The sequence below is a fragment of the Mus musculus genome, chromosome 7 (assembly GCF_000001635.26).
Source record: "Mus musculus strain C57BL/6J chromosome 7, GRCm38.p6 C57BL/6J".
Classification (NCBI taxonomy): Eukaryota; Metazoa; Chordata; class Mammalia; order Rodentia; family Muridae; genus Mus; species Mus musculus.
In genome coordinates, this window is record NC_000073.6 from 9392068 (window position 1) to 9464156 (window position 72089).

The following is a 72089-nucleotide window of genomic DNA, read 5'->3' on the forward strand; positions in this document are numbered from 1 at the left end:
TCTTCCTACGTCTTGAGCTTTCCATGGTCTGTAAGTTGTATCATGGGTATTTCAATATTTTTACCTTATATCCACTTATCAGTGAGTATATACCATGTGTGTTCTTTTGTAACTGTGTTACCTCATTCAGGATGACATTTTCTAGTCCCATACATTTGCCTGTAAATTTCATGAAGTCATTGTTTTTAGTAGCTCTGTAGTACTTCATTGTGTAAATGTACCACGTTTTCTGTATCTATCCCCCATTACGTATTTATTTCATTTACATTTCCAATGTTATCCCAAACAGCTCTTACACGCTCCCCCATCCACTCCCCCACCTGCCCACTCCCACTTCTTAGCCCTGGTGTTCCCCTGTACTGTGGCAGATAAAGTTTGAACGACCAATGGGCCTCTCTTTCCACTGATGGCCAACTAGTCCATCTTCTGATACATATGCAGCTAGAGACACGAGCTCTGTGGGGTACTGGGTAGTTCATATTGTTGTTCCACCTATAGGGTTGCAGATCCCTTTAGCTCCTTGGTTACTTTCTCTAGCTCCACCAGTGGCACTGTGATCTATCCAATAGCTGACTGTGAACATGAAGTGCCCCAGAATGCCAACTTTAACAACAAAAATAATAGGAAGCAACAATTATTTTTCCTTAATACCTCTTAATATCAATGGACTCAACTCCCCAATAAAATTTTTCTTCACAGCTAAGCTTAGGATAGCAGCATGTCCTGATGGCCGAGTTTTTAAAATTCATTGGAGATGTAAGACAGGTTGGCTCCAATTAGGGCACTTCCACCATGAACCAGTGTTCAGTTGGCAGCCCTTACCCAAAGGAGACCGTAACCCACAAGAAGGAAAATCTCTGTGAATTTGAGGCTATGGTGATGTAAACAGTGAGTTTGAGCCAAGATTAAAAATGAATAAATAAAGTAAAAATATAACAAAGGGTGTGTTTTCTTATGAATTGTGAGTTAGAGATAGAAGGATCTCTTTGAGTTTGAAGATAGTGTGGTACATAAAGAGACAAGACAGCCTTCCGGTCCAGTGCAGCACCAGGGTTCCTGGCCCGGGGAGTCTCTGGACACCCACAAGGACCCATACAGGATCCCCCACAGGATTCTAAGGCCTCTGGTGAGTGGAACACAGCGCCTGCTCCAATCCAATCCTGCGGGACCTGAGACTGCATTAATTGAGGAAGCAGATAACCAGGCCTGATCAGGGGCACAAGTCTCTTCTGGTCCACTGCAGCACCGGGGTTCCTTGTGCACTGAGTTACTGGACACACCCAAGGTCCTCACAGGACCCTCAGGGGATCTTAAGACCTTTGATGATTGGAACACAACTTCTGCCAGGAGGCAGGTTCGAACACCAGATATCTGGGCACCTTCCCTGCAAGAGGAGAGCTTGCCTGCAGAGTGTTCTGACCACTGAAACTAAGGATAAATCTAGTCTCCGAGGTCTGCTGATAGAGGCTAACATAATCACCTGAGGAACAAGCTCTATCCAGAGACAACTATAACAACTAGCTCCAGAGATTACCAGATGGCGAAAGGCAAACGTTAGAATCCTACTAACAGAAATCAAGACCACTCACCATCATCAGAACGCAGCACTCCCACCCACCTAGTCCTGGGTACCCCAACACAACCAAAAAGCTAGACCCAGATTTAAAAGCATATCTCATGATGATGGTAGAGGACATCAAAAAGGACTTTAATAAATAACTTAAAGAAATACAGGAGAACACTGCTAAAGAGTTACAAGTACTTAAAGAAAAACAGGAAAACACAACCAAACGGGTAGAAGTCCTTAAAGAAAAACAGGAAAACACATCCAAACAAGTGATGGAAATGAACAAAACCATACTAGACCTAAAAAGGGAATTAGACACAATAAAGAAAACCCAAAGTGAGGCAACGCTGGAGATAGAAACCCTAGGAAAGAGATCTGGAACCATAGATGCGAGCATCAGCAACAGAATACAAGAGATGGAAGAGAGAATCTCAGGTGCATAAGATTTCATAGAGAACATCGGCACCACAATAAAAGAAAATACAAAACGCAAAAAGATCCTAACTCAAAACATCCAGGAAATACAGGACACAATGAGAAGACCAAACCTACAGATAATAGGAGTTGATGAGAATGAAGATTTTCAAATTAAAGGGCCAGCAAATATCTTCAAAAAAATTTTAGAAGAAAACTTCCCAAACCTAAAGAAAGACATGCCCATGATAATACAAGAAGCATACAGAACTCCAAATAGACTGAAGCAGAAAAGAAATTCCTCCCGACACATTATAATCAGGACAATAAATGCACTAAATAAAGACAGAATATTAAAAGAAGTAAGGGAGAAAGGTCAAGTAACATATAAAGGCAGGCCTATCAGAATTACACCAAACTTTTCACCAGAGACTATGAAAGCCAGAAGATCCTGGACAGATGTTATACAGACACTAAGAGATGCCAGCCCAAGCTACTATACCCGGCCAAACTCTAAATTACCATAGATGGAGAAACCAAAGTATTCCAAGACAAAACCAAATTCACACACTATCTTTCCACGAATCCAGCCTTTCAAAGGATAATAACAGAAATAAACCAATACAAGGATAGAAATCATGCCCTAGAAAAAGCAAGAAAGTAATAACTCAACAAACCTAAAAGAAGACAGCCACAAGAACAGAATGCCAACTCTAACAACAAGAATAAAAGGAAGCAACAATTACCTTTCATTAATATCTCTTAATATCAATGGACTCAATTCCTCAAAAAAAAAGACATAGACTAACATACTGGCTACACAAACAGGACCCAACATTCTGCTGATTACAGGTAACCCATCTCAGGGAAAAAGACAGTCACTACCTCAGAGTGAAAGGCTGGAAAACAATTTTCCAAGCAAATGGTCTCAAGAAACAACCTGGAGTAGCCATTCTAATATCTAACAAAATCGACTTCCAACCCAAAGTTATCAAAAAAGACAAGGAGGACACTTCATACTCATCAAAGCTAAAATCCTCCAAGAGGAACTCTCAATCCTGAATATCTATGCTCCAAATGCAAGGGTAGCCACATTCATTAAAGACACTTTAATAAAACTCAAAGAACACATTGCACCTCACACAGTAATAGTGGGAGACTTAAACACACCACTTTCATCAATGGAGAGATCGTGGAAACAGAAACTAAAGAGGGACACAGTGAAACTAACAGAAGTTATGAAACAAATGGACTTAACATATATCTACAGAACATTTTATCCTAAAACAAAAGGATATACCTTCTTCTCAGCACCTCACGGGACCTACTCCAAAATTGACCATATAATTGGTCACAAACCAGGGCTCAACAGATACAAAAATATTGAAATTGTCCCATGCATCCTATCAGACCACCATGGACTAAGGCTGATCTTCAATAACAAAATAAAAAATGGAAAGCCAACATTCACATGGAAACTGAACAACACTCTTCTCAATCATACCTTGGTCAAGGAAGGAATAAAGAAATAAATTAAAGACTTTTTGGAGTTTAATGAAAATGAAGCCACAACGTACCCAAACCTATGGGACACAATGAAAGCATTTCTAAGAGGGAAACACATAGCTCTGAGTGCATCCAAAAAGAAACTGGAGAGAGCAAACACTAGCAGCTTGACAACACATCTAAAAGCTCTAGAAAAAAAGGAAGCAAATTCACCCAAGAGGAGTAAACTGCAGGAAATAATCAAACTCAGGAGTGAAATCAACCAAGTGGAAACAAGAAGAACTATTCAAAGAATTAACCAAACGAAAAGTTGGTTCTTTGAGAAAATCAACAAGGTAGATAAACCCTTAGCTAGAATCACTAGTTTGCACAGGGGCAACATCCTAATTAACAAAGTCAGAAATGAACAGGGAGACATAATAACAGATCCTGAAGAAATCCAAAACACCATCAGATCCTTCTACAAGAGGCTATACTCAACAAAACTGGAAAATCTGGACGAAATCTACAAATTTCTAGACAGATACCAGGTACCAAAGTTAAATCAGGATCAAGTTAATTATCTAAACAGTCCCATATCCCCTAAAGAAATAGAAGCAGTCATTAATAGTCTCCCAGCCCCCCCCCCCAAAAAAAAAAACAAAAACAAACCCAGGACCAGATGGGTTTAGTGCAGAGTTCTACCAGGCCTTGAAAAAAGATCTAATTCCAGTTCTGCACAAACTATTCCACAAAATAGAAGTAGAGGGAACTCTACCCTACTCATTCTATAAAGCCACAAATACTGTGATACCTAAACCACTGAAAGATCCAACAAAGATAGAGAACATCAGACCAATTTCCCTTATGAATATAGATGCAAAAATACTTAATAAAATTCTCGCTAACAGAATTTAAGAACACATTAAAGCAATCATCCATCCTGACCAAGTGGCTTTCATTCCAGGGATGCAGGGATGGTTTAATATACGGAAATCCATCATCGTAATTCATTATATACACAAACTCAAAGACAAAAACCACATGATCATCGCATTAGATGCGGGAAAAGCATTTGACCATATCCAACACCCATTCATGATAAAAGTCTTGGAAAGATCAGGAATTCAAGGCCCATAACTAAACATGATAAAAGCAATCTACAGCAAACCAGTAGCCAACATCACAGTAATTGTTGAGAAGCTTGAAGCAATCCCACTAAAATCAGGGACTACACAAGGCTGCCCACTTTCTGCCTACCTATTCAACATTGTACTTGAAGTCCTAGCCAGAGCAATTCCACAACAAAAGGAGATCGAGCAGATACAAATTGGAAAGGAAGAAGTCAAATTATCACTTTTTGCAGATGATATGATAATATATATAAGTGACACTAAAAATTCCACCAGAGAACTCCTAAACCTGATAAACAGCTTCGGTGAAGTAACTGGATATAAATTAACTCAAACAAGTCAATGGCCTTTCTCTACACAAATAATAAACAGGCTGAGAAAGAAATTAGGGAAACAACACCCTTCTCAATAGTCACAAATAATATAAAATATCTTGGTGTGATCCTAACTAAGGAAGTTAAAGATCTGTATGATCAAAACTTCAAGTCTCTGAAGAAATAAATTAAAGAAGATCTCAGAAAAAGGAAAGATCTCCCATGCTCATGGATGTGCAGGATCAACATTGTAAAAATGGCTCTCTTGCCAAAAGCAATCTACAGATTCAATGCAATCCCCATCAAAATTCCAACTCAATTCTTCAACGAATTAGAAAGAGCAATCTCCAAATTTATCTGGAGTAACAAAAAACCTAGGATAGCAAAAACTCTTCTCAAGGATAAAAGTACCTCTGGTAGAATCACCATGCCTGACCTAAAGCTTTACTACAGAGCAATTGTGATAAAGACTGCATGGTACTGGTGTATCGACAGACAAGTAGAACAATGGAATAGAATTGAAGACCCAGAAATGAACCCACACACCGATGATCACTTGATCTTCAACACGGGAGCTAAAAACATCCAGTGGAAGAAAGACAGCATTTTCAACAAATAGTGTAGGCACAACTGGTTGTTATCATGTAGAAGAATAAAAATTGTTCCATTCTTATATCCTTGTACTAAGGTCAAATCTAAGTGGATCAAGGAACTTCACATAAAACCAGAGACCCTGAAACTTATAATGGAGAAAGTGGGGAAAGGCCTCGAAGATATGGGCACAGGGGAAAAATTCCTGAATAGAACAGCAATGGCTTGTGCTGTAAGATGGAGATTGACCAATGTGACCTCATGAAACTTCAAAGCTTCTGCAAGGCAAAAGACACCGTCAATAAGATAAAAAGGCCACCAACAGATTGGGAAAGGATCTTTACCTATCCTAAATCAGATAGGGGACTAATATCCGATATATATATCAATAGAGTGGAGTCCAGAAAATCAAATAACCTCATTAAAAATGGGGCTCAGAGGTAAACAAAGAATTCTCACCTGAGGAATACCGAATGGCTGAGAAGCACCTGAAAAAATGTTGAGCATCCTTAATCATCAGAGAAATGCAAATCAAAATAACCCTGAGATTCCATCTCACACCAGTCAGAATGGCTACGATCAAAAATTCAGGTGACAGCATATGCTAGTGAGGATGTGGAGAAAGAGGAACACTCCTTCATTGTTGGTGGGATTGCAGGCTTGTACAACCACTCTGGAAATCAGTCTGGCGGTTCCTCAGAAAACTGGACATGGTACTACCAGAGGATCCTGCAATACCTCTCCTGAGCATATATCCAGAAGATGTCCCAACTGGTAAGTAGGACACATGCTCCACTATGTTCATAGCAGCGTTATTTATAATAGCCAGAAGCTGGAAAGAAACCAGATGCCCCTCAACAGAGGAATGGATACAGAAAATGTGGTACATTTACACAATGGAGTACTACTCAGCTATTAAAAAGAATGAATTTATGAAATTCCTAGCCAAATGGATGGACCTGGAGGGCATCATCCTGAGTGAGGTAACACATTCACAATGGAACTCACACAATATGTACTCACTGATAGGTGGATTTTAGCCCAGAAACTTAGTATAGCGAGATATAAGATACAATTTGCAAAACACATGAAACTGAAGAAGAACGAAGACCATAGTGTGGACAATTTGCCCCTTCTTAGAATTGGAAACAATCACCCATGGAAGGAGTTACAGAGACAAAGTTTGGTGCTGAGACAAAAAGATGGACCATCTAGAGACTGCCATATCCAGAGTTCCATCCCATAATTAGCCTCCAAACGATGATACCATTGCATATACTAGCAAGCAATTACTGAAAGGACCCAGATATAGCTGTTTCTTTTGAGACTATGCCGGGGCCTAGCAAACTCATAAATGGATGCTCACAGTCAGCTATTGGATGGATCACAGGGCCCCCATTGGAGGAGCTAGAGAAAGTACTCAAGGAGCTAAAGAGATCTGCAACACTGTAGGTGCAAAATTATGAACTAACCAGTACCCTGGAGCTCTTGACTCTAGCTGCATATGCATCAAAAGATGGCCTAGTCATCCATCACTGGAAAGAGAGGCCCATTGGACACGCAATCTTTATATGTCCCAGTACAGGGGAACGTCAGGGTCAAAAAAATGGGAATGGGTGGGTAGGAAAGTGGGGTGGGAAGGGTATGGGGGACTTTTGGGATAGCATTGGAAATGTAACTGAGGAAAATACGTAATAAAAAAAAAGAGAGACAAGACAGCCATGACTATATAGAGAGACACAGTCTGAGGTATAGGTCGGGGAGTGGGAGGGGATAGGGAGAGTGAGAGGGACAAAGGGAGAGGGGAGAGGAAAGGAGGGAGGCCATGAGCTCACAAGGCCCCCTGTGGTGAGGGCAGCAGAGCAGGAAAGGACAGAGGGTGTGGGAGAGGGGCATACTGAGAGAATAAAATAACTCTATCAAAGATCTGGACACCACCATCACCCATCCTACAACTCCCCCGTGCCTGCTGCAGCTTACATTCCAGCTTGAACATTAGTGCACAGGATTTACCCAAGGATTCACAGGTCTCTGCCTACACCCAAATCCCCCTCCCACCCTTGGAAAACTCACTACTAGATCGAATCTCTCACCTGTTCTAATCTTCTTGGCCACCAGATTCTCTGTATACAAAAGTCAGGTCCTTAGGTGCACTGAGCCCTTTCCCTCATCTAATGCCAGTAGAGGTCACCCCAGGACTCTGTCTCCAAGCACATGCCTGCCCACAAGTCTTGGGGGTACAGTCCACCAGACCCTGTGAGTTCGAGGGGATGGCTCTAGTGATTGAGCACACAGATATCAAAAAAATAATTTTTTTTCCACCTGTGTCCTACAGTCAGGGACATGGGAGTTTACCCCGTTGGCTCCTGACCCAGAACTCAGGGAGGTGGGCGATCACTAGGCACTCACCTGGGGCAGGGTTCTTCCAGCAGCCTCCACAATCACCACCGGGATCCACTGGCCTGCCAGGCCCTGGAGCATTGTCATCCCCCATTGAAGCCTGGATCAGATCACATGGGTTATAGAAAACCTCAGTTGCACCTCCTTGATGGAGGAAAGACGCTTCAACTCTCCCAATTTCGTGCCATGACCAATACTGATAAAACTAGTTTTCTGTGACTGACAGATCCAAAAAGTTTCAAAGAACCTTCTGCACACAATTCACACACTGATCCAAATCTGATTTCCAAAGGAAAGCTTAGTTAGATCTGCTTTAGAAATTTTATTGTCAAGGTCCCATTATTTTGTCTTCACCAAAATGCCTAGTTTCTCTGGCTATTCTCAGTGCAATGTCTTCTGTACAATGTAGTTCAGACATGATGAAGTGCCAGGAAGTAGACACACCTCCCAAGATGGAGCTGTACACTCAATCTGTTAGGGAGAGTGTTGTGGTTATAGATGTGCCAGTATTTCCTTGAGCTACAAAGGCCGGGCTTGCTGAAACACTCCTAAATTACAGAACTGCTAGCAGAGGCAAGTTAATGTCTGGGATTAGAAACTGGCCTGTCACAGTGAGTTCCAGACCAGACAGGAAACCTCTGCGAGAGTTACAGAGTGAACATGACCCTAAGCTGGGCCATGTGAGGATAGGCGATCTGAAAAGAGAAAGAGGGGCCACCAACCAAGAGGGGCAGCCTGAGTGAAGAGACTAACATGGTTATAAGTGGCTGAGTTATATAGGTGTCAGAAGATCTGGAAGAAGGAAAGTCCAGGGGATCACCTGGTCTAGAAATTTGGGGCTAGTTTGGGGAGGCATGCCAGCCAGGAGGGACCTATATGCAGTAGAGACAGAGGGATGCTGAGAGAAACTGGAGGCCACTGTCCAGTTTGATATGTTAATGGACACCTTAGTTCAAAATTTTTGCCTTGGATTTAAGACCCAACTGGTTTTAGGCCTTTGTGTGAATGATACTTGACAGGTCCTCTTGCAAAGAAAGCTTGGGAAATTACCATAGAGGAAGAAAGAAAGGACATATTTGAAATCAAGTATTCTTTCACCACTGATCTCAAGAATTCAAACTCTTCTCAGTTATACACATCAGATATGACGTCATCACCAATAACTTTTCTATTGTGCATCCCCACGCTAAAAGAAATTTGGAGATGCATAACGGAATTCAGCCCACAAAATCATTTCGGTGTGGCACTGAGGATGTTCTTCAGAAGGAAAGTCTCCAGCAGCAGCTTCCAGAGGGGTGGGGTGGGGGGAAGGGAACACTGAGCATATGTAAATGGATCTAGTCTGTAGGGAGTCCCCTTAACTCCTTACACATTAGTTCTCCACTGTCCATCTCTGCAACTGTCCTGGTATCCATGGTGAAGTTGTTTGAACTACATTAACCAAAACCCACTGTGTGCATAAAGGCAGGAAGAGTGGCAGGAGGTGTTAGTGCATACATATAATCCCAGTGGATATCTGAGTTTGTGGCTAGCTTGGTCTACCACCTAGTGCAGCCAAGGCTACACAGAGAAAGGCTGACTCAAAGGAAAGAAAGAAAGGAGAGAGAGAGAGAGAGAGAGAGGGAGAGAGAGAGAGAAAAGCCATTCATCCACCTGGAGCCTAGACAGGTCTGAAATTTGCACCACCACGGTATAACTCGTCTAAGCCTTGGGTAAAATCACCCACATTCATGTGCCTCTCTGGACAGCCCTGTCTGAGGGCCTGGAGATGCTCTATGGGGTGGCAGAGGACACTTAGTTTACCTGATTTTTGCAACTCTGGGATGTGTGTGCTAAGCCCAGGCAGAGGGCTGATGTCCCTGATAGTGATCCAGTCTTACAGTCCCATTTTATTTATTAATTTTTTCGCTCATAACGATGGTCTTTGCTGCCCTGTGGCATTGGTACATATAGCAGACATATGATGGAGTTCAAGGTCAGCCTGGACTACACAGTGAGTTTTAGGACAGCCAGGGTTACATAGCTATTATAAATAATGTTGCTATGAACATAGTGGAGCATATATCCTATTACAAATGGGAACATCTTCTGGGTATATGAACAGGAGAGATATTGCTGGATCTTCCATTAGTTCTATATTTGCCAATTTTCTGATGAAACACCAGATTGATTTCCAGAGTGGTTGTACCAGCTCGCCATCCCATCAGCAATGGAGGAGTGTTCCTCTTTTACCACATCCTTCCCAGCATCTGCTAGCAACTGAATTTTTGTTCTCAGCCATTCTGACTGGTGTGAAATGGAATCTCAGGGTTGTTTTGATTCGCATTTCACTGATCATTAAGGATGTTGAACATTTCTTTAGGTGCTTCTCAGCCATTCAGTATTCCTCAGTTGAGAATTCTTTGCTTAGCTCTCTTTGTACCCCATTTTTAATGGGGTTATTTGGTTTTCTGGAGTCCAGCTTCTTGAATTCTTTATATATATTGGATCTTAGTCCCCTATCAGATTTAGGATTGATAAAGATCTTTTCCTAATCTGTTTGTTGCCATTTTGTCTTACAAACAGTATACTTTGTCTAACTAAAGCTTTGCAATTTCATGAGGTCTCATTTGTCAATTGTTGATCATACATCACAAGCCACTGCTGCTCTGTTCAGGAATTTTCCCCCTGGGCCCATATACTCGAGTTTTTTTCCCACGTTATCCTCTATAAGTTTTAGTTTGTTTTTATAAGACACTATATATTATATATATACAAATACTTATTTATATATATTTATTTACATTATATACTTATATGATATATTTATATTATTTATATATTACAATTTATGTTATATATTATAATTATACATTTATATATTTATATTACTTTATATTAAATATTTATATATTTTATAAGAAACCATAAGATTATATAAGTTTATATATATGTTTATAGTATACATGTTTATTGTATATTAATAATAGTTACATATTATAATTTTATATTATATATTATAATTATATATTTGTATATTTATATTATTTTTATATTGAATATTTATATATAATATAAGACATATATATATATATATATATCATATAGGACAGTAAGTTTTTATAAGATTTTATAAGACACTATTGTCTATGATAGCAACATTTTCTGACAGGACCCTGATACAGATGGCTCTTGTGAGGCTATGCCAGTGCCTGGCTAATCCATAAGTGGATGCTCAGTGTCCTCTATTTTATGAAACACAGGGCCCCCAATGGAGGAGCTAGAGAAAGTACCCAAAGTACCTGAATGGTTCTACAACCCTATAGGAAGAACAACAATATGAACTAACCAGTACTCCCCAGAGCTCATGTGTTTAGCTGCATATGTAGTAGATGATGGGATACTCCACCATCATTGGGATGAGAGGCCTTTGGTCTTGTGAAGATTATATGCCCCAGTAGAGGGGAATGCCAGGGTTTGGAAGAAGGAGTGGGTGGGTTGGGGAGCAGGGTGGAGAGAGTATATAGGGGATAGTATTTGAAATGTAAATGATAAAATTATCTAATAAAATAAAAAAAAAAATTTAGTTGTTGTGCCGATGTTCTAACTCAAACAAGTCAATGGCCTTTCTCTACACAAAGAATAAACAGGCTGAGAAAGAAATTAGGGAAACAACACCCTTCTCAATAGTCACAAATAATATAAAATATCTTGGCATGACTCTAACTAAGGAAGTGAAAGATCTGTATGATAAGAACTTCAAGTCTCTGAAGAAAGAAATTGTAGAAGATCTCAGAAGATGGAAAGATCTCCCATGCTCATGGATTGGCAGGATCAATATAGTAAAAATGGCTATATTACCAAAAGCAATCTACAGATTCAATGCAATCCCCATCAAAATTCCAATTCAATTCTTCAACGAATTAGAAAGGGCAATCAGGAAATTCATCTGAAATAACAAAAAACCTAGGATAGCAAAAACCATTCTCAAGGATAAAAGAACCTCTGGTGGAATTACCATGCCTGACTTATAGCTTTACTACAGAGCAATTGTGATAAAAACTGCATGGTACTGGTATAGCGACAGACAAGTAGACCGATGGAATAGAATTGGAGACCCAGAAATGAACCCACACACCTACGGTCATTTGATCTTTGACAAGGGAGCAAAAACCATCCAGTGGAAAAAAGACAGCATTTTCAACAAGTGGTGCTGGCACAACTGGCGGTTATCACGTAGATGAAAGCAGATTGAATCATTCCTATCTCCATGTACTAAGGTCAAATCTAAGTGGATTAAGGAACTCCACATAAAGCCATAGACACTGAAACTTATTGAGGAGAAAGTAGGAAAAACCCTCGAAGATATGGGTACAGGGGAAAAATTCCTGAATAGAACAGCAATGGCTTGTGCTGTAAGATCGAGAATTGACAAATGGGACCTCATGAAACTGCAAAGCTTCTGTAAAGCAAAAGACACCGTCAATAAGATAAAAAGGCCACCAAAAGATTGGGAAAGGATCTTTACCTATCCTAAATCAGATAGGGGACTATTATCCAATATATATAACGAACTCAAGAAGGTGGACTCCAGAAAATCAAATAACCCCATTAAAAAAATGGGGCTCAGAGCTAAACAAAGAATTCTCACCTGAGGAATACCGAATGGCTGAGTAGCACCTGAAAAGATGTTCAGCATCCTTAATCATCAGAGAAATGAAAATCAAAATAACCCTGAGATTCCACGTCACACCAGTCAGAATGGCTAAGATCAAAAATTCAGGTGACCGCAGATGCTGCTGAGGATGTATAGAAAGAGGAACACTCCTCCATTGTTAGTGGGATTGCAAGCATGTACAACCACTCTGGAAATCAGTCTGGCATTTCCTCAGAAAACTGGATATGGTACTATGGGAGGATCCTGCAATACCTTTCCTGGGCATATATCCAGAAGCTGTTCTAAACGGTAGGAAGGACACATGGTCCACTATGTTCATAGCAGCCTTATTTATAATAGCCAGAAGTGGAAAGAACCCAGATGTCTGTCAACAGAGGAATGGATACAGAAAATGTGGTACATTTACACAATGGAGTACTACTCAGCTATTAAAAAGAATGAATTTATGAAATTTCTAGGCAGATGGATTGACCTGGAGGGTACCATCCTGAGTGAGTTAACCCAAACACAAAGGAACTCACACAATATGTACTCACTCTAAGTGGATATTAGCCCAGAAACTTAGAATACCCAAGATATAAGGTACAATTTGCTAAATGCATGAAACTCAAGAAAGACAAAGACCAAAGTGTGGACACTTTGCCCCTCCTTAGAATTGGGAACAAAACACCAAGGAAGGAGTTACAGAGACAAAGTTTGGATCTGTGTCAAAAGGATGGAACATCTAGAGCCTGCCATATCCAGGGTTCCATCCCATAATCAGCTTCCAAACGCTGACACCATGTCATATACTAGCAAGAGTTTGCTGAAAGGACCCAGATATAGCTGTCTCTCGTGAGACTATGTCGGGGCCTAGCAAAAACAGAAGTGGGTTCTCACAGTCAGCTATTGGATGGATCACAGGGCCCCCAATGGAGGAGCTAGAGAAAGTACCCAAGGAGCTAAATGGATCTGCATCCCTATAGGTAGAACAACATTATGAACTAACCAGTGCCCCGGAGCTCTTGACTCTAGCTGCATATGTATCAATAGATGGCATATTCGGCCATCACTGGAAAGAGTGGACTTGCAAACTTTATATGCCAAAGTACAGGGGAACGCCAGGGCCAAAAAGTGGGAATGGGTGGGTAGGGGAGTGGGAGGGAGAGTATGGGGGACGTTTTGGATAGCATTGGAAATGTAAATGAGGAAAATACCTAATAAAAACTATTAAAATATAATAAAGTAAAAAAAATTAATTCGTGAAGAATTCCATTAAACCGTAGTTTGAATATCAAATCTTTCTTTGCAACAATGCCATCTTCCATGAATTTTCAATGAGTAAAATGTGGATGTTAATGAAGAATGTGTTTCTTAAAGGGACAGTGCTAATGATTATATTTCCATGAAGACTGACTTAGGGAAGTGATTGTTTTTGTTAATGCATTTTAGACCCATTTGGTTTCCCATAATATAATGCGAATTGATAAATGTGAAATATTTAGTGTAGCCGCAAACACTCAATTTTCTTTTTGAAAAGTCGTTTCCTAGAAAGCAGCGTAATTAAAGCATCTGACTCTCATTCTGTTTTCCAGAATTTTCTGAGTCCAGGACCTCAATCAGAACTGCACACAGAGGGCAATCTCTGAAAGAAATTAGGTTCATGCAAATGTCAGTAGTTTTACCTATCCCTTCCATAACTACAATATGAATAGCATGTTGCCATAGCTACAAGCTTATTTCATTTCATTTTTTATTTATTATTACTCAATTTTTTTTACAGTCTAGTGGTTATCCCCCTCCTGGTTTGCCCCCCTGACTCTTCCTCATCTATCAACTCCTCCCCCATCTCCAAGATGATATCCCTACCTCCCTAACGCCCAGCCCTTCCCAATCCCTGGGGACTTAAGTCTCTCTGGGGTTAGGTGTGTCTATCCCACTGATGCTAGACCAGGCAGTCTTATGCTGCATATTTGTTGGGGGCTTCACATCAGCTAGTGTATGATCTCTGGTTAGAGGCTCAATGTCTGAGAGATCTTGCTTGTCCAGGTTTGATGAGACTGCTTGTGTTTCTATGGGTTGTCCTCCTCTTCTTTTTGCAACTATTCCCAATTCATCCACAGGGGCCCCTGGCTGATGTCCATTGTTGGATATAATATATTTGTACTTGACAGCAGAAAAGGAACATTTCCTTCATAGACTATCGGCCAATAGCTTGAAGAACAGATGAAAAAAAAGTCAGTATTTTTTATGTGTGTGCTCTTACTTGAAATCAGAAAATATGTTCTGATTTCATCTTTGCTGATTATTTAGTTAAGTTTGTGTTTCTCACTGATTATTTGATTTGGTAGATGGTTTCTATGTGTAACCCAGCCTGTCCTAGATGTCATTTTTTCTACATAAAGTGATGGATTCAACCACCTTATCAACATTTTTTGGAAGTTCCCAGAGGGCAATCTCAATGAAACAAAACGAAAAAGTAAAATTGTAATAAGTAGAGTGTTTAGTTCTCAGAGAGGAAATGAAGCAAGGGAATGAGTGCAAGATTTTATGGACACTTTACATAACTTCAGTAGATAGGATACTTCCTGAGATCACTACTGCAAACAATGAGAGTGATTCTAAAACTAGACACATGCACTATAACCCAATATTTGGTGGGTATGTACCAACATTACATTTGACAGAATTCCTGAAATATTTGTTCAGAAATATGATTTTTCCCTGATCTTTTGGGTAGAATTTCTCTCTGGTAGCATTAAAATGATATAAATCTTGGGTACAAATATACATCCAAGGATCCCTGCACTGGATGCCAAGATGGAGAAGATCTCCACAGCAACCATGTGTTTGCCCTTGGTGCTATGGTAGACAAGGAGGAAGGTGACCCAGACACTGCAGAACACTAGCATGCTGAAGGTCACGAACTTGGCTTCATTGAATGTGTCAGGCAGATTCTTGGCCAAGAAAGCCAGAGAGAAGCTTCCAAGTGCCAGGCAGGCCAAATATCCCAGGATACAGTAGAATGCAGTATCTGAGCCCTTGTTGCACACAATGATGATGTGGCCATGGAGAGTGTGTTCATCAATATCAACAAAGGGAGGAGAAACTGCTAGCCAGATTGCACACAGAACACATTGGAGTAGGGAACATATGGGAATAATGTAGTTGGGTGTCCCTGATACCAGGAAGTTTCTCAATCTTCTCCCTGAACATGAACATGAGTGACATGAGTAATAGGTAGCTGAGGCTTCTGTTATTGGCCTTCACAATAGGAGTGTCATGGTGCTTCACAAAGACACAAAGTACCACAGCTGTGAATGCAGAGAAGCAGAAGGCCATTAAGGCAAGTGCCATTCCCAAGGGGTCTTCATAGCTTAGAAAGGTGACACCTTTCTGAATACATTTGTTCTGTTCAGTGTTGGCATATTGGTATTCTGGACAATTCATGCATTGATCCATATCTGATTTCCAAAGGAAAGCTTAGTTAGGTCTGCTTTAGAAATTTTATTGTCAATGAATTTCAAGTAAGGATAATGAAAGAAGGCTTGCAATGCTTTCTTTGATGCTGATATGTAATGTGAAGGATATTGCTGCCAAGCATTGTTTTCAATTCATAATCTTCATAAAGATTTAAAGGAAATAAAACCAAGCAATTTTTTCTTTGTACTTAACTTGATTGTATCATTTATGATGTTATTAGAAAGGGGTTTGTGGGGTGTGGCGGGTGAGAGAGGAACCAAGCCCTGAGGACCAACAAAAAGAATATAAACAGGCAACCTCAGATAATAAGAGTGTGGGTGGACCCACCAAAATGCATCAGAGACTTGGGAGGTCAGAGACCCTAGATGAAGTGTACTACAGTAGATAGAGGGAATGTACAGAGCCCACCTCCAGCGGGAAGACAGGGCATCAAGTGAGTGATTGGGTTCCCATCCCATAGTCACATCTCTGACCCATAATTGTTCCTGTCTGAATGCAAGGATGAAATGCAGAGCAGTCTGTGGAAAAGAAGGTCCAATGACAGGCCCAAAGTGGGATTTAGGTCAAGAGGAGGTCTTATGGCCTCACATTTTACTGAGGTCTGGAGCCCTCACAAAAAGTATCTATCATGACTGCCCTCCTAAATACAGTTATTTGCACCCAACCAATGGACAGAAGCTACTAATCTCTGAATTAGGGAAGGCTGAAAGTAGTTGAGGAGTAAGGTGATCTTGCAGGCAGACCAGCAGTCTCAATTAATCTTGACCCCAGAAATCTCTCAAACAATGTACCACCAAACAGACAACATACACCAGGTGATATGGGTCCCTCAATAAGGTAAAGGGCTTCTGTGCCTGTGTTCATTCAGAGAAGATGCACCTAACCCTCAAAGACTGAAGGCCTGAGGGAGTTTAGAGGTCAGGTGGTGTGGGGCATTGGTCTATGCACAGACAGGCTGGTCTCCAGTCGACCTGAGATGCTGAACCCTGGGACTCAGTGGTCATACTTTACCTACATAGGAGGGAAGGAGCTCTCTCATGGTCCTGGAACTCTGGCTCCTGCACAAGTTATCTTCCACTACATCCCCCGCAAGAGAAACAAGGCTAGAAGTCATGTAGTCAATATCCCAAGCTTTTGACCTTCAGGCTAAACTCCTCCCCAGTTACCTAGCAACATAAATGACAGCATATTTTAAAGGGGCTGATTGGCCACTCCTTGCTCTCTCTCTCTCTCTCTCTCTCTCTCTCTCTCTCTCTCTCTCTCTCTCTCTCTCTCTCTCCTTTGTTCTCTTGATCTTACTCTCCTCTCACTCTCTCCATCTTACTCTCTCGTTTTGCTAATTCCCCCTCTTTCTCTCTCCTACATTGTTTATTTCTCCCAGCCTTTCTACAATAAAGCTCTAAAAGCATAGACAGTCTCTGATCATCAAGGCTGTGCTCACTCTTGCCAGTGTGGGAATCTGTCTTCTCTCTTCCCTCTCTCCCATAACTCCGGATCTACAGGGTGTTGCCCCGGGCCCCCAGGTTGGGCTGCCCCTTGTCCATCCCCTGTTGAGTGAGTCAGAGACTTGGATGCCCACCCAGAGCTGAATGGAAAGTGTCTGGCAGCCCTCCCATGTCTGCCTGTCCAGGGCATAAGTTGAATTCTCGCGGGACATGGGTCCTCACTCCCCATTCTTTTCCCAGGCCCCCTTTTAGTTCCTATAAGGTGGTGTGGGGGATGGGGTTCAACATGAAGTCAGGTTGCGTTGGGGAGAAGGTGTGGGATGTGGAGTATTCAGTTGGTGTATGGGGGGGGATGGGGAATGGAATATGAAAGGTAAAAAGGAATAAAAATTAATGATATCAGAAAGCTAAAGTTTCCTAAGCCATTTTTTTCTATGCTAACATCAAGTAGATTATTTAATTCAGAGAAGATACATTCATAAACCACAATGTGGTTGGGTATATTTTATAAATACAAAACCCTATACTCACTGTTTTCTGAGATGACTGACTATTTTATGAATTCATTCCCTATGACACATTGAGACTCTGACTTCTACTGGGAAAAGATGTATAATAGCTACTGGAGAATTTACTAGCTCAAACTTGTTGACACAGAAACAACACAGAATTGAACAGGTAGGCTGTATGTATATATACATAATTATATGTGTGAGTTCATGTGAAGGTAGATATTGCATTATTGTATTTAAGTGATTCCTGTCATAAGTCATAGGAAGAAGGTGGAATATGAGAGGAAATATAATGTTTATATTTGAATAGTAGAAAATATTAATGAAATAAGCCCTAAGATGTTTCCTCATCTGGCAATCATTAATCAAAAGTTCTGGTTATTGTTCATGATGTGCACTAATTTTAGCACTGAAGGAAAAATATCTCTGTAGATACTTTGTACTAAAAAATCCTTCACCTTGATTCCTTCTTCATATGGAAAGCTGAGCACTTTAATCCTTGCCTCACCTCCATTTGTATGAGAATCAAGGATGAAATCAGTGCTGAGAAACAGAATGAGCAAAATCACAGAGGAATCCTCTGGAAAGGGTGGTAACCCAGATGGTTTGTGTTAAGCAATTATACTCCATTCTAAAATTGTAATCCCCAACTGGGTAACAACATGAACAGTGATTGTAATTGCACTTAATTTACAAGTCATTTCAGAGAATGTTGATGTGCTTTCTTGGTTTTCAGAATTCTTATCTTCAACAATGCATTTGTGGACAGATATTATTTGATAAGTTGCCTAAGAGCCTAAGAAGTTGGATTAGCTATAAATAGAATATGTTGCTCTACCAGAGAACCTGAGTTCAGATCACAGTACCCATGACAGATATCTCACAAGTAAATATAAATTTAATGACAGTAGTATTATTTGCTCATATGTGCATGTGTATATGTGTTATCCACTCCACACACTTAAGCAAATAATGCAACAAAATATTTTATGGAATTTTTGTATTTAATTTTGTTGTACGAATTAATTTTTTTACGTCTAATACAATTTTGTACACTTTAAATTTGTTTTCAAGTACAGTATATGTTAAAATGTATGACTTCAAAAGACAACTTAGTAGATTGCTTGGTTTTACTCCATGCATCATGGGAATAAACTCAAACTGTAAGCCTTAGCAACAAATAATTTAACTGTTTAACTGTCTCACAGGCATAATATGTCTTTTAAGAATTTTAATTCATTATGTAGAAGGAAAAGCAAAATATTTGAAAAGGTAACCATAAACTTATTGCATTTTGCCAACCCTAAAAAATTATCTTAATAATGGGTGTAGTATGTAATATACTGATTATGAGTCTCATGGTATATTCCAATTCATAGGTCAACTCTTATCCCCTACATCCTGGATTCTTACTACATCTGCTTTTGAACATGGCCCTCTTAATATCGCATACTTAACATTTTTTTCACAAATTTGAAAATACTTTTGTCTTCTAAATTAATCTTACAGAGAACATGGATTTTGCACCTAGTAGTCTCATGATCTAATCCAGTAGATTAAATATAATAGTCAGTTCTTCATGGGCTCTTATAAGTCCATGGTGTGCATAATCATATTTAGGATAGATAGATTAATGAAATATGACTAAATCAATACTAAAAAAAAAATCCTGACTAAAATCTAAATGTACATGTAGTTTTATAATAGATTATCTCTTTGGAAAATCTTGTGCAGAATTCCTGCAAATTGCAGTTATATTTTCTAAAGTATTTTCTTTGTGAAATATAATTTACCATGAATTTTCAATGAGTCACTATGTGGGTCAAGGCACCAGGCATGTTTGTTAGCTTTTACAAGATTTTGTTAAGGATATTTGTATCTACAAGTAGTAAATTTGATGAGTAATATACTTTATATCTGCAGTTGCCTTTTAGCTGACTTAATTATTCCAGGGTGATGCAAGAGAAATACATATCTTCAGAATATATCAGAGCAGCACACACTCACTTGTCTCATTAGAAATTTCATTTTCAGGGCAGGGGCTGCAAACAAAACAGCAGGCAGCCATTCCCTCCTTCCATAATCTTCTGAATCCAGGACTACAATCTGCACTGCACACAGAGGATGGCATCTGAGAAAAATTAGACACATATTAATAATGAGTTTTAGAAGGTTCTTTTATGTTTTAGGTTAGCACTTTAAGATTTCAATAAGCTTATTTTATTCACACAATCTGATTGACATTTATTTATTTATTTATTTTGTGTGTGTGTGTGTGTGTGTGTGTGTGTGTGTGTGTGTGTGTGTGTGTGTGTGTTTTGAGGCAGGGTTTCTCCGTGTAGCCCTGGCTGTCCTGGAACCCACTTTGTAGACCAGACTGGCCTCAAACTCAGAAATCCACCTGCCTCTGCCTCCCAAGTCCTGGGATTAAAGGTGTGTGGCACCACCACCAGGCCCCTGAGTGACATTTTACAATGTCCACTATTTAATGGCCAGAAATGAATATTGGAAATGCATTGAAGAAATGTTGCATAGTATCTGAGTGTCTAGTAATTTACGAAAAAGAGCAGATATTGAGCTGTATGTGGAAACTACAGAAGTTGCAACCTGATGTTTTTTAGTTAAGTATTTTCAACTTGGTACTAAGTGCTATGGACAGAGGAAACTTAATTGAAATATTCTCTCAGCCAACACTAGCCTGTCCTCATACCTTTGAAGCATTTTCTTCTTTGGAAATTGATATAAGAATGCCCATCTTACTGTGGGCAGTTGAGCCAGTAACTAGTGTTCTTTTCGATCTCTTGGGAAAAAAAAACAGCCTAAAGTAATGTTGGCAGTTTTTTCCATTAATGGGAGAATCAGAAAAATGTTTGGGAAACTGATATTAAAACAATTACCTTGCCTTATCATAAAGAAAAAAATCTATTCTTTATTCCCAGTTTCCTGATATCCACACTTGCCTTTCTATAACTATAAGCCATATGTCAAATCACACCTTCCTCCTCACTTTACTTATTATCAAAGTTTAATGAAAACAACAGAGAAGCAAGTTAATATTTGAAGAAATTTGAAATAGGAAAAATATGTCCTTCAGTCACAGATAACAAATATGACCTCAAATAAATTACTGTTGCAAAGCATGAGAAAATGTTTATAAAAATAGTGGAGTATGCAGACACTGGTTTAATATGGTTGGAGATGATAAATTAATCCGTAGCGACCTTGAATATGGAGTATTCCATGAAGTCAAAATGCTCTACAGTGGCTTCAAATATTGGAAAAAGCTGGATAAATATTAGTTGTTTAAAGTTAATTGAAGATTTAAAGTATTCTGTCTATATTTTTGATATTGTTGAAAAGGGTGTTACACTTTCCCATCAAAGATCAGAGTATATTTCCCCCAGCCATCATTTTCTTTTTCTTTCTTTCTTTCTTTCTTTCTTTCTTTCTTTCTTTCTTTCTTTCTTTCTTTCTTCCTTCCTTCCTTCCTTCCTTTCTTCCTTTCTTCCTATCTTCCTTCTTCCTTTCTTCCTTTCACTTTCCCACTTTCCCTTTCCTTCTTTCTTTCTCTCTCTCTCTTTTCTTTCTTTTTTTCTTTCTTTTTTCTTTCTTTCTTTCTTTCTTTCTTTCTTTCTTTCTTTCTTTCTTTCTTTCTTTCTTTCTTTCTTTCTTCCTTCCTTCCTTCCTTCCTTCCTTCCTTCCTTTACTTTTTTTTTTTTTTTTTTTTTTTGAGACAGGGTTTCTCTGTATAGCCCTGGCTGTTCTGGAACTCACATTGTATACCAGGCTAGCCTCGAACTTAGAAATCTGCCTGCCTCTGCCTCTCAAGTACTGGGATTAAAGGTGTGTGCCAACATGCCTGGCTCCCATCCATTTTCTTTAACTGTATATTAACCCTTTGTTATATTTGAAAGACTATTTTGAGTTAGAGTATGGAATGTCTGCATACTTTTGTACTTTATGATAATTTATTTTGAGGTAGTGTCTCCATATCACACATGGCTGTTTTGAAGTCACAATATAGGGTAGACTGGGGAGAAACAGACAATGATTTTCAGATTTTGTCTCTAAAGTGCTTGGATGAAAACATGAATCACAAAAACAACCTGACATTTTTTCTGACTTTCATAGATAAAATTTCCTCTGCATGTATTATAGTATTGTAAATAGTTTTGTGAAAGAAAATGTTCTAATATCAATATAGGTTCCTTCTGTTCAATCACTGTTTTTGATTCTTTATCTATGAATTAATGTTGGAGTTGGCTAAGCGCCAATTCTGAAGGCTTTTGGAAAATAATGTAATTCTATATTTTGTCATGTATTGCATTTAAAGGAACTGCATATATTGAAGAATGCTTGCATCCCTGAAATAATTTCTCCTTTAGAGGAAGAACACATGGGGAGGGAAAAATAGGAGAAGAATCAGGTATGGTGGAAGATGGAAGATGTGTACAGAGGTCAGGAAATTGAACAGAGGTATATAGCAATCAGAGATGGGTTCTTTGGGTAGCAACCAGAGAGTCCCAGATGCTGGGAAATCAAGAGCATCCCAGGAACCCAAAGGGAAGACATTAGCTGAAATATCCTAGAATCAGGAGGAAGAATCTGTTGATACCTTATCCAGAGTTTAGGCATGGCCCCCCAGTTGAGGAATAGGGACACCCACACAATTACAAAATTTTAACCCAGAATTGTTCCTGTCTAATGGAAATAATGGGGCAAAGAGTAGAGCAGAGACAGAAGGAAAGGACATACAGAGACTACCACACCTGGAGATCCATCCCAAATGCAGACACCACACCCAGGCACTATTGTGGATGGCCAGAAGTGTTTACAAACAGTAGCCTGATACAGCTATCTCCTGAGAGGCTCTGCCAGATCCTGACCAATACAGATATGGATGCTCACAGTCAACCATTGAACTGAGCACAGGGACCCCAATGGAGGTTTTAGGGGAAGGACTGAAGGAGTTAAAGTTTCCTATCTGGCAACAATTGGAGGGGAGTCCTTTGGTTCTGTGAAGGCTTGATGCCCCAGTGTAGAGGAATGCTTAGGAGCTGAGGAAGGACTCAGTAGTTGGGTGGAAGAGCATCCTCAAAGAAGCAGGGTAAGGGGGGATGATATAGTGGGTTTGGGGAAGGGAAACAGGGTAAAGGAGTAACATTTGAAATGTAAATAAATGAAATCTCCAAATTAAAAAATTGAAAAAAAGCCACAAATAGCAAAATCACAATAAAAATGGGAGTATAATTCATGGGTTGCTTCTAGCCTAACACATACTAGGTTGAATCTTCAACTCTAAGAATGTAATAAGCAACAGTAAAATAAGAGCAGTTTTTTTTTGTTTTGTTTTTTTGTTAAGGCTTTATATGTCTTACTTTTTTGAAGCCAAAGGCAGTTGGGCAGTGGTGGCACACACCTTTAATCCCAGCACTTGGGTGGCAGAGGCAGGCAGATTTCTGATTTTGAGGCCATCATGATCTAGAAAATGAGTTCCATGACAGCCTGATAATAAAACTAGTTTTTTGTTTTCTTTTGATTTTTTTTGGCTTTATCCTCTTTTATACTAGTTGAATGTTAGGAATATGATTGCAAATTGTTCCCATAAAAGCCATACTACATATCAGGCCCTATTCAATGCACAAAGTTAAAAAATAATAAATTTGTGTGTTTGTATACACACACATACACACACACACACACACACACATTATATAAACTTGCTATTTACTTACTGTTTCTTCATATAAAATATTAAAGTATACTGCGATATATGATACTTATATTTTCATGCAGTGTGACACATAGATACATATGAGGAGTATCTAACACTCATTTATTGCCATGTAGTGCTTCCTAAATATTTTATAAGTAGCACAGCTCCAAAACTAACAATTTTCAGAGTGAATGATAAAGAGTTGACAAAAATCCAAAGTAGAAAAAAGAATGAACAAGCCAGGATTATCAGCAGTTGTGAAGGTGTATTATCTCTGATTAGTTTGCAAGCAACGCTGAGAATTGGTCTCATCCCACAAACCTCAAGAAATCCTGTGTACAATAGATAGAATAGTCAAGTGGAAGCAATGAGTTGGTCTCATTTGGGCTCAAATATCAATGTGATTGTATTTTCACACTTTTGCTCCCAAGTCCTGAGTACATTCAGTTTATATAAGGTTCATTTCCAGGTAGGGGAACAGGGCATTTGTGAGTCACAAAAATTTTTCTATTGTCCCTTGTATTTGGTAATTATGCTATGGTTAATTAGTGAAAAAAGAAGATACCAACAGTGTTTGACTACCAGATTTTTGTGTTTTGGCTGGCTTTGAAAAGGAGAGTCTATTTCAGGGTGTTTGTGTAGAATTCCCATTGACATATAACATCACTTTGTCCAAAGAATTCCTTTTGCAGTTTGACATTAATAGTTTATAGGTGCTTCTTCTTATGTTTGTTCACATGCAAATGTGGAATAAATAATTTGTATCAGTAGTTCCAGATATTCTGATTATCGAATTGACAGTTTGAATTATATTTTCAAAAATAAAGTATTCTTTTTACTAAACTTGGAAAAACTGTCACTCAATTGTCTATCACTAACTCATGCTTCATTCACTACTATTCAAATGAGGTATGAAGTAGGATTTCGTGGTCTTTTCACCTAGCTCAATTTCATATGTCTAGTTACCAAAATGTGTTATAAAAATTTTGTTCTATTATGATGGCTTAGATTTGTTTAAACTTGTTTTATTTTATTCTCCCATAGAATCCTGTCATCTTCTAATGAGTGACATAAAGTGGATCTGATGAAAAAGGAAGGAAATAGGCATATTAACTATGATATATTTTCCAGTAGAAATGACAATTGTTCACATCCCAATAGAAGGAATGGAAACTGTAATTAGGATGTATTATGTGAGAATAACAAGTTATTTTCAATAAATAAAACAATCAAAATTAAAAAAAAAACTACGTGTTCTCAGAGAATGATCTTGTTTGGTGTTGTGTTCTTTTGGTAGGTGTTTTTGTCAAGAATTATTCCACACATATCCATCAAATGTATTGTTTTTGAATGACCTTTTTCCCTCTTATTAAACATTATGCTGTTTTTATCCATTTTTTAATAAAGAAAAGTTCTCCTCTTGTATATGAATGTGCTTTCCTATTCTCTGCAAACAACTTAGGAATGTCTTAAAAAATAAACCAGTTTTTTTTATTTGATTTCACTTAGAGAATGTGAACACAAAAGTTCAATTATAAGTGAAAATTACTTGTTGCTTTTGTCTGGTTGCTGTTATTGCTGTACTTGAGGTGTGTTAATAGCCTTTATTTTTTCTGTTGTTCTAGTGCTGTCTATAGGTTCCTTTGACCTTCTGGTCATCTTATGTAAAAGAGTGAGTGGATTCTTCAAATTTACTAAAAAGTGATGTTTCTATGAATATGATTTTCTGTAATTGTGTTCATTAGTGAATGTGTCGAATGCCCTTTTATTATACGGTAAAAACTTTTGGATATAATGACAAGGGTTAGCAATTATGACTGTTGGTGTTTCATAACTGTAACATTAGCCTCTTCCATATAAATACCTGTTCCTGAACTTTAAGGTAAGGGAGGAGATTACTGTTTCATTAGCGCAATTATGTGAAGAAAATTTTGTTTAATTTAAGGGAAAGAATATCAAACTGGTGAAAATCAGGTTTTTTATTTATTAAATTTCAAAAAAAGATTCTGATATGACAATGGTATATTTTATGTATGTTTGAAATCTTCAAATAATTGGTAAAAATGTGAAAAATGAAAAAAAGAAATATCATACAGGAGACTAGAAATTGGTTCCTTATGTGACTAAATTGTTCATTTCAATATGTTGCCGTGTGTTCATCTGACACTGTTTACTGCTCTGTATTATAAACCAGTAAGCTAGCACACTCTTACCTTTCTTCTTCCTGTGGCCAACTCAATCATGTCTACATATAAGTGAGAGTGTCGACCATGTGGTAAATATGGGCTGAACTTTCCTAACTTCATCTTAATCCCAAGGTGTTGTGAGAGATTCCAAAAGTGAATAATGTCATATTCATCCTGCATTATTACTCTTTGCTTCATAAACACTTTGTCCCCAAGAGGATTAGTGAAGTAGGCCCTTCTTAGAAAGGAGTTTACCTAAAATACAAGCATTGCACCAGAATGTATATATCAAGTCATAAAATTCATTCTGATTTCATAACAAAGGCAAATGTATTTAAAGAAAGAAAGAAAGAAAGAAAGAAAGAAGGAAAGAAAGAAAGAAAGAGAGAAAGAGAGGAATCACAACAAATGCAATTGCATAAATGAAATTATCACAATATTACAAGAATTTCAGTTTTCTCAGTGAAGAATACCAAACACAAACAGAGAAAAATGCAGATCCAAACATAGGTATGCAACACACTCACAAACATACACACACACACACACACACACACACACACACTCACACAGAGAGAGAGAGAGAGGAAGAGAGAGAGAGAGAGAGAGAGAGAGAGAGAGAGAGAGAGAGAGAGAGAAAGAGAGAGAGAGACTGACAGAAAAACACGGGGAGAGGTAATATTGACACACAGAGATTTTTATACTCACACCTAAAGACAAAAAGAAACCCAGAGGCCTTGACAAGTACAAAGAAATAGGCAGACACATACTTAGTAAAGCAGGTACAAATATATATAAGTACTTAAAAACACTTAAAAATACATACTTTCTACACAATGAAACCTACTCTGACAAAACCTCAAAGAAACACGCACACATATATAAACAAACACTTATAGAAAGAAATTCCTACATAGAAAAAATTTTTGCTCACTTCCACTTTCATACAGAGAGATAAACATATATATTGAAAGTAACACAAATATAATCGCAGATACACAGAAAGAGTAGAAAATATACATATAATCAGTGAGAAGCATACATTCACATTTATAAACACATATACAGACAGAAAATGATACCAACACTATTTCTTGTTTAGTTACTCTCAGAAAAACCAGAATGTTCTCCAAAGCCTACACTCTTGGCAAAATCACTGGAAACACTAATGAAAATAATTCCTCCAAATGATTTTCATAAAATTGACAAATATAAATATAAACTCATCTTCTAATCATGGAGAAAATTAATGAGGAAAGACTGTTTATATCCAATATTGGAAGGGGCATGCTAATAGATATTTGTGTTCTCTGTATAAAACCACACATTTTCATTGCTAATCTGTGAATTCTTTTTCCAATCACATTCATAACAATCTATAGATTTGCTTTTGTTAAGGTAAAATGTTTGGAAACCTATCTATTTTGGAAAATATTTCTTATTTCTTTAAGTCTGGGCATCTGAAAGACTCTAAACAACTATGCAATTGAAGACACCAAACTTCTTTAAATAGAAGAAACTTTTACCTTCAAGCAGTGAGAACTGGCTATTTTTTCCATTGTCTATTGCCTGATTATCAGCCTTTTGCAGATTCATCTCATGGAGGGCATGGGCTATGGCATGCACAGCATTGTATATGTTATGACTACTCTCACTAAAGGTCATGTCAAACTTCTGTTCCATTAGCCAATCAAATGAGGCATCAGATGAATTGTTCTTCAGTATTTTACAGTTAGATGCTGAGTCTTCATAGTTAAAATATTTCCACTCTGGCATTACTAGATATAAATCTGTGTTTCTGAAATGGAACCATGTCTGTACAAAATTTTTAAAGCCAGAAATCTCACCATGGTGGGGTAGAAAAGTAAGTGATCCATAGAATGTGCCATGACTTATGTCTTTTTTCCTGGTAGGGAAATTCAATTGTTTTGTGGTGATCCATATTCTCTGTAAAATGGGAGGTTCCCACATTCTGAAGATCAAATCAATGAAATTGTATGTTTCTCCATAAATGATAATGACATTTGTGGATGACATCACAATTTGGTTGTAGTACATTTCAGTATTTTGTGGAAATGAAACATCATCAACAGAGATCATTTTCACAAAGGCAAAGCAAATTTCCTTGTTTTCACTCTGTTTCTTCAACTCTAAAAGAAATTGGTTTCCTTGATCATCATCTGGGATGACAAGGCCAATCCAATTCCAGTTGAAGTAATGTATGAAGGAGACCATTGCCAATGCTAGAGATGTGTCCTTTGGGGCCATCTGATAGAGATAGGGATATTGTTCATCATCACTGAAGATGGAACTGAAAGGTCCATAGGTAAGCTGAAGGATCTACAACACAGAGAGCAGCATGAGGTGTGGTGCATGTGAAAACACTTGTAATTATATTTACCTGCAAACAGTTGATTACCTATGGCTTTTTCTCTCTGATTCAAATGAGCAAACGTGGAAGCCTGGCACATCCACTTCTATTGGGAACAGCAAGCATAGCTGTTTGACAAAGTTGTAACAAATGTATTCAGATGTTATAATGACTGCCTTCTGTCTTTCAGTTTTGGTCTTGATATCTCTGTTTCAAATGTTTGAAGGGTTTTTTATACTTTTACAATTTGGGGATATTTGATGAATATTTTTTTAAAAAGGCTTTTATGCCATAATCCATAAATACTTCTAAGATTGAAGAGGAGAGTCCTGTACATATTTCTGATATAGCATTTGGAAGAGATACTCTTATATTGCCCTACTTGACAGTAATATTTTACACTAGAGGTTGTGACTCATATAAAGCTGCCAGAGATCTCCTTTTTAGGTTTTATTCTGAATTACTCTGGCAATGTCTGCCTCTGTGCCTCCTCAGGAAACAGACAATAAGATCAAAGTATTTGTAAAAATATTAACTAGATTTTGCAGCCTAAAAGTGTTAGCAGCAAATTGGATTAGAAAAACTCTTCTTACTATATACCCAGGTAATTCTGGTGCAAATAATTGGGATTCATAAGTTGTACACCTTTAGGAAAATATATACAAATTGAATTGAAGACCCAGAAATGAACCCACACACCTATGGTCACTTGATCTTCGACAAGGGAGCTAAAACCATCCAGTGGAAGAAAGACAGCATTTTCAACAATTGGTGCTGGCACAACTGGTTGTTATCATATAGAAGAATGCGCATTGATCCATACTTATCTCCTTGTACTAAGGTCAAATCTAAGTGGATCAAGGAACTTCACATAAAACCAGAGACACTGAATCTCATAGAGGAGAAAGTGGGGAAAAGCCTTGAAGATATGGGCACAGGGGAAAAATTCCTGAACAGAACAGCAATGGCTTGTGCTGTAAGATCGAGAATTGACAAATGGGACCTAATGAAACTCCAAAGTTTCTGCAAGGCAAAAGACACCGTCAATAAGACAAAAAGACCACCAACAGATTGGGAAAGGATCTTTACCTATCCTAAATCAGATAGGGGACTAATATCCAACATATATAAAGAACTCAAGAAGGTGGACTTCAGAAAATCAAATAACCCCATTAAAAAATGGGGCTCAGAACTGAACAAAGAATTCTCACCTGAGGAATACCGAATGGCAGAGAAGCACTTGAAAAAATGTTCAACATCCTTAATCATCAGGGAAATGCAAATCAAAACAACCCTGAGATTCCACCTCACACCAGTCAGAATGGCTAAGATCAAAAATTCAGGTGACAGCAGATGCTGGCGAGGATGTGGAGAAAGAGGAACACTCCTCCATTGTTGGTGGGAGTGCAGGCTTGTACAACCACTCTGGAAATCAGTCTGGCGGTTCCTCAGAAAACTGGACATAGTACTACCGGAGGATCCAGCAATACCTCTCCTGGGCATATATCCAGAAGATGCCCCAACAGGTAAGAAGGACACATGCTCCACTATGTTCATAGCAGCCTTATTTATAATAGCCAGAAGCTGGAAAGAACCTAGATGCCCCTCAACAGAGGAATGGATACAGAAAATGTGGTACATCTACACAATGGAGTACTACTCAGCTATTAAAAAGAATGAATTTATAAAATTCCTAGCCAATTGGATGGACCTGGAGGGCATCATCCTGAGTGAGGTAACACATTCACAAAGAAACTCACACAATATGTATTCACTGATAAGTGGATATTAGCCCCAAACCTAGGATACCCAAGATATAAGATATAATTTGCTAAACACATGAAACTCAAGGAGAATGAAGACTGAAGTGTGGACACTATGCCCCTCCTTAGATTTGGGAACAAAACACCCATGGAAGGAGTTACAGAGACGGAGTTTGGAGCTGAGATGAAAGGATGGACCATGTAGAGACTGCCATAGCCAGGGATCCACCCCATAATCAGCATCCAAACGCTGACACCATTGCATACACTAGCAAGATTTTATTGAAAGGACGCAGATGTAGCTGTCTCTTGTGAGACTATGCCGGGGCCCAGCAAACACAGAAGTGGATGCTCACAGTCAGCTAATGGATGGATCATAGGGCTCCCAATGGAGGAGCTAGAGAAAGTAGCCTAGGAGCTAAAGGGATCTGCAACCCTATAGGTGGAACAACATTATGAGCTAACCAGTACCCTGGAGCTCTTGACTCTAGCTGCATATATATCAAAAGATGGCCTAGTCGGCCATCACTGGAAAGAGAGGCCCATTGGACTTGCAAACTTTATATGCCCCAGTACAGGGGAATACCAGGGCCAAAAAGGGGGAGTGGGTGGGCAGGGGAGTGGGGGTGGGTGGATATGGGGGACTTTTGGTATAGCATTGGAAATGTAAATGAGTTAAATACCTAATAAAAAATGGAAAAAAAAAAAAAGAAAAAAAAAAAAAAAAGAAATGCTCCTTTACAAAGCTATACATATTCCCGGCCTCTGAGAGGTAAGTCTTGAGAAAAAAAAATTTTTTTTGCTATGAAACTCTTACCATTTTCCCTAAATTACAGCAATAAAAGGCTGCTCCATATTTGAATGGTAAAAAAAAAAAAAAAAAAAAAATCTTCATGTTGAAAAATATGGAAAAATGAGGACAGAATGAGAAGACCAAACTGACGGATAATTGGAGTAGATGAGAATGTAGATTTTCAACTTAAAGGACCAGCAAATACCTTCAACAAATTTATAGAGGAAAACTTCCTAAACCTAAAGGAAGGGAAGCCCAAGAACATATAAGAAGCCTACAGAACTCCAAATAGACTGGACAAGAAAATAAATTCCTCCCGACATATAACAATCAGAACAACAAATGCACTAAATAAAGATAGAATATTAAAAGCAGTAAGGGAAAAAAGGTCAAGTAACTTATGAAGGCAGGCCTATCAGAATTATACCAGACTTTTCACCAGAGACTATGAAAGGCAGAAGTTCCTGGACAGATGTTATACAGACAGTATGAGAACACAAATGCCAACCCAGGCTACTATACCCAGCCAAACTCTCAATTACCATAGATGGAGAAACCAAAGTATTCCAAGACAAAACCAAATTCATACATTATCTTTCCACAAATCCAGCCCTTCAAAGGATAATAACAGAGAAAATCCAATACAAGGATGGAAACCATGCACTAGAAAAAGCAAGAAAGTAATCCCTTAACAAACCAAAAACAAGACAGCCACAAGAACAGAATGTCACCTCTAAAAAAAAATAAAGGAAGCAACAATTACTTTTCCTTAATATCTCTTAATATCAATGGACTCAATTCCCCAATAAAAAGAAATAGACTAACAGACTGGCTACACAAACAGGACTCAACATTCTGCTGCTTACAGGAAACCCATCTCAGGGAAAAAGACTGACACTACCTCAGAGAGAATGGGTGGAAAACAATTTTCCAAGCAAATGGTCTCAAGAAATAAGCAGGAGTAGCCATTCTAATATCTAATAAAATTGACTTCCAAACCAAAGTTAACAAAAAAAGACAAGGAGGGACAATTCATAACCATCAAAGGTAAAATCCTCCAATAGGAACTCTCAATTCTGAATATCTATGCTCCAAATGCAAGGGCAGTCACATTCATTAAATTGACTTTAGTAAAGCTCAAAGCACATATTGCTCCTCACACAATAATATTGGGAGACTTCAACATACCACTTTCATCAATGGACAGATTGTGGAAACAGAAACTAAACAGGGACACAGTGAAACTAACAGAAGTTATGAAACAAATGGAATTAACAGATATCTACAGAACATTTAATCCTAAAACAAAAGGATATAAATTCTTTTCAGCACCTCAACGTACCTTCTCCAAAATTGACCATATAATGGGTCACAAAACAGGCCTCAACAAAAACAAAAATATCGAAATTGTCCGAGCATCCTATGAGACCACCATGGACTAAAGCTGTTCTTCAATAACAATATAAATAATGGAAGCCACCATTCACATGGAAAATGAACAACACTCTTCTCAATGATTCCTTGGTCAAGGAAGGAATAAAGAAAGAAATTAAAGAATTTTTAGAGTTTAATGAAAATTTAGCCACAACATACCCAAACTTATGGGACACAATGAAAGCATTTCTAAGAGGTAAACTCATAGCTCTGAGTGCCTCCAAAAAGAAACTGGAGAGAGCACACACTAGCAGCTTGACAACATATGTAAAAGCTCTAGAAAAAAAGGAAGCAAATTCACCCAAGAGGAGTAGACGACAGGAAATAATCAAACTCACAGGTGAAATCAACCAAGTGGAAACAATAAGAACTATTCAATGAATCAACAAAATGAGTACCTGGTTCTTTGAGAAAATCCACAAGATAGATAAACTCTTAGCCAGACTCACTAGAGGGCACAGGGACAGCATCCTAATTAACAAAATCAGAAGTGAAAAGGGCGACATAACAACAGATCCTGAAGAAGTAAAAAACACCATCAGATTCTTCTACAAGAGGCTATACTAAAAAAAAAAAACTGGAAAACCTGGACGACATGGACAAATTTCTAGACAGATACCAGGTACCAAAGTTAAATCAGGATCAAGTTAGTTATCTAAACAGTCCGATATCCCCTAAAGAAATAGAAGCAGTCATTAATAGTCTCCCAGCCAAAAAAAAAAAAAAAAAAAACCAGGACCAGATAGGTTTAGTGCAGAGTTCTACCAGACCTTGAAAGGAGATCTAATTCCAGTTCTGCACAAACTATTCCACAAAATAGAAGTAGAGGGAACTCTACACAACTCATTCTATGAAGCCACAAATACTCTGATACCTAAACCACTGAAAGATCCAACAAAGATTGAGAACTTCAGAACAATTTCCCTTATGAATATCGATGCAAAAAAAAAAAAAAGCCCAGGAAGAAGAAGGGTTTAGTACAGAGTTCTGAGATCTTCAAAGAAGACCTAATTCTAGTTCTGCATAAACTATTCCACAAAATAGAAGTGGAAGGTACTCTAGCCAACTAATTCTATGAAGCCACAATTACTCTGATACCTAAACCACAGAAAGATCCAACAAAAATAGAGAACTTCAGAACAATTTCCCTTATGAATATCGATGCAAAAATACTCAATTAAATTCTAGCTCACCAAATTCCAGAACACATCAAAACAACGATCCATCCTGACCAAGTAGGTTTCATTCCAGGGATGCAGGGATGGTTTAATATATGGAAATCCATCAATGTAATCCATTATATAAACAAACTCAAAGACAAAAACCACATAATCATCTACTTAGACGAGGAGAAAGCATTTGACAAGATTTGACAACACCCATTCATGATAGGAATTCAAGGACCATACCTATACATGATAAAAGCAATCTACAGTAAACCATTAGCCAACATCAATGTAAATGGTGAGAAGCTGGAAGCAATCCCACTAAAATCAGAAACTAGACAAGGCTGCCCACTTTCTCCATACCTATTCAACATTGTACTTGAAGTCCTAGCCAGAGCAATTCGACAACAAAAGGAGACCAAGGGGATACAAATTGGAAAAGAAGTCAAATTATCACTTTTTGCAGATGATATGATAATATATATAAGTGACCCTAAAAATTCCACCAGAGAACCCCTAAACCTGATAAACAGCTTCAGTGAAGTAGCTGTATATAAAATTAACTCAAACAAGTCAATGGCTTTGCTCTATACAAAGAATAAACAGGCTGAGAAAGAAATTAGGGAAACAACACCCTTCTCAATAGTCACAAATAATGTAATATACCTTCGCATGACCCTAAATAAGGAATTGAAAGATCTGTATGATAAGAACTTTAAGTCTCTGATGAAAGTAATTAAAGAAGATCTCAGAAGAAGGAAAGGTCTCCAATGCTCATAGATTGCCAGGATCAATATTGTAAAAATGGCTATGTTGCCAAAAGCAAACTACAGATTCAGTGCAATCCCCATCAAAATTCCAAATCAATTCTTCAATGAATTAGAAAGGGCAATTGCCAGATTCATCTGGAATAACAAAAAACCTAGGATAGCAAAAACCCTTCTCAAGGATAAAAGAACCTCTGGTGGAATCACCATGCCTGACCTAAAGCTGTACTAGAGAGCAATTTTGATAAAAACTGCATTGTACTGGTATATCAACAGACAAGTAGACCATTGGAATAGAATTGAAGACCCAGAAATGAACCCACACATCTATGGTCACTTGATCTTTGACAAGGGAGCAAAAACCATCCAGTGGAAAAAAGACAGCATTTTCAACAAATGGTGCTGGCACCACTGGTGGTTATCATGTAGAAGAATGCGAATTGATCGATTCCTATCTCCTTGGACTAAGGTCAAATCTAAGTGGATCAACGAGCTCGACATAAAACCAGAGACACTGAAACTTATAGAGGAGAAAGTGGGGAAAAGCCTCAAAGATATGGGGCACAGGGGAAAAATTCTTGAATACAAAAGCAATGGCTAGTTCTGTAAGGTTGAGAATTGACAAATGGGACCTCAGGAAACTGCAAATTTCTGCGGGCAAAAAGACACTGTCAATGAGACAAAAAGGCCACCAACAGGTCGGAAAAGGATCTTTACCTATCCTAAATAGGATAGGGGACTAATATCCAATATATATAAAGAATCAAGAAGGTAGACTCCAGAAAATCAAATAACCCCATTAAAAAATGGGGCTCAGAGGTAAGCAAAGAATTCTCACCTGAGGAATACTGAATGGCTGAGAAACACCTAAAAAAATGTTCAGCATCCTTAAACATCAGGAAAATGCAAATCCAAACAACCCTGAGATTTCATCTCACACCAGTCAGAATGGCTAAGACCAAAAATTGAAGTGACAGCAGATGCTGGCAAGGATGTGGAGAAAGAGGAACACTCCTCCATTGTTGGTGAGATTGCAAGCTTGCACAACCACTCTGGAAATCAGTCTGACAGTTCTTCAGAAAATTGGACATGGTACTACTAGAGGATCCCGCAATACCTCTCCTGGGCATATATCCAGAAGATGTTCCAACTAGTAAGAAATACACATGCTCCATTATGTTCATAGCAGCCTTATTTATAATAACCAGAAACTGGAAAGAACCCAGATGTTTGTCAACCGAGGAATGGATACAAAAAATGTGGTACATTTACACAATAGAGTACTACTCAGGTATTAAAAACAATGAATTTATGAAATTCCTAGGCAAATGGTGGACTAGTAGGGCATTATCCTGAGTTAGGTAAACCAATCACAAAAGAACTCACACAATATGTACTCACTGATAAGTGGATATTAGCCCAGAAACTTAGAACACCCAAGATACAAGTTACAATTTTCAAAACACATGAAACTGAAGAAGTACTAAGACCAAAAGTGTGGACACTTTGCCTCTTCTTAGAAATCGGAACGAAACACCCATGGAAGGAGATACAGAGACAAAGTTTGGAGTGGAGACAAAAAGATGGACCATCTAGAGACTGCCATATCCAAGGATCCATCCCATAATCAGCCTCCAAACGATGACATCATTGCATACACTAGCAAGAGTTTGCTGAAAGGACCCTGATATAGGTGTCTCTTGTGAGGCTATGCCGGGGCCTAGCAAACACATAAGTGGATGCTCACAGTCAGCTATTGGATGGAGCACAGGGCCCCCAATGGAGGAGCTAGAGAATATATCCAAGGAGCTAAAGACCCTATAGGTGCAACAACAGTATGAACTAACCAGTACCCTGGAGCTCTTGACTTTAGCTGCATATGTATCAGAAGATGGCCTAGGAGGCCATCACTGGAAAGAAAGGCCAATTTGACTTGCAAACTTTATATGCTCCAGAACAGGGGAACACCAGGGCCAAAAAGTGGGAGTTGGTGGGTAGGGGAGTAAGGGGGTGAGGGTATGGGGGATTTTGGGATAGCATTGGAAATGTAAATGAGGAAAATACCTAATAAAAAAGAAAGAAAAAAATTAAGTACCATACCAAAAAAAGTGTCTTATAATGATGCAAAAATCTTCATGTGGAAAAATATGGAAGAACGAGGTAATGGAACCCCATAACTCGTCTTTCTTAGAAAAGTTCACTTGTGAAGTTCTAATTTTGTATCTTACGATGTGGAAAAAAAACAAGATAAAACATAGCAATAAATTCTACAGATTATATAATAATATTATATATAGATAATGATATAATAATGTAAATTAATTACATAATAATATCATCATATTATTAAAGAAAATGACTTATTAAAGGTATAGCACTATGGGTGTAAAAGTTTTGCCAGGGATATTATGTCAGTTTATATTCTGACATTTGAGTTCTTTTGTGATTGGTTTACCTAACTCAGGATAATGCCCTACTTGTCCACCATTGCCTAGGAATTTCATAAATTCATTCTTTTTAACAGCTGAGTAGTACTTTATTGTGTAAATGTACCACATTTTGTATTCATTCCTCTGTTGAGGGACATCTGGGTTCTTTCCAGTTTCTGGCTATTATAAATAAGGCTGCTATGAACATAGTGGAGCATGTGTCTTTCTTACTAGTTGGAACATTTTCTGTATATATGCCCAGGAGAGGTATTGTGGGATCTTCCGGTAGAACCATGTCCAATTAATAGTTGGTCATACACTCACAGGTAGTCAAATTACTAACTCCACAGACTGGATTGCAGCTTTTCATTCTTTCTAATACCACTGAAATGCCATGAGTTGCCAGATTAAGAATAGTATTTCATGCCTTTACAAAAAAAAAAAAATACTCCATATATTTAAAAGCTGGGTTATAGAGAAAATGTTGGTAACATTTCTGTTTTATCCCAGTTTATCTCTGATGACTAAACTTTTAACACCACCATAATTTTGTTATTTCACAGTTTACTAATGATAATTTAATCTTATGACCAAGATGAAGATAACTCCTATCTGGGGACAGAAATAATAAGCTCTATGTTTTGGAACAGTTTGAACAAATCACTGCTTGCTGAGCTTGGTATAAATAATGAAGCATTCTGACTGACAGTCAGTCAAGGCTGTAAGATTATCCCTCCCAATATGACAGACTCAATTCTCCATGGCCTCTTCTATTCCTCCTCGAAGTTATCTGTCAACTTCTAGTGGTAATCCCTAGTTGAAAGTCTAACATGTTTCTAAATAGTAAGTATCCTGGAACTACCTAGATTGACATAAGCATAAGTCCAACCACATCCTTTAACTTTCTTAATAGCTATCAAAGTCTTCCAAAGAGACATGTTAAGAATTCCTGGACGATGATAACTCACACGTGGAGATAAAAAGCTGTCCAGGTACTTCCAGAAACTTAATGATACCTTCCAATTGGGTCCTGAAATCAGAAAGGAACACATACTCTCTTCATTACAGAAATAATTAGGGATAGGGCTTTTTTTTTTTTTATGAAATAAATATGGTGTAGGTGTTACAGTTTTTCCATCACAATGGCCCAAAGCGTATCTTATAATCAAAGACATATTTGGTAAAAGATCAGGATTTCTGTTGATTTCATCCATTGCAAACACCAATGCCAAAGCATATTTGTGGTTTGTAGTTGTTTTTCTGTAAAAGAGTACAGTGTTTATTATGGACAGATGATTATACGTGAATACTTGTACTCAATAGAAGCACTATGCAATACTGGAAGTTTGTGTATCTCACGTCTAAAGATTGGAACAAATGGCTTTTGTTATAAGATTGGATTGACAGGTGGACCTGGAAAATAGTAAGTACTTTAAAAGTTCATGATCGTGTTGGTCCCATAAATAAGAGATGGTATTGACCTCATCCACAGAGATAATTTCCATTTTTGTTTTTGAGTGCTTGACCAGAAGGTAAAGAGAAAACCACAGATATTGACAAAACAGTAATTCTGATCATGTCTTCATTTTGAAATTATTGAGCAAGAAATAAATTTGTTATTAGAGCCACTGAGTTCATGATATTTTCTTGTGAAATTAACTGAATTGGTTAAGGAAATGAAACCATAGCCAGGAGTGGTGTCACACACCTTTAATCCCAGCACTTGGGATGCAGACACAGGTGGAAGAAAATAGAAAAAAGAAAGAAAGAAAGAAGTAAAGAAGAAAGAAGGAAAGAAAGAAAGAAAGAAAGAAAGAAAGAAAGAAAGAAAGAGAAAAAGAAAGAAATGAAACCATGATTTATCAATGCATAATGGTCTCTCTCTCCAGCAACATTTGATTCCTGTACTTATAATCACTTACAATTTGTGGCCAAAATACTTGACACATCCCTTCATATCTATCCTCATGCTGTTATTTTTTCAATCTTTTATTAAAATAAAATATTCTCTAAAGATTTATTTTTAATTAAATTCGAATATCAAACATGAATTTGGAAATTGATACATGCCAATATTTAAGTTTGTATGTATTTGAGCAAGTACTATTTAGGTTATAAGATTGCAATACATCCAAATGTTTTATAAGATACTTTCCTGTAGACTATCCTCAATTCAAATGCACAGTTATGCAGCAGTGGCAGGTGTTTAGTGCAGAGATTAAGGGCTTGTCCCACAACTAATGTATCATTCTCCTACTTCCTATTTACAAACAAATGTGATATATTCAATCTGGGTATTTTATTCATTATAAATTAATTTCTAGGAAACATCTTTGACAACCCTTATCATTACACTAAATCATTACTAGTATCCTACTGAGAACTAGGAAAATAAGGAAATATCTGTGATATTTCTATATGTCAGTATTATATGCTTATAATATAGAAGAGATTTTTTTTGTGTAAATTTATATGATATATTCACTGTTCTTGTAAAAAAAAAGTGGAAAACTAGACCAAAGACAATGGAATAATACCATTGCTTTTGTTTATTTTTATGAAAAGAATAATATCTCCTGTTTTATCCTTGTCATTTCATATAATTTTATCAATGAACACTCTATGTACACCTACATATTTAATGATTAGAATGCAGTAAATACAGTCTTTCACTAAAACTTATACAACTATTGTGTTTTCATTCTATATCCTGTAAAATAGGTCATTTTAATATTATTTATTACCACAAACACACACACACACACACACACACACACACACACACACACACACACAAATCTTAATTAAAGTTTTACTACTATACAAAATAAATTTGAGAGTAGACATTGTGCAATGCTCAAACTACTACCTATAACTGAAATTTAGGAAACATCAATTATAATATGTCTGTGTAGCCTAGTTGTCTAAAGGCTGTGTTTTAAAACAATGATCAGCAATCCACAAAAATTGGTGTTGATACCAAGTTGGTAACATATGCACTAATATTTACTAAAATTATTGAAATAAGTCCCACAAGATTTAGATATTTTAAAAGGGTCAGAGATTAACCAACTCATACATGAATGGAGAAGACAATTGTCTTAAATAATGACAAAAAACTAATAGAAAGCTCCTGTATCACTGTTCTCAAACGTTACAACTATCCCACAATACAATTGTCACCCATGCCAATGACAAGGGACATAAGCAGTCACCACTGTTGATAGCCTGCCTATTCAAAGAATGTAATCATATCATTGGATTCCATATGTTCCAAATATAGTTTACTCTAAAGAGAGAGTGCCCAATTGAACTTTGCAAAACATAAAAGCCAGTGATTGTACATAAATAGTGTGAGGTACGAAGCCACAGTGCTTTTGGATTTTATCTTTTAAAACACTTCAATGTTTTGACCCCTAATGAGCTAAATATTTCTTGCTCATATACATACAAAGATATCCATCCAGGCATTCATATGAAGTAGGAATTTCTGAGTGTAAGTATCTTCTCTTTCCAAACCTGATGAAGCTTTAGAAGTCAATAAGTGACGATATGCAATGACTTTGAGACAGTAAGTTTGTATGTATGTAAAGTTTTTGACAACTATATGTGCCATGAATATTACTGGAACCAGAATATGCTCTAGGAACAACACACTTATGGAAGGACTTTCAGCAGAATTTATGACCATTTATTTACATGTACTTTGGATAAAACATAATGCAATATTACAGGATCAATTTCAATAAGTCATCTCTGTCTACAGTGCAATATAAAGGGTCAAAAGGCGGGCTTTATGTTAAAGATCAATGTAGATATTCCTTTATTCCAAAGCTTCCAATTTTTAATTTAGAAGAAACCTGGAGGAAAACCAAAACCTCAACTGGATTAATTAAATGGAGAATATAGGATTAAATCTGTAAAGGAATTAAGGTTGTTTCTCGGAGTTCAGAATTAGCACCAGGAGAGAAGACTCAAGAATTTGCCTAATCTTCATCCTCAGAGCACTCAAGAAATATTGATGTTCTCATTTCAATTTAAAATACAAATATACTTACAGAAAATTAAGAGTCTTGTTGAAATAATCTTTTTCAGTGGGTGTCTGAACTGCTGCCAGGATGAAAGCACAAGTTAATCCCAAATATTCATCCATTATTTCATCCAAATTTATTCTCCAAAAGCACCTGGGATCAATGAAATTGGCCATGAGAAGTGTAATATCAAGGAGGAAGAAAACTCCCATGAAAATGAACATCTTTTTCCTGCCTTAAACCTGGGCAGTGTTGATTGTGAAGTGCCATGCATATCAGCACATCAGATTTCTACCAGCATTTATTTCTTTGTGCAAAGGTGAGGTTTATTGCATATTCATGACTCATTTTATTTTTAGGTTTCTCCTGAGCCCTGGAAGAAACGTAAATACTTTCTTCCCTGGGGCTCTGCAACTGGTGTCAATAGTCCATGTAATAAACACTTGTATGTAAATACTTAGGAGTATGAATCATTCTCAGTCTCCATGATATCATTCATGATTGTGAATCTGTGGAAGGAAGCCCCTGTGTTCAAATTTAGTCCTTGGAAAGTTTCAACAATCTGATTATGTGAACACAGTCAGAAATGATGTCAGTGGATTGAATCACATTATTCACAGTGAGACATCCAGTAATAGCAAAATTGGAGCTACTGAGGACACACAGGACACTTTATTACACAGTCCAAGTCATGCAGAGGCAGACTCATGTTTACATTCACTGAGATCCACAGATCATGTAGAGTGTGGACTATGTCACTAAGTGACAGAAATATCTAAACAAGACCTGTGCTTCCATTATCTTGAGAATCTATAAACAGATCAAATCCCAAGTATAGGTAATCAAGCTCTATCTGAAATCATACATTTCTTCACATATCCACAGTTAATTTACATGGTAAAGATTGAGATTTAAAGGCTCAACAAGACCCAGAAAATATGCCATGCTTTGTTCTTTATTTCCAATAATACAAAAAGTCACTTCACTTTCCAAAAATTAATTAGTAATGAAAAAAATCACGTTAATATTTGAGTTCCAAACCATTATCTCCCTCCCACATTCTCAATTTTTTTCAACTTAATATCCTAGGCTGATGCATCTATTCTACATTATATATTTTTTACTACATTGTTTTTTGTCATTTTACATTGAGGTAGTGGCTGTTAAGGAATCTTATTTACAAATAGCTATTAAATATCTTAGAAACAAATAGTGACTGTGACGGGACATTGTGGTTCAGTGTATAAACTTTTCCTGTACATTCTCTACCCATGTATATTTGGTTGCAGTCTAGAGTCAACAGTGACAATCTGAGTGTTTACTAAATATTATACACTCATGAAACTGTTCCATTGGATTTGGACTGGAAACAAGAAGAGGTTATATAGGCAGTTCATCAGTATGGGGAATGCTATGCTCCATTTTAATTCAGAGTGACACAAACAAGTTTAGTGTTTTGCATTGTATATTTCTGCATTATGTAAAAGTCACTGGTTTTCCTGTGTATGACTGCTGAATCTCTGATAAATTCAGAGTACAGAGACTTTTTATCTAGAGGAATGATAATGGAGCTGTCTTTCATAAGAATACAGAGGAAATTTGTTTTTCAAGTGTGCAAATGAAATTTTCAGTAGTTCAAGTTTGTTAAATCATTTTTGTTTAATAATTATGATTTCCTGTACATTACCGTACATTATTGAGGGTTTCATTGTAGCACATTGACACAAATGTAGCATGTACTTTGCTGGTATCTGTACCTCCAAGGCCCATGTCTGTCACCCATCAGGCCACTGACTCATTCCTCAGTTCAAACCACCTTCTTCTCCCTTCAAGACATTCTTGTCATGCTCAATTTGCAACTCAAGAATGATATTTTTCTTTCAATATTCTGACATAAGCTTCATATTTCCTTTATTCCTTTATGCCTCCCCAATTCCTTTATGCCTTTTTAGTCAAATAATTTTTCACTTTCTTCAGATTTTTACTTTAAATCTATTCATTTATTTTATTTCTATGCATGTTTTGTTAATAATTATTGCTTATTTTAATTCTTTGTATTTCAAATGTTATCCTCATTCCAAGTTTCCCCTTCAAACCTCCACATAACAATTCCCTCCCTTCTGATTTTATGAGGGTGTATGCCCACCCATTCTGCCACCTTACTGCTCTAAATTTTCTTAAGGAATGGCATCAAGCCTTCACAGAACTTAGTTCCTCCCCTCCCGTTGATGCTGGATAAGGCCCACCACTGTTAAATATGCAGCTGGAGGCATGGGTCTCTCCATGTGTATTCTTTGGTTGGTGATTTAGTTCCTGTGAGTTCTGGGGTGTCTAGTTGGTTGATATCATTGCTCTTCCTATCGGGTTGTAAACCCCTTCACCTCCTTTGGTATTTATTAATCTCCCCCACTGGAGTTCCTGTACTCATCCAATGGTTGCCTGCAAACATTTGGAACTGTATCTGTCAGGTTCTCATTGTGTCTTTCAGAAGACATCCATAACAGTTTCCTGTAAGCAAGCACTTCTTGACATCAGCAATAGTGACTGGGATTGTTGACTGCATATGGAATAGATCCCCAGGTCGGAGAGTCTCTGGATGGCCTTTCCTTCAGTTTCTGCTCTACTCTTTTCACTGCATTTCCTTTAGACAGAAGAAATTCTGGGCTAAATTTTGAGAAGGGGTGGGGGTGAATCCAACCCTCAACTGGTGGCCATTCCTAACCTCTGGATTTGGTCTCTACTGATCTCTCCCCTTGGTTGGGCATTTCAGCTAATGTCATCACAGTTTTGTCTTGAGAGCCTTTTGCTTTCCTGGCATCAGGGACTTTCTGTTGGCTACCCCCAGTTTCCTACCTCCCCTTGCTACCCACCTCTCTTTAATTTATTGACCCTTCATATATTTCCCCCATCTCCCCTCACACTTGATCCTGCCCCTTTTTTCTTCTCACCTTCTCTCTTTCTCCCAAATCCTTTTCACTCTGTACCTCCTGTGATTATTTTGCTCCCACTACTAGATAGGACTAAAGAATCCACATTTGGTCTTCCTACTTCTTGTGCTTTGCATAGTCTGTGAGTTCTATCATGGGCATTTCAATCTTTTTACATAATACCCACTTATCAGTGAGTATATACCATGTGTGTTCTTTTGTGACTTTGTTACCTCATTCAGGATGACATTTTCTAGTTCCATCCATTTGCCTGTGAATTTCATGAATCCATTGTTTTTAGTAGCTCTGTAGTATTTCACTGTGAAATGTACCACATATTCTGTATCTATCCCTCTTTTGAGGGACATCTTGTTTGTTTCCAGCTTCTGGTTGTTATAAATAAGGCTGCTATGAACATAGTGGAGCATGTTTCCTTGTAATTTGTATAGGATGTGTCCTTGTTATATTTAGGAGCATCTTTTGTTTATATGCACAGGACAGCTATGGCAGGGTCCTCAAGTAGGACTACTTCCAATTGCCTGAGGAAGCATCAGAACGATTTCCAGAGTGGTTGTACCTGCTTACAATCTTAGAGAAATGGAGGAGTGTTCCTCATTCTACACATCCTCACCAGTGCCTGCGGTCACCTGAGTATTTGATCTTAGCCATTCTGTCTGGTATGAGGTAGAATCACAGGATCATTTTGATTTGCATTTCCTTGATGACTGAGGATGTTGAACATTTCTTTAGGTGCTTTTTTAAAAATTACGTGTTTATTTCATTTACATTTCCAGTGCTATCAAAAAAGTCCCCTGTCTGCTCACCCACTGACTCCCCAACATACCCACTCCCACTTCTTGGCCCTGGTGTCCCGCTGTATTGAGGCAGATAAAGTTTTCAAGACCAATGGGCCTCTCTTTCCACTGATGGCCGACTAGGCCATCTTATGATACATATACAGGTAGAGACGCGAGCTCTGGGGGGTACTCAGTAGTTCATTATTGTTGTTCCACCTATAGGGTTGCAGATTCCACCAACTCCTTGGGTACTTTCTCTAGCTCCTACTTTGGGGCAATGTGATCCATCCAATAGCTTACTGTGAGCATCCACTTCTGTGTTTGCTAGACCCTGGCATAATATCACAAAAGTCAGCTATATATGGGTCCTTTCAGCAAAATCTTGCTAGTGTATGCAATGGTGTCTGCGTTTGGAGGCTGACTATGGGAAGGATCCCCGGAAATGGCAGTCTCTAAATGGTCCATCCTTTCTTCTCAGCTCCAAACTATGTCTCTGGAACTCCTTCCATGGGTGTTTTGTTCCCAATTCTAAGAAGGGGCAAAGTGTCCACACTTTGGTCTTCTTTCTCCTTGAGTTTAATGTGTTTAGCAAATTTTATCTTATATCTTGGGTATTCTAAGTTTGTGGGCTAATATGCACTTATCAGTGAGTACATATTGTGTGAGTTCTTTTGTGATTGGGTTACCTCACTCAGGATATGTACTCCAGGTCCAACCATTTGCCTAGAAATTTCATAAATTCATTTTCTTATTAGCTGTTTAGTACTCCTTTGTATAAATGTACCACATTTTATTTTTCCATTCTTCTGTTGAGGGGCATCTGGGTCTTTCCAGCTTCTGGCAATTATAAATAAGGCTGCTTTGAACATAGTGGAGCATGTGACCTTCTTACCGGTTGGAATATCTTCTGGATATATGCCCAGGAGTGGTATTGCGGGATCCTCTGATAATACTATGTCCAATTTTTTGAGGAACCTCCAGACTGATTTCCAGAGTCATTTCATAAGCTTGTAATCCCACAATGGAGGAGTGTTCCTTTTTCTCCACATCCTCTCCATCATGTGCTGTCACCTGAATTTTTGATCTTAGCCATTCTGACTGGTGTGAGATGGAATCTCGGGGTTGTTTTGATTTGCATTTCGCTGATGATTAAGGATGTTCAACATTTTTTCAGGTGCTTCTCAGCCATTTGGTATTTCTCAGGTGAGAATTCTTTGTTCAGCTGTAAGCCCCATTTTTAATGGGGTTATTTGATTTCATTGAGTCCACCTTCTTGATTATTTATGTATGTTGGATATTAGTCCCCTATCTGATTTTAGATAGGTAAAGATCCTTTCCCAATTTGTTGGTGGCCTTTTTTTCTTACTGAAGGTGTCTTTTGCATTGCAGAAGCTTTGAAATTTTATGGTGTCCCATTTGTCAATTCTAGATCTTACAGCACAATCCATTATTGTTCTATTCAGGAATTTTCCCCCTGTGCTCATGTATTCGAGGCTTTCTCCTTACTTTCTCCTCTTCAAATTTCAGTGTCTCTGGTTTTATGTGGAGTTCCTTAATCCACTTAGATTTGACCTTAGTACAAGGAGATAGGAATGGATCAATTTGCATTCTTCTACATGATAACTACCAGTTTTGCTTGCACCATTTGTTGAAAATGCTGTCTTCTTTTCAACTGGATGGTTTTTGTTCCCTTGCCAAAGATCAAGTGACCATAGGTGTGTGGATTCATTTCTGGGTCTTCAATTCTATTCCATTGGTCTACTTCTCTGTCGATACACCAGTACCATGCAGTTTTTATCACAATTGCTCTCTACTACAGCCTTAAGTCAGGCATGGTGATTCCACCAGAGGTTCTTTTATCCTTGAGAAGAGTTTTTGCTATCCTAGGTTTTTTGTTATCCCAGATGAATTTGCAGAATGTCCTTTTTAATTCGTTGAAAAATTGAGTTGGAATTTTGATGGGGATTGCATTGAATCTGAAGATTGCTTTTCATAATATAGCTATTTTTCCTACACTGATCCTGCCCATCCATGAGCATGGGAGATCTTTCCATCTTCTGAGATCTTTAATTTCTTTCTTCAGAGACTTGAAGTTCTTATCATACAGATCTTTCACTTCCTTAGAGTCATGCCAAGATATTTTATATTATTTGTGACTATTGAGAAGAGTGTTGTTTCACTAATTTCTTTCTCAGCCTGTTTATTCTTTGTGTAGAGAAAGGTCATTGACTTGCTTGAGTTAATTTTATATCCAGCTACTTCATTGAAGCTTTTTATCCGGCTTAGGATTTCTCTGTTGGAATTTTTAGGATCACTTATATATACTATCATATCATCTGCAAAAAGTGATATTTTGACTTCTTCCTTTCCTATTTGTGTCCCCTTGATCTCCTTTTGTTGTCGAATTGCTCTGGCTAGGACTTCAAGTACAATGTTGAATAGGTAGGGAGAAAGTGGGCAGCCTTGTCTAGTCCCTGATTTTAGTGGGATTGCTTCCAGCTTCTCACCATTTACTTTGATGTTGGCTACTGGTTTGCTGTAGATTGCTTTTAGCATGTTTATTATGGGCCTTGAATTCCTGATCTTTCAAAGACTTTTATTATAAATGGGTGTACGATTTTGTCATATGCTTTCTCTCCATCTAACAAGTTGATCATGTGTTTTTTTTTTTCCTTTGAGTTTGTATATATACTGGATTACATTGATGGATTTCATTTGCATCTCTCGAATGAAACCTACTTGGTCAGGATGGATGATTGTTTTGATGTGTTCTTGGATTCTGTTTCCAAGAACTTTATTGAGGAGTTTTGCATTGATATTCATAAGGGAAATTGGTCTGAAGTTCTCTAACTTTGTTGGGTCTTTTGTGGTTTAGGTATCAGAGTAATTGTGGCTTTATAGAATGAGTTGGGTAGAGTACCTCCTGCTTCTATTTTGTGGAATAGTTTGTGAAGAACTGGGATTAGATCTTCTTTGAAGGTCTGATAGAACTCTGCACTAAATACATCTGGTCTGGGCTTTTTTTTTTTTTTTTTTTTTTTTTTTGATTGGGAGAGTATTAATGACTGCATCTATTTCTTTAGGGAAATAAGCCTGTTTAGATAATTAACCTGATCTTGATTTAACTTTGGTACCTTGTATATGACAAGAAATTTGTACATTTCATCCAGGTTCTCCAATTTTGTTGAGTATCTCCTTTTGTAGTAGGATCTGATGGTGTTTTGGATTTCTTCAGGACCTGTTGTTATGTCTCCCTTTTCATTTCTGATTTTGTTAATTAGTATGCTGTCCCTGTGACCTCTATTTCATCTGGCTAAGGGTTTATCTATCTTGTTGATTTTCTCAAAGAACCAGCTCCTCCTTTGGTTGATTCTTTGAATAGTTCTTCTTGTTTCCACTTGGGTGATTATTTCCTGCCTTCTACTCCTCTTGTGTGAATTTGCTTCCTTTTTTTTTAAAGAGCTATTAGGTGTGCTGGCAAGCTGCTAGTGTGTGCTCTCTCTAGTTTCTTTTTTGGAGGCACTCAGAGCTATGAGTTTTGCTCTTAGAAATGCTTTCATTGTATCCCATAAGTTTGGGTATTTTGTGGCTTCATTTTCATTAAACTCTAAAAAGCCCTTAATTTCTATCTTTATTCTTTCCTTGACCAAGGTATCACTGAGGAGATTGTTGTTTAGTTCCCACGTGAATGTTGGCTTCCTATTATTTATCTTGTTATTGAAGATCAGCCTTAATCCATGGTGATCTGATAGGATGCATGGGACAATTTCAATATATTTGAATCTATTGAGGCTTTTTTGTGATCAATTTTGAGTTCAATTTTGGAGAAGGTATCATGAGGTGCTGAGAAGAAGGTATATCCTTTGTTTTAGGATAAAATGTTCTGTAGATATCTGTTAGATCCATTTGTTTCTTAACTTCTCTTAGTTTCACTGTGTCCCTGTTTAAGTTCTGTTTCTATGATCTGTCCATTGGTGAAAGTGGTGTGTTGAAGTCTCCCAATATTTTTGTGTGAGTTGCTATGTGTGCTTTGAGCTTTAGTAAAGTTTCTTTAATGAATGTGACTGCCCTTGTATTTGGAGCATAGATATTAAGAATTGATAGTTCTTCTTGGAAGATTTTACCTTTGATGAGTATGAAGTGCCCCTCCTTGTCTTTTTTGGTGACTTTGGGTTGGAAGTCGATTTTATTAGATATTAGAATGGCTACTCCAGCTTGTTTCTTCAGACCATTTTCTTGGAAAATTGTTTTCCAGCCTTTCATTCTGAGGTAGTGTCTGTCTTTATCCCTTAGATAGGTTGCCTGTAAGCAGCAAAATGTTGGGTCTTGTTTGTGTAGTCAGTCTGCTAGTCTATGTCTTTTTATTGGGACGTTGAGTCCATTGATATTAAGAGATAGTAAGGAAAAGTAAGTTTGTTTCCTATTTTTTTGTTGTTAGAGTTGGCATTCTGTTCTTGTGGCTGCCTTATTTTAGGTTTGTTGATGGATTACTTTCTTGCTTTTTCTAGGGCGTGTTTTCCATCCTTGTATTGTTTTTTTTTTTTCTGTTATTATTAAAGGGCTGGGTTTGTGGAAAGATAATTTGTGAATTTGGTTTTCTTGTGGAATACTTTGGTTTCTCTATCTATGGTAATTGAAAGTTTGGCTGGGTATAGTAACCTGGGCTGGCATTTGTGTTCTCTTAGTGTCTGTATAATATCTGTCCAGGATCTTCTGGCTTTCATAGTCTCTGGTGAAAAGTCTGGTGTAATTCTGATAGGCCTCCCTTTATATGTTTCTTGACCTTTTCCCTGACTGCTTTTAATATTCTCTCTTTAGTGCATTTGTTGTTCTGATTATTATGTGTTGGGACAAATTTCTTTTCTGGTCCAGTCTATTTGGAGTTTACTAGGCTTCTTGTATGTTCATGGGCATCTCTTTCTTTAGGTTTGGGAACTTTTCTTCTATAATTTTGTTGAAGATATTTGCTGGCTCTTTGAGTTGAGAATCTTCATTCTCATCTACTCCTATTATCTGTAGGGTTGGTCTTCTCATTGTGTCCTGGATTTCCTGGAATTTTGAGTTAGGGTCTTTTTGCATTGTGTATTTTCTTTGATTGTTGTGTCAATGTTCTCTATGGAATCTTTTGCACCTGAGATTCTCTCTTCCATCTCTTGTATTCTGTTGCTGATGCTCACATGTATAGTTCCAGACTTCTTTCCTAGGTTTTCTATCTCCAGCGTTGCCTCACTTTGGGGTTTCTTTATTAGGTCTAGTATGTTTTTTTTTTTTTTTTCATTTCCATCATCTGTTTGGATGTGTTTTCCTGTTTTTGTATAAGGACTTGCAACTCTTTAGCAGTGTTCTCCTGTATTTCTTTAAGTCTGTTATTAAAGACCTTCTTGATGTCTTCTATCATCATCATGAGATATGCGTTTAAATCCAGGTCTAGGTTTATGGGTGTGTTCGGGTGCCCTGGACTGGATGAGGTGTAATTACTGGGTTCTTATGGTGGTGAGTGGTCATGGTTTTTGTAAGTAAGATACTTTCATCTGCCTTTCGCCATCTGGTAAACTCTGGAGTCAGTTGTTATAGTTGTCTCTGGTTAGAGCTTGTTCCTCTCGTGATTCTGCTATTCTGTACCAGCAGACTAAGGAGACTAGCCTTAATCCCAAGGCGTTGTAAGAGATTCCCAAAGTGAAAAATGTCATAGTTTTCCTGCAGTATCACTCCATGTTTCATAATTACTTTGCCCCCAAGCGGACTCATAAGGTGGGCCTTTCTCATAAAGGAGTTTACATAAAATACAAGCACTGCACTATATTGTATATACCATTCCCTACATGCTAACCACTAGTTGATCCAACACCATTGGTTGAAAATGCAGTCTTGTTATTTCCACTGGATGGGTTTTACTTCATTGTCAAAGATTATGTGACCATAGATATGTGGGTTCATTCCTGCATCTTCTGTTTTACTCCATTGATCTACCTGTATGTTGCTATACCACTAGCATGCAGTTTTTATCACAATTGCTCTATAGTACAGCTTAAGGTTAGGGATGGTGATTCTCACAGAAGTTCTTTTATTGCTGAGAATATTTTTTGAGATCCTGCATTTTTTAGTTATTCCATATAAATTCGCAAATTGCTCTAACTCTATGAAGAATTAAGTTGGAATTTTGGTGGGGATTGCACTGAAACTGTAGATTGCTTTTGGCAAGATGGCCATTTTTACTTTATTAGTCCTGTCAAATCATGAGCATGGGAGATCTTTCCAACTTCTGAGATCTTCTTTGATTTCTTTCTGCAGAGACTTGAAGTTCTTGTCATACATATCTTTCACTTCCTTGGTTAGAGCCACATCAAGGTATGTTATATTATTTGTGAGTATTGTGAAGGATATCATTTTCCTAATTTTTTTCTTAGCCCGGTTATCCCTCAAGTAGTGGAAATCTACTGATTTGTTTGAGTTGATTTTATATCCAGCCACATTGTTGAAGTTGTTTTTCAGGTTTAGGAGTTCTCTGGTGGGATTTTGGGGTCACTTACGTATACTATCATATCATCTCCATATACTGATATTTTGACTTCTTCCTCTCTATTTTTTCCCTTTCACCTCCTTTTGTTATCAAATTGCTCTGGCTAGGATTTCAAGTACTATATTGAAATGGTAGGGAAAGAGTGGGCTGCCTCATCTAGTTTCTGATTTTAGTGGGATTTTTCCAAGTTTCTCTCCATTTAGTTTGTTGTTGTCTTCTGGTTTGCTATATTTTGCTTTTGTATGTTTAGGTATGGGTTTTGAACTCCTGATCTTTCCAAGACTTTTAGAATGAAGGGATGCTGAATTCTGTCAAATACTTTGTCAGCTTTGAATGAGATGATCATGTGTTTTTTTTTTCCTTTGCTTTTATTTATATTGTGGGTTACATTGATTTCTGTATATTGAACCATCCCTTCATTCCTGGGATAAATCATACTTCATCATGATGGTTGATTGTTTTGTTATGTTCTTACAGTCTGTGAGAATTTTATTTAGTATTTTTGCATCAATGTTCATAAGGGAAATTGGCCTGAAGTTATCTTGTTTTTTTGCATCTTTGTAAGGTTTAGGTATAAGTGTAATTGTTGCTTCATAAAATGAATTGAATAGTGTCCTTCTGTTTCTATTTTGTGAAATAGTTAGAACAGAATTGGTATTAGCTCTTCTTAGAAAGTCTGATAGAACTCTGCACTAAACACATTTGGTCCTGGGCTTTTTTCAGTTGGGAAACTATTAATCATTGCTTCTATTTCTTTAGAAGTTATGGGGCTGTTTAGATGGCTTATCTGATCCTTATTTAACTTTGGTACCTGCTATGTGCCTAGAAAATTGTCCATTTCATCCATATTTTCCATTTTGCTGAGTATAGGCTTTTGTATTAGGATCTGATAATTTTTAGGATTTCCATGGTTTCTGTTGTTATGTCTCCACTTTCAGTTATAATTTTATTAATTTGGATACTGTCTCCATGTCCTCTCATCTCTCTGGCTAAGGGTTTATCTATATTGTTGATTTTTCTCAATGAACCAGCTCTTGGTTTTATGGATTCTTTGTATTGGTCTGGTGTGATGTGATATCCAGGACTTGCTATAATGGGAGAACTAGGCTCTGATGATGCCAAGTAAACTTGGTTTCTGATGCTTATGTTCTTGATCTTGCCTCTCTCCATCTGGGTATCTCTAGTGCTACCTGCACTCAATGTCTCTGACGAGAGCTTGTCCATCTTGTTTTTCTGTTTGTATCAGAGCTCCTCAGAGTCCAGCTGTCTCTGTGATCCATTGATCCTGAAATTCTGCATGTAAGAGTGCCTAGGAGTCAAGGTGCCTCTAGGATCCTGAAATCCTGGCATGATCAAACTCCAAAGAACCTGTGATCCTATGATCATGGGTGTATTAGAACACCTGGGTATCCAGCATCCTCTGGGTGTTGTGTGGTTGGGTGCAGACCTAGCACCCGAAATCTACTCAGGGCAATGGCTAAGACAGGAAAGCACCAGTTTCTTTTGATCTCCCAGAGGGGTGTGTCTTTAATACCAACACTCAGAACCCAGAATATGGTAGGTCTATGAGTTCTAGGACAACTTGTGATACAGAGAGAAACAAGCTAGCCAAACCAACATGGTAAGACTGTATATAAACAAAAAAGGAAACATAGATACAGGGTCAGGAAAATGGCTCACTGGATAACAGCACTTACTCTTATTGCAGATAACTTTGGTTCAATTCCCAGCATTCACTTAAAGGTATACAAGGATCTGGAACTCCTAGACCATGACGACCTTGAACTCACTGACTACAGCTGCCTCTGCCTCCTGAGTGCTGGGATTAAAGCCTGCACCATCATGCCTGAGCCACCATAGTTACTAAAATTGTTAAAGTGAATACCTCACGACTTGGAAAATGTCAGGATGTGACAAACTGGTATCTGGTGTGCAACAGGAGGAAAACTGAAACACACAGCCTTTTAGAACAAAATCTAGTAACTTCTTAAAAATGTAAAACATGGATTTTAGAGAGGGTTCAGCGTGTAAGTCCATATTCTGCTATGGTAGAGGACCAGGGTTCCATTTCCAGGAAACAGACTGCTTCATACCCATATGTATCTCCTGTTCCAGGAATCCAATGCATTTGGAGGGGGGTCTCTCATAGGCACTAGTTATGCACTTAGCATTCATATATATGTGCAGTCGAAATACTGGATCTGTTAATGTATGACTTGCCACGTTTAGTACATGTAAAAGTGTCTCTCCTGTGTGAAATCGCTGATGAGCAACAAGGAAGCAGTTGTCCTTGAAGGTTTTGCAACACTCACTTCACCTGAAATGCTTCTTTCCAGAGTGAATTCTGAAATGCTTAACTAGAAAGGTTTTTTGGCTGAAGGACATCCCACACCCCCTGCACTGAAAAGGCTTTTTTCCAGTGTGTATCATCCGGTGTTGATTGAGGTGGGATGAGCTAGTAAAAGTTTTTTGCCACTGTCGCTGCGTATGCAGTTCTTCTTCTCACTCTGAATGGCCTCTCTACTCTCAGTGTTGTGGGGGCATCCCCAATAGTGTAAGTCACTTGATGCCTTAGAAGACCCGAGGAGGTCTGGAAGATCCTCACACTGTCCATGCATAGCAAGGGTGTCTCAGCACAGCACAGCATGTGCTGTTGCAGTGTGGATGGACTGGCACCTTCTGCAGATGGACTCTGCTCAAAGGGTGACATTTCACTCTCCTCTTTGATCCAACAACCTGGACACAGAGAAGTCCTGATGAGTGGCATGTAGACTATCAAGTGACAGACAGACCGACAGACGGAGAGACAGCATCTATTACTAATGATGATCTGAGGTTTCCCACTGAACAAAGGGGCTAGGGTCCAATACCATGCTGAATTTGTCAATATCTTATGTTGTATGGACCTTAGGAACAGCAAAAACACAAGCATGAAATAAGTGATAGGGAGGAGTGCTAGGTACAGTAACAAACTCTTTCCTCGCCAATAGCTTTCTGCAATCTTCGTCTACTGGGCATTCAAGACACAGTACAGAAAGCTGTGTATAGCTGTATGGCATGGTACCTAAAGAACCTGAATTTAAATACTTCCAAGGTATAGTGCATGGTTGATGAATTATAATCCAACATGCTGCTCTGGTTGGAATACTGACATTCCTATAGTACACACGTTTATCAAAACATTGTTCTACCAACTAGAGTTAGTTGGTAGAACAAGCAGCCATGTTGGAAAGTGACATCTAATTGAGAGGCAGGCAAAGGGATGAACCAGAGAAATATTTGACTAAATGAATCAGCGATGAGACAGGAAAGTGAGTTTACTTCAGAGCAGACAGAGTGTTCAGATGAAGTTTTGATCTGAATATTTTGATAGGCAGCTTGCAGAGAGAACAAGCTAGATACAGGTGAAGACAGAATGAACCAGAGAATGAGAAGCCAGAAGATTAGAACAACTTGCTAGAGTTACTTTGAGACCAAACAGAGCAATTCAGTCACACTGTAAAAGAAGCCAGTTTGAATCAAAGGAGTTTGAGCCAAAATAGCTGAGTTGACCATCCTGCCAGTGTTCAGAAATAAGGTAGAACAGGTTAGCTTATTCAATAGTAAGTCTCGGGGGTTGAAACCACTCTAGTCCTTGATTAGATTGCACATATGCTAGAAGCGTCCAAGACTAGGCCTTGGTTACCAGTTAGAAAATCACTGCCTCTGAGATGACAATTACATCTGGAAAATAAGAGTTACATTTAGAGTGCACACCATCACAATACAGGAACAGCTGTGTATCACAGGGTTGCAAGGCAACAGGCAAAACATTCAAGACTGACACCCAAGGGACAGTTCTGGTTCAAAATTAATATCTCCAAACATCAAAAACCACCAAACGCTATGTACCTATAACATAACTGGAGTCAGGAATCTCAATGCAGGCACAGAGGGCTCTCCCCAAGACTCCAGCTGAGTCATGTCATGGATCCCAGAAGGTATAAGTCCTAAAGGACATGATACAAAAAAATGACAGTTCTGTACTAAGTGATGCAACCCATACAGGAGAGAAGAATAAAGCCTAGTGAGAGTAATCCTGTTAAGGGTGTCTTGCAAAAATATAAAATAAAGTAAAATAAAATAAAATAAATAAAATAAACTGAACTTACCAGTGCCAAATTCCTGTTACATTCAAACATAAGGCATGCCACCAGAAGTACTTGAGTCAAAAACATCCCAAATATTTACAGTGTCATCAGGTCACAGGGAATCTGTCAGTGTTAAGTATCCTAACCCCAGACCAGACGTGTTTGTTGAGTCCATTAATTGCAACTCTCAAAAGATGGAGCAAAAAGACCTTGGCAAGTCAGAGGACAGCCAGGTCTACATAGCACATCTAGCACAGGTAGGATTCTAAAGATAGACTGATGTCTCAAACTACACCCAAAAAATTTCTAAATCCAAATTAATTCCTGTGTGCCTTTGCTGCAATTGAGAGAAACAGAGCTGTTGTGAAACTTGACTTGTTTTTAACCTGTATTTTATACTCCAAGACTGTGGGGGAAAGAGTTGGTATTCATAGGCCAGCTTTGAGAAAGATACAGCTCTCTCTAACAAACAAACAAACAAACAAACAAACAAGCAAACAAACAAAACCAAAAAAAAAACCCCAAAAACCAAAGAAAGCCTAGACATGCTCTTAAATGATGGTAGGGTCTTTCCCATCAAAGACATGAGTTTTCAGTTCTCTGACATCACAGTCTGGTGCAGGATTCTTTGAGAGTCATTAAGCAGTGTTCATTCCTCCCAGGAGAAGTACCCAGCCACATCCTCAAAGGATAAATAGTCCTGAACAGTGGAAAAAGTTGAATTTATATGAATCCTCCTTGTCAGGTATTCCTGGTATCCTTATGTCATTCCCACTGAGCTTCCTACCTCAGAGTGTACCAGGCTGTGAACCTATTCTGCTGATAGCTAGTCTGTCCTTGAGTTCCCACCGACTACTGTGCTCATCACTCAGCAACAACAGTTGACATAGTGGCTTAATTACTTTTCTATTACTTTGAAGAGACACCATGAACAAGGCAATTTATGATAACAAGGAGTTTATTGGGGCTTACACCTCAGAGGGTCAATCTGTAACCTCCATGTCAGGGAGGATGAATACAGGCACACACAGCATTGGAACAGTTGCTGAGAGCTTACATCCTGATCCATAGTACAGTACCAGGCAGAGAGAGTTAACTGGGAATGGCAAGAGCTTTTGAGACCTACTAGCCCACCCCCAGTGACACACCTCCTCCAACAAGGCTATACATCATTATTATCTCTAAAGTGTTCCACCAATAAGGAACAAGTATGCAAGTCTATGACTATCTGGAGGGTGAGTTCATTGAAACCATCACAGCTGGAGTCAATCAAAGCTAGAAGAATGTCCCTCCTTTCAATCTGAGAATTCACATGGACTCCTTCCAACCAGACACTATCATGGATTCCACCCAATCATCTGTTTCACACAGACTACATTTGGGGCACTGTTGTCCACTCTGTCCCTGGCACAAAGCCCAGGAACATATGTGTACAAGACCTCATGACACACACTTCAGTCTTCACACTGAGCTTCCATTCAATCCCAGTATGCAGACTTAGCCCACAACTGTTGTGCTACCACAATTCCTACCTTCCACTAAAGCCAGCGGACCTCATGCATGCCTGAGCATTTCTAATTATCCCCAGCTTATCTAACTTCCAGGCGTGGTCTAATGTCATTAATGGAGCTTTAAGACCTTTGAATCTTCAGCCAATGGTTACCATAAAGGGAAGTCTGTCCGTGTAATCCCTGCTGTGGACGTGGGGACCTTTCATTCTGAGCATGTGCCAGGGAAATCCAATGGAAGGACAGAGACAATTCCAGCACAGAGTCCCAGGACACCACAGTCCCAGAGGTCACTTATGTGTTAAGTGAGGATGTGATTCTTGGGCACCCTCCACTTTTTCTGGTTAGCAGGTTTCACTGAATACTGGGAAACCTGTAGAAAAACAAGGTTGTGAGTAATAAGCAAGAGTGTTGGTATCTCAAAGGTTCACCCAAGTCCCCTCTCATACATGCAGTCAGGTACCCACTGCGCTCCATCTCTTAATGGTGTCTCTTACTGGGTGACCTTGGACAAAGAATCAATCTCTTCAGTTTGTTACCTGAAGATAAGCAGGGCAGCCTGTCTCATTTACTGTTTTATTGCCCTGAAGAGACACCTTGGCCAAGGCAATTCTTACAATTAAAAGAAAGCATTTAACTGGGTGGTAGCTAACAGTTTCAGAGTGTTCGTCCAGAACGAGCTTGTTGGGGAGAAGAGAGGCCAGGGCAATACCTGAAGTCTTTACATTCTGATCTACAGGCAGCAGACACAAACACACACACACACACACACACACACACACACACACACACACACGCACTGGAGTAGGTGTGGGCTTCTGAAACCTCCAAGTTCACTCCCAGCCACGCCCTTCCACCAACAATATCTTACCTCCTAATCCTCCCAATTCTTCTCAAACAGTTCCACACCCTGGGGACTAAGCATTCAAATATCTAAGCCTATGGAAACTGTTCTCATTAAAACTAACATACCTTCCTATTCCAAAAAGAGACTCATTGTTCTGGAGAGATCACCCTCTTTTGGTGTTTCTGAAGATAGCAACTGTGTACTTATATACATAAAATAAATAAAATTTTAAAAAACAAACAAAAGAGAATCGCAGTCTCCACCTCAGTCCTATGTGTCAAGTGTTTGGTACAGGCTCTTCCTGAGCACATGACTAATGCTTCTTTCAAAAGTTTCACAAATGGGTACATATGATTTCAAAATGTAGTTTTCTCTACCCACATTGAATTAAGACTTTGGAATTAGCCTTTACACATCATTTGCAAGGCAGAAGCAGGCAGACTTTTGTGCATCTGAGGCCAACACGATGTATATAGGCCAGCTAGAGTCATGGGGAGTGTCAATGGGGAGAGGGAGGATAGCTAATAACAAGGCAGACTACTCAAATGCTGAATGCAATCATAGAATTGTAAAATCTTTCAGTAGTATTTAAAAGTTAGTAATATTAATTTTAATTACTAATATAATTTAGTAATATTATTTAAAAAATAAAATTATTTTTAATTTAATTTTCCCTCACAGCTACACTTAGTTCAGCAGCACATCCTGATGGCTAAGTTTTTAAAACTCATTGGAAAGGTAGGAGTGGTTGGCTCCGATTAGGGCTCTTCCACCATGAACCAGAGTTCAGTTGGCAGCCCTTACCAAAGGCGACCCTAACCCACAAGAAGGCAAATCTCTGTGAATTTGAGGCTAGTGTGGTGTAAACAGTGAGTTTGAGCCTAGATCAAAAGAAAATAAATAAAGTAAAAATATAACAAAAGGTGCTTTAATCTAACCACTTTTGAGTTAGAGATAGAAGAATCTCTCTGAGTTTGAAGACACCCTGGTACATAGAGAGACAGGACAGCCATGACTACATAGAGAGGCCCAGTCTGAGGGAGAAGGAGGGGAAAGGGAGAGGGGGAGGGGGAGGGGGAGGGAGAGAGGCAAAGGAATAGGGAGAGGGGTTAAGGAAGAGGGAAGAGGAGAGAGTGGAAAGGGGAGAGGAAGGGAGGGAGAGCAGGAGCCCACCAGGCCTCCTGGGGGCGGTGGAGGAGGGAAGGAGGTGGGGGAGAGGGGCATACAGAGAGAATAAAATAACTCCATCAAAGATCTGAACGCCACCATCACCCACCCTAAAACTCCCCCACCCCTGCTACAGCTTGCATTCCAACTCAAACATGAGTGCACAGGATTTACCCAAGGATTCACAGGTCTCTGCCTACACCCATATTACCCCCACCCCATGCTCGGAAAACTGACTAGATGGAATCTCTCACCTGTTCAAATCTTCTTGGCCACCAGAATCTCTCTATACAAAAGTCAGGTCCTTAGGTTCACTGAGCCCTTTCCCTCATCTAATGCCAGTAGAGCTCAGGCCCTCCCACAAGCCTTGAGAGGTACAGTCCACCACACTGAGTCAGAGGGGATGGCTCAAGCACACAGATGACAAAACCAAACCAAAACAAAACAAAACAACCCAACTACCATAATTTCGTCCACCGTTGCCCAACAGTCGGGGACATGGGAGTCTACCCTGTTGGCTCCTGACCCAGATCTCATTGCTCTAGAACTCAGGTAGGTGGGCGATCACTAGGCACTCACCTGGGGCAGGGCTCCACCCGCAGTCTCCACAATCACCATTGGGCTCCACTGGCCAGCCGGTCCCTGGGATGTGGCCATCCCTCCTCGAAGCTTGAATTAGATCACACGGGCTGTCGAAAAACCTCAGCTCCATCTCCATGACGGAGGAAAAACGCCTCAACTCTACCGTTTTTCTGCCATGACCAATACTGATAAAACTAGTTTTCTGTGAAGCAGACTGACAGATCCAGAAAGTTTCAAAGAACCTCCTGCATGCAAAGCCGAAAGTCCCGCCCAGCGTCCTTTTGTTGTCACTAACGCGCCTATTTTCATTGGCTTTTTTCGGTGCAATGTCTTCTGGACAATGTAGTTCAGACGTGATCAAGCGCCAGGAAGTGGACACACCTCCCCAGATGGAGCCTTACACTCAATCTGTTAGGGAGAGTGTTGTGATTATAGATGTGTCAATATTTCCTTGAGCTCCAAAAGCCGGGCTTGCTGAAACACTCCTAAATTACAGAACTGCTGGCAGAGGCAAGTTGATGTTTGGGATTAGAAATTAGCCTGTCACAGTGAGTTCCAGACCAGACAGAAAACCTTATAGAGTGAACATGACCCTAAGCTGGGCCATGTGAGGAGAGGAGATCTGAAAAGAGAAACAGGGGCCACTAACCTAGAGGGACCACCTGAGCCAAGAGACTAGCACAGCTAAAAGTGACTGAGTTATATAGGGGTCAGAGGAGCTGGAAGGAGGAAAGCCCAGGGGATCACCTTTACTGGGGAGTGTGGGGCATGGGTGGCTGCAGGTAGGGAGGCATGCCAGCAAGGGACAGAGGGATGCTGAGGCCACTGTCCAGTTTGATATATTAATGGACACTTTAGTTCAACATTTTTGCCTTGGATTTAAGACCCAACAGGTTATAGGTCTTTGTGTGAATGATACTTGACAGGTCTTCTTGCAAAGAAAAGTTAGGAAATTACCATAGAGGAAGAAAGAAAGGACATATTTGGAATCGAGTATCCTTTCACCACTGATCTCAAGAATTCAAACTCTTCTCAGTTATACACATCAGACAGGAGGTCATCATGAATAACTTTTCTATTATGCATTCCCATGCTAAGAGAAATTTGGGGATGCATTACGGGATTCAGCTCAGAAAATGACTTTGGTGTGGCACTGAGGATGCACTTCACTTCAAAGGAAAGACGAGAAGCAGCTTCCCGGGGAAAGGGAACACTGGAGCATATGTACTGTGATCTAGTCTGCAGGGAGTCCTGTTAACTCCTTAACACTGCTTCTCCACTGTCCATCTCTGCAACTGCCCTGGTATCCATGGCTAACTGTCTGAACTACATTAACCAGAACCCACTGTGTGCAGAAAGGCAGGAAGAGTGGTGGGAGTTGTTAGTGCGTGCGTACATATAATCCTAGTGGATATCTGAGTTTGTGGCTAGCTTGGTCTAAAATCTAGTGCAGCAAAGTCTACACAGAGAAACCCTGACTCAAAGGAAAGAAAGAAAGGGAGAGGGAGAGGGAGAGGGAGAGGGAGAGGGAGAGGGAGAGGGAGAGGGAGAGGGAGAGGGAGAGGGAGAGGGAGAGGGAGAGGGAGAGGGAGAGGGAGAGGGAGAGAAGGTTTTCCCCTGGAGCTGAGACAGGTCTGAAGTCTGCATCACTACGGTATAACTGGTCTAAGCCTTGGGTACAAACGCCCCTATCCATGTGCCTCTCTGCACATCCCTGTCTGCTGGCCTGTGTTGCTGGATGGGTGGCAGAGAATCCTTAGTTTACCTGGTTGTTGTAGCACCCTGGTGTGTGGGTCCTAAGCCCAGGCAGAGGGCTGATGTCCCTGATAGTGATCCAGTCTTACAGTCCCGTTTTATTATTTTTTTAAAATAACATAAGCTTTTATTTTTTTATTAGATATTTTCTTTATATCCATTTCAAATGCTATACTGAAAGTTCCTATACCTTCCCCACCCCCTGCTTCCCTACCCACCCACTCCCTCTTCTTGGCCCTGGCATTCCCCTGTACTGGGGCATATAAAGTTTGCAAGATCAAGGGGCCTCTCTTCCCAGTGATGGCCAACTAGGCCATTTTCTGCTACATATGCAGCTAAAGTCATGAGCTCTGGGGTTCATATTGTTGTTCCACCTATAGGGTAGCAGACCCCTTCAGCTCCTTGGGTGCTTTCTCTAGCTTCTCCATTTGGGACCCTGTGTTCCATCTTATAGATAGATGACTGTGAGCATCTAGCATACATCTTTTTAAAATGATACACTTAATATAACCAAAATCTTAAGGAGTATGTACTAGGTGGAAAACTAAAGGAAATATCCCGAGAAGAAGAAAAATGATGCTAAGTAAAACCATAAATTCCCAGAAAACAAAGATAGGCATGAGAAAGGATATTATAAAGACAAACAGAGATTTGAATATATATTTACTATAGTAAACAATAATGGTGATATTATGTTGCGGCCGCCAGCAGCTCGCAACATGAACGGATCGACTGAGAAGGCTACTCGAGCTGTAAGAGAGGAATCTAGACGGGGCGAAAGAAGAAACGGAGCTAAGACAAATTCATTCTGATCAAAGCTCAAATTTTATTGTTGGGACACTAGTTATGAAGGAAGGGGGAGGGGACCCGATTCCCGCCGAATAATCTCGGGTCCAGTAGAAAGGTGCACGTGTGTGGCTCCTCAGGTTCCAGCAGTGGGCGTGGCAGAACGAATGAGCAGGAAGCTCCACCCTGAGCAAGCAGGTTTCAGGCTGGGGGAGGGGAGACTACATCTTCTCCTTTTATTAACAAAATTTAAAAAAAAAGAAAAAGCTGGCCTGAGGGGGGAAAATTATCTATGCTCAATAGTTCTGCCTGGAATCTAGGGCTAAAGAAAAAACTTGCTTCACTGGGATTCTTTAACTTTTCTTATGGTAAACTGTATCTGGCTTAAGACTGTCCTTTCTTAGTAAACAACTAACTGAAAGGCCTGGAGCTGCAGGCTCTGACTTTAAGATGCTAATTAGTACTTGGTAGGTAACTTTCTAGTTGACCTCCGCATTTTTGGATGATAGGTGGGAAACAGGGAGAAGGAGTTCGACCGGCTCTTGTAGTACAAGGCCAATTGGCTTTTTTATTTGGGTGAAAGGCAGTGAAGGGCTTGCCCTTTCAATAGTACGTCTCCAATCTCTCTCCCCCTTATTAATTAAGTTAAAATAAGGCAATGCTTAACTGAGGTGATCAAATGATTTTCTCATCCGTAGATGAGTGGGCTTTTAACCTTGGCTTGGGTGGACATTGACCCGATTCCTCCCGTGGGTACTGATAAGACCCACACCTGTGGCTCTGGGTATCTTTTGGGGAGGTGAGGCAGAGCCGAAAAATATTTTTGATTTTTAACCAAAATATGATACCAACCTCTTTTAAACCGGGTTTATCTCACAGGAAACTCAGAAATTGTCAAGCTGGACCTTCCCCTGCAGTGCCTCTGCACCAAGCGATGCCCATACTGAATTTGTACAATCACAAACCAGTATGCACAGTTCTGAGTGCTGTGCAGCTCCTAAAGGAGAATTATCAACCTCAGATTTAGCAAGACCTAGGCAAGAATTATGTCATTAGTAACACCACGACTTGTGGCTAAAATAGGAGCTGGAAGTCGTTCCTCCTCATCCCTGTTTTTTCCACAGCCTAAGGACACCTTGCAGTAACAGCAAGGGTGAAAAGCCAGAGGTCAGCTAAGGGACTAAGCCTGTCTATCAAAATAAAAACCAATCTTTATTAATATAGAAATATCTACTCTTCTAGCCCTCTTGGTAAACCTAATTTTTAACTCAGACTGAAAGCCACGTGCTGGAAATGTCCTTGGAAAGGAGATAACAGCAGCTACCTGTGTGCTCTAGGGGGGCGGGGATGCACATCCGCTGGTCCACTTCGAGAATGTTGATTTACCTGCTTGAAAGACAAAATCTCGACAGTGAGAAAGTAGGAAAGCAGAACTTCTTTCGGGAAGTCTAGGTACTTTATTCAAATGCAAATTGTAAAGCTGAGGCTAGTCTCCGGCCTCCTGTTGGGAGCTGGCTCAGAGAGTAGCTGGAAAACAGCTTTGGGAGCTTTCGCTCTCAGCTGAATTCTAAGCACAAAAGGAATTTTAGTCTTTAGAATGATACTTACCAGAAGAGTCAGAATCTGTGTTCATCTGACGAATTAATCTCTCTGGCAGCCACCGCGCTCCATTTTCATCTCGTGAAAAAACACAAACTGAGCCCCTACCCCAAATTAGAACTGGATCTGGACCCTTCCATTCATTAGTCAGGGGGTCCTTCCATTTTACCAATGCATAAGAATTAGAAGTAACTGGATGCCAGTGGCGATCCGCTGCAGACTGGCCCTTGATATCGGTGTGCAAGAAATTTAGGACAAATAAGGTGAAGGCAAGGTGGGCCTTTGGTGACCTTGGGGGATATAGCTGCCCCTCTTTTGTTTTAAAAAGCCAATTCTTTAAGGTGCGATGAGCACGTTCAACTATTCCTTGTCCCATGGGGTTGTAAGGAATTCCAGTTTTATGTTTAATACCGAATTCTTTACAGAATGAAATAAAGTTTTTACTGGAATAAGATGGCCCATTGTCTGTCTTAATAAGTTTAGGCAATCCCATGGCATTAAATGCTTGTAGGCAATGGTCAATTACATTTTTTGAAGCTTCTCCTGTATGCAGAGAAGCAAAAAGAAATCCTGAACAAGTATCAATGCAAACATGTATATATTTTAGTTTTCCAAATTCTGCATAATGGGTTATATCCATTTGCCAAATATGATTAGGCATAAGGCCTCTAGGATTAACTCCTAGATGCGGCACTGGAGATAAAGTAATACATTTAGGACATTGTTTTACAATCATTCTCGCTTGCTCCTTTGTGATCTTATGTCGGAGCCTTAGGGTATGTCTAGAGAGATGAAACCTTTCATGATCACGTTGGGCCAAAGCAACCCGATCTGAAACTAAGGCTTCTCCTATTAGAGCTCTGTCAATGCGATCATTACCCTCTGCCAGAGGTCCAGGAAGACCAGAGTGAGACCGTATGTGGCCAATATAAAACGGATTTTTCCGGGCGAGAATGATGTTTTGTAATTCTGAAAATAAAGATCCTGACGGCGTATTGAAGTTAAACGTACCACAGGTTTCCAATAAGGGTACTGACTGAGCAACATATAAACTGTCAGTAAAAATATTAAAAGCCTCATGTATAGACTGAAAAACCTTCAGTACTGCTGTTAATTCGGCGAGCTGAGCCGAGAGACCAGGAGTCTCTACGATAACCTGTTGATTACTAATAAGATATCCAGCTCGCCCTTTAGAGGAGCCATCAGTAAAAATCAATAGAGCATTATTTAAAGGCTGTAAGGAATTCATCTTAGGAAATATAATATCATGTACATTTAAGAATTTTATCAACCTATCTTGGGGGTAGTGGCTATCTATAGTTCCTTCAAACCCTAATTGTGCAAGCAACCAATCTGTACTATGCTGTTTCAGCCAAGTGTCCTGACTCACGCTGTAAGGCTGGACAATGATATCTGGCTCCTTTCCAAAATAAGTCAATGCCTGCCTTCTTCCAGTGATAATCATCTGAGCCACTGCTTCGTGATATGGCAAGATATTACGTTTGGGAGAAATCCTCGAATGTATCCACATTATAGGAAATTTTTGCCATAGCAATCCCGTAGGCACATGAGTCGTATTAAAAATTAACAGGTGCAGCGGCAGGGAGTAATCTATGTAAGTGACGAACTGTTCTTCAATAGCCTTTTCCACTAGCTGTAAGGCCAGTAATCCTTCTGAGGTTAGGGATCTAGGGGAAGTGGGATCAGAACTCCCTTTAAGAATATCAAATAAAGGTTTCAACTCCCCTGTAGTAAGCTTTAGATAGGGGCGAAGCCAATTTATATCACCTAACAATTTTTGAAAATCATTTAAGGTCCTTAAGTTATCTCTACGAATAACAATTTTCTGGGGAAAAACAGCTTGATCAGTGAGTCTAAAACCCAAATAATTATAAGGATCCTGAGTTTGTATCTTTTCAGAAGCAATTTGTAATCCCTTATCAGCCAGGGCCTTTCCTAAGTCTCCATAACACAAAAGCAAATCTTGGGGGTCCTTTCCCGCCATCAAAACATCATCTGTGAAATGAATGATGTAAATATTTGGCCATTGTTGTCTAACAGGCTGAATTGCCTTTGTCACAAACCTTTGACATAAGGTGGGACTATTAGCCATCCCCTGCGGAAGAACTGTCCATTGATATCTTTTCATGGGTTCCTTGAAATTTACAGAAGGAACACTAAAAGCAAATCTCTCACAATCCTTTGGATGCAAAGGGATGGTAAAGAAACAATCTTTCAAATCTATAACAATCTTATAATATCCCTTAGGAATGGCTACTGGGGAGGGGAGCCCCGGTTGTAAAGTTCCCATAAGTACCATGGTTTCATTAACCTTTCTTAAATCTTGCAACAGTCTCCATTTTCCCGATTTCTTCCTGATAATGAAAATGGGTGTATTCCAGGGAGAGTGAGACTCCACCAAATGTCCTGCTTCTAACTGCTCCTGCACTAGCAAAGAAGCGGCCTCTATTTTCTCTTTAGGTAAAGACCACTGATCTACCCACACCGGAATATCATTATGCCATTGAATTTTTTCGGCATGGGATGCAGGCAAGACAGTGGCCGCTACTGAAAATACTTTAAACCTCTCACGTTAGAGTGGGGTTTAAGATCCTCAAAATTCTTAATTTTCTCTCCCTTCTTTATTAGTCAACGATCAGGCAGGGGTCCCTGCCTGAACGTCTGTTCAGTCACCATCTCCTTAGAACTGCACAGGATAACGCCCATCTGTGACAACAGATCTCTTCCCCACAGGGTTACAGGCAAATTTGGCATAACATACAGCTGAATATTTCCTGATTTTAAATCCTCATCTCTCCAGGTTAGCAATTTGGAACTACGTTTTGGGTTACTGGCATAACCAATTCCTTGAAGGTGAGTCAAGGAAACAGACAGGGGCCAGTTTGAGGGCCAGTCCTGCCCTCTTATAATCGTTACATCGGCCCCGGTATCTATTAATCCTTCAAAGCTTTTTCCATCAAGAATCAATTTAAGGTTAGGTCTCTGATTAGTGATAGATTTCACCCAATTTACGCCAGAGGAGTCAAAGTCATTCTGTCCTTCTTCATTTTCAAAGAATTTAGATAGTGACCAGCGCAAAGGGATCAAAGTAAGTTGAGCAATTTTCTGATTAGCGGGTATAGTTATAGCACCACGAGGGCAAGCGGCTATGATTTTAATTTCTCCCTCATAATCATTACTTATAACACCTGGATAAATCTGCAGGCCTTCTACAATAGAACTGCTTCGTCCTAAGAGAAAACCACAGGTTCCTACAGGTAGCGGTCCAGAGACTCCGGTAGGCAGAGTTTGGACTCCCACTTCTGGGGTTAATGCTACATGGACAGTGGAAAAGAGGTCCAGTCTTGCATTTCCTGGGTTTGACCTGACAAGCTCAAGAACTGATCTTGTTGGCTGGGCAGCAGATTTATAGCCCCATAAGCTGTCTTCTTTGAGTAACTCGGGGCCTGGGGCTGACCCCTTTCCTCGTTTCCCGGCACCGGGCGGCTCAAAACCCTTGTTTTATGCTTACAATCCTTTGCCCAGTGGCGGCCCTTCCCACACCGGGGACATATTCCTGGGGCACCCTTGTTCTGAGGACAATCAATTCTAAAATGATCTAAACTTCCACACTTAAAGCATACATTTCTCCCTCGTTTCCTTGAGAACATTGCTTGCGCGTGGGTTCCCTGCAAGATCTCGCAGGAAGGCCCGATGTCTGTGCAAAGACGGACATATCCTGCCAAATCTGTCATTCCCTTATGCGGTTGAATCGCAGCTCGGCAAATTGCGTTAGCATTCTCATAAGCCAATTGCATAACGAAAGGACTTCCCGTGTCCGGATTTCCAAGGATTCTACTAGCTGAAATCAATAGCCTGTCCACAAAATCCTGATATGGTTCATCAGAACTCTGCCGAATGCTAGCTAAACTTCCACCAATCTCTCCTTTGACTGGCAACCTTCCCCAAGCTCGGCGCGCGGCCCTCGCAATTTGTGCGTACACTGCAACAGGAAAATCAATCTGATTTGTCTGTCCCTCATATGGACCCTCTCCTAAAAGCATGTTGCTATGCCAGCCTGAATTACCAGCCTGAGCGTTAGAAGCAGCAGTTTTCTTACTGGCGTCTCGCCATTCAGAATCCCAAAGCAAAAAATCTCCTCCTGACAGGGTAGCCTTAGAAAGAGTCTTCCAATCTAAAGGGGTTAAGTGTGACTCCACAACTGTGTCCAGTAATGCTTGAGTGAATGGGGCTGAAGGGCCATATTGCACAACAGCCGCCTTTAACTCTTTTATCAACTTGAAATCTAAGGTCTGGTAATGTCTGCCCCTAGTATCTTGCTGATCAACTACCTCGACCACAGGAAAGGCTAGCGTATTAGACATATTCTGTCCTTTCCCATGAGCCTGACTCACAACCTTTTCTAGCGGCACCTGGTGAACTACAGAAGAGTTACTCTTCTCCGCTTCTGACATCTTTTTTAGTTCCCGAAGCTCATTAGTCAGCCTCTGAAGCTTAATCTCAAACTCTAACTCGCTTAGTCGTGTGTCCCTATGAGTGGCACCTCCCGAAGTGGGGACTACAGGTGGAGCGGGAGATTCACAAGAGGACCAATTCTCATTAAGGTAATGGGCAGCTCCTCTATCTGAGTGATTTTTGTTAAAAATCAGTTTTTCATCCGAGTTTCCACATTTATCAATTTTTGAGTTAAGAAGATCTTTTTCTGAGGAGGCCCTCTCTGACAGGCACTCCTCCTGAGATACCACAAGCTCCGCCTGGGGGCAACTTAGCCCTGGGGAAGTGGCATCTTTTATTGCATCATTTACGAGCGCCCAGAGGCCTAGGGTAAAATTATCTGCCTGAGTGATTTTTAAGGCCTCACCAACTTTCTCCCAGGTTCCACAATCTAGTGTTTCTTCTTCCTTGAACCATGGGCAACAGCTATCTATCTTACCTAAAAAATTTTTTACTAATTGTACTTCAAGCCTTACTCCTCTGGCCTGAAACAACTCCTGAAAACTATGGGCAACCGCCTGATCCATGACTTTAAACCCTTTCTTCTTCCACCTAAGCGCTTCCTAAAAAGCTGCGGCTAACCTGCCTGTTTCCGTTTCTAGTTCCGATTAACACGCTGCTGACCCAAGCAGAACCAGCGTTGGGTTAGCACTGATTCAAGCTTAATTCGTATCCTACCGCATCCTCAGCAACACTTTACAAAACTGGAATTTTTAGCTAGCGCTAGCATGTGTACCTGTCCGTTGCTCCAATGTCCGATACGAAGATCCTTTCCTATGGAGCTCCACAGCAGCGTTCCTCTTAGCATCTCTCTGCCATTCTTCAGTTCCCAGTTCTGGCGCCAAAATGTTGTGGCCGCCAGCAGCTGGCAACATGAACGGTTCAACTGAGAAGGCTACTCGAGCTGTAAGAGAGGAATCTAGACGGGATGAAAGAAGAAACGGAGCTAAGACAAATTCATTCTGATCAAAGCTCAAATTTTATTGTTGGGACACTAGTTATGAAGGAAGGGGGAGGGGACCCGATTCCCGCCGAATAATCTCGGGTCCAGTAGAAAGGTGCACGTGTGTGGCTTCTCAGGTTCCAGCAGTGGGCGTGGCAGAACGAATGAGCAGGAAGCTCCACCCCGAGCAAGCAGGTTTCAGGCTGGGGGAGGGGAGACTACAATATTATATTACAAGACTTAAAAATACAGCAGCAATTAACATGAGAAAATTTAAAATAAAACACAAGCATTTTATAATGCACTCAAAGTTCTCAATTTGTTTGGTAAATAAACCATCTTTCATGTTAGCTTTTAACAAATTTAAAATGGTTTCTTAATATTTCTTACACTATGAAAAATACAAAACTACCAAAGTAAACAAGGAAAAATAATAGAATAAGTAAGCCTACTTTGTGGATAAAACAAGAAAAGGAAAATGAACATAGATTCAGGTATGACCAACAGTTTTTTAAAATGTAGTTAAGAGATAAATATACAACTAATCACATCAGAAGTGATATTAAATAAATAAACTAAATACCCCAAATGAAAGGTCAACTATTTTATGGTTCCTACAAAATTGTCCAAATTATAAGCACATAGAATAGATATTAAGTAAAAATGATATGAATACAAATACTTGGAGGAAAGTTTCCCTCACATCCATATTATAAAAAAGGGGAAACTTAAGGACCACAATAGTTTACATGATAATATAGTACATTTCATAATGATAACAGAGCCAATAATTAGTAAAATAAAAAATAATCAATATTCATCTGTCCCTAATAGTGTAAGACAAAAATATAGAACTCAGTTATTGATTAACCTACAAGGAAACAAAACAGAAGTATATAATGACAGTGAAAGTTTAATACATCTCTCTCCAGGACTGAGAAAAAAAAGTAGAAAAGGTTAGAAATTAGAGTATTAAAGTAATGTGTTAAACAAGTTACTTGACATTATAGATCAAACTATAAAACAGATCCTTATTTTAAAATTAATATAAGCATATCTCATGATGATGGTAGAGGACATAAAGAAGGAATTTAATAACTCACTTAAAGAAATACAGGAGAACACTGATGAAGAGTTACAAGTCCTTAAAGAAAAACAGGAAAACACAACCAAACAGGTAGAAGTCCTTATAGAAAAACAGGAAAACACATCCAAACAGGTGATGGAAATGAACAAAACCATACTAGACCTAAAAAGGGAAGTAGACACAATAAAGAAAACCCAAAGTGAGGCAACAGTGGAGATAGAAACACTAGGAAAGAAATCTGGAACCATAGATGCCAGCATCAGCAACAGAATACAAGAGATGGAAGAGAGAATCTCAGGTGCAGAAAATTCCATAGAGAACATCGGCACAACAATAAAAGAAAATGGAAAATGCAAAAAGATCCTAACTCAAAACATCCAGGAAATCCAGGACACAGTAAGAAGACCAAACCTACGGATAATAGGAGTGGATGAGAATGAAGATTTTCAACTCAAAGGACCAGCAAACATCTTCAACAAAATTATTGAAGAAAACTTCCAAAATTTAAAGAAAAAGATGCCCATGAACATACAAGAAGCCTACAGAACTCCAAATAGACTGGACCAGAAAAGAAATTCCTCCCGACACATAATAATCAGAACATCAAATGCACTAAATAAAGATAGAATCCTAAAAGCAGTAAGGGAAAAATGTCAAGTAACATATAAAGGCAAGCCTATCAGAATTACACCAGACTTTTCACCAGAGACTATGAAAGCCAGAAGAGCCTGGACAGATGTTATACAGACACTAAGAGAACACAAATTCCAGCCCAGGCTACTATACCCAGCCAAACTCTCAATTACCATAGATGGAGAAACCAAAGTATTCCACGACAAAACTAAATTCACCCATTATCTCTCCACGAATCCAGGCCTTCAAAGGATAATAACAGAAAAAAACCAATACAAGGACAGGAATCACGCCCTAGAAAAAACAAGAAGGTAATCCCTCAACAAAACTAAAAGAAGACAGCCACAAGAAAAGAATGCCAACTTTAACAACAAAAATAACAGGAAGCAACAATTACTTTTCCTTAATATCTCTTAATATCAATGGACTCAACACCCCAATAAAAAGACATAGACTAACAAACTGGCTACACAAACAAGACCCAACATTTTGCTGCTTACAGGAAACTCATCTCAGAGAAAAAGATAGACACTACCTCAGAATGAAAGGCTGGAAAACAATTTTCCAAGCAAATGGTCTGAAGAAACAAGATGGAGTAGCCATTCTAATATCTAACAAAATCGACTTCCAACCCAAAATAATCAAAAAAGACAAGGAGGGGCACTTCATACTCATCAAAGGTAAAATCCTTCAAGAGGAACTCTCAATTCTGAATATCTATGCTCCAAATTCAAGGGCAGCCACATTCATTAAAGAAACTTTAGTAAAGCTCAAAGCACACATTGCACCTCAAACAATAATAGTGGGAGACTTCAACACACCACTTTTACCAATGGACCAATCATGGAAACAGAAACTAAACAGGGACACAGTGAAACTAACAGAAGTGATGAAACAAATGGACATAACAGATATCTACAGAACTATTTAAAGAATCAACCAATCAAGGAGCTGGTTCTTTGAGAAAATCAACAAGATAGATAAACCATTAGCCACACTCACTAGAAGGCACAGGGAAAGCATCCTAATTAACAAAATCAGAAATGAGAAGGGAAACATAACAACAGATCCTGAAGAAATCCAAAACACCATCAGATCCTTCTACAAAAGGCTATACTCAACAAAACTGGAAAACCTGAATGAAATGGACAAGTTTCTAGACAGATACCAGGTACTAAAGCTAAATCAAGATCAGGTTAATGATCTCAGCATTCCTGTATCCCCGAAAGAAATAGAAGCAGTCATTAATAGTCTCCCAGCCAAAAAAAGCCCAGGACCAGACAGGTTTAGTGCAGAGTTCTATCAGACCTTCAAAGAAGACCTAATTCCAGTTCTTCACAAACTATTCCACAAAATAGAAACGGAAGGTACTCTACCCAACTCATTCTATGAAGCCACAATTATTCTGAACAAACTCAAAGACAAAAACCACATGATCATCTAGTTAGATGCTGAGAAAGAATTTGACAAAATCCAACACCCATTCATGATAAAAACCTTGGAAAGATCAGGAATTCAAGGCCCATACCTAAACATGATAAAAGCAATCTACAGCAAACCAATAGCCAACATCAAAGTAAATGGTGAGAAGCTGGAAGCAATCCCACTAAAATCAGGGACTAGACAAGGCTGTCCACTCTCTCCCTACCTATTCAAC

At 39.1% G+C, this 72089-nt stretch overlaps 2 pseudogenes; both read right to left on the reverse strand.

Annotated features, from left to right (window-relative positions):
- Gm20287 (predicted gene, 20287) lies at positions 15246-40860 on the reverse strand (annotated as a pseudogene).
- On the reverse strand, positions 53077-55712 carry Gm3589 (predicted gene 3589; annotated as a pseudogene).